Source organism: Rattus norvegicus, chromosome 5 (assembly GCF_021556685.1).
Source record: "Rattus norvegicus strain SHRSP/BbbUtx chromosome 5, alternate assembly SHRSP_T2T, whole genome shotgun sequence".
NCBI lineage: Eukaryota > Metazoa > Chordata > Mammalia > Rodentia > Muridae > Rattus > Rattus norvegicus.
In genome coordinates this window covers 42,636,201-42,708,289 of record NC_141538.1, presented here as the reverse complement: position 1 = coordinate 42,708,289, position 72,089 = coordinate 42,636,201, and the positions used below count along the sequence as shown (strand labels likewise).

The following is a 72,089-nucleotide window of genomic DNA, read 5'->3' as shown; positions in this document are numbered from 1 at the left end:
CTATATCAGATTTCTATCAGCGTGCATTTCTTGGTTTCAGCAATATTGTCTGGGTTTGGTGGCCATAAATGGGCTGGATCCCTCGGTGGTGAGGTCTCTGGATGACCTTTCCTTCAGTCTGTGCTCCAAATTTTATCTCCATATCTCACCCTGTGAATATTTCTGCTCCCTCTTCTAAGAAGGACTGAGGAATCAGCACTTTGGTTGTACTTCTTGACCTTCATGTCGTCTGTGGATTGTATCTTGGGTAATCCAAGCTTTTGGGCTAATATCCACTTATCAGTGGATAACATGTTTGTGTGTGTATGTGTGTGTGTGTGTGTGTGTGTGTGTGTGTGTGTGTGTGTGTGTGTTTGGGTTACCTCACTCAGGATATTTTCTAGTTCCATGTATTTGCCTATGAATTTCATGAAATCATTGTTTTTGATAGCTGAGTAATATTCCATTGTGTAGATGTACCACAATTTCTGTATCCATTCCTCTGTTGAAGGGCATCTGGGTTCTTTCCAGCTTCTGACTACTATAAATAAGGCTGCTATGAACATAGTGGAGCATGTGTTCTGGTTATATGTTGGAGTATCTTTTGGGTATATGCCCAGGAGTGGTATAGCTGGGTCCTCAGGTAGTGCAACGTCCAATTTTCTGAGGAACCTCCAGACTGATTTCCACAGAGGTTGTACCAGCTTGCAATCCTACCAACAATGGAGGAGTTTTCCTTTTTTCACATCCTTGCTAGCACCTGTTGTCACCTGAGTTTTTCATCTTAACAATTTTGACTAGTGTGAGGTGGAATCTGGTAATTTCCCTGATGATTAAAGGTGTTGAACATTTCTTTAGCTGATTCTTAGCCATTCGATATTCCTCAATTGAGAATTCTTTGTTTAGCTCTGTATCCCATTTTTGACAGGGTTATTTGATTCTGTGGAGTTTAAGTTATTGAGCTCCTTGTATTTATTGGATATTAGCCCTCTAACAGATGTAAGATTGGTACAGACCTTTTCCCAATATGTTGATTGCCATTTTTTTCCTAATGACAGTGTCCTTTGCCTTACAGAAGTTTTGCAATTTTATGAAATCCTATTTGTTGATTCATGATCTTGGAGCATAAGCTGTTGGTGTTCTGTTCTAGAAATTTTCCCCAGTGCCCATGTGTTCAAGTCTCGTCCCCAGTTTTGCTTCTATTAGTTTGAGTGTATCTGTTTTTATGTGGAGGTCCTTGATCCACCTGCACTTGAGCTTTGTAAAGAGTGATAAGAGTCGATCAATTTGTATTCCTCTACATGCTCTCTGACACTTGAACCAGCACCAATTGTTAAAAATGCTATCTTTTTCCACTGGATGGTTTTAGCCCCTTCATCAAAGATAAAGTGCCTAAAGGTATGTGGATTCATTTCTGGGACTTTAATTCTATTCCACTGATCTACCTCCCTGTCTCTAAACCAATACCATACAGGTTTTAATCACTAATGCTCAACAAAAATGACAGAAAGCCCACATACACGAGGAAACTGAACAATTCTCTACTTAATGATAACTTGGTCAAGTAAGAAATAAAGAAAGAAATTAGAGGCTTTTTAGAATTTAATGAAAATGAAGGCACAACATACCCAAACTTATGGGACACAATGAAAGCAGTGCTAAGAGGAAAACTCATAGCTCTAAGTGCCTCCAAAAAGAAACTGGAGAGAGAACACCCTAGCAGACTGATCACACACTAAAAAGCACTAAAACAAAATGAAGTAAATACACTCAAGAGGAGTAGATGAAAATAAATAATCAAACTCAGGGCTGACATCAACCAAGTTGAAACAAAAACCAACTATACAAAGAATCAACAAAACCAGTAGCTGGGTCTTTGAGAATAGTCAACAAGATAGATAAACACTTAGCCAGACTAACTGAAGGGCACAAAGAGAATATCCAAATTAATAAAATTAGAAACGAAAAGGGAGACATAACAACAGAAACCTAGGAAATCCAAAAACATCATCACCTTCTACTACAAAAGCCTATAGTCAATAAATCTGGAAAATTTGGGTGAAATGGACAATTTTCTAGACAGATAGCAGGTACCAAAGTTAAATCAGGATCAGATAAACAATATAGTCTTATAACTGCTAAAGGAATAGAAGCACTCATTAAAAGTCTCCCAACCAAAACAATGCCCAGGACCAGAATTCTATTAGACTGTCATAGAAGACTTAATACTAATACTCTTCAAACTATTTTGCAAACTAGAAACAGAAGGAACACTACCAAATTCCTTCTGTGAAGCCACAATTATGCTTATACCTAAACCACATGAAGACCCAACAAAGAAAGAGAACGTCAGTCCAATTTCCCTTATGAATATCGAGGCAAAAATACTTATTAAAATTCTCACAAACTGAATCAAAGAATGCACCAAACAATCATCCATCAGGATCAAATAGGCCTATTCCCAGGAATTCAGGGGTGGTTCTATATATTGAAATCCATCAACATAATCCACTATATAAATAAACTCAAAGAAACAAATCAACGTGGTCATCCCATTACATGCTGAGAAAGCATTTGGCAAAATTCAACACATCTTCCTATTAAAAGTCTTGGAAAGATCAGGAAAGTTCCATAGCTAAGCATAGTAAAAGCAACATACAGCAAACCAGTAGTCAACATCAAACTAAATGGAGAGAAACTTGAAGCAATCCCACTAAAATCAAGGACCAGACAGAGCTGCCCACTCTCTCCCTACCTATTCAATATAGTACTCAAAGTCCTAGTCAGAACAATCAGCCAAGAAAAGGAGGTCAAAGGGACACAAATTGTAAAAGAAGAAGTCAAAAATCACTATTTGTAGATGATATGATAGTATACATGAGTGACCCCAAAAATTTCACCAGAGAACTCCTAAACCTGATAAACAACTTCAGCAAAGTGGTCGGATATAAAATTAATTTGCATTTGTTTGATAGCCAGTTTTGTTTCTTTCGGGAGCCCTAGATAAAACCAGCATATACTAGATCAGTGATGTATGCTGTACTTCTGAGCCACACTCTCAACCCCCTGAATCACCTTTTCAGCCTGTATTTTGCATCGTTATGATTTCATTTATATTTTATACAATCTTACTTTGATTTTTAATCCTGCTCTTTTTATTTTCTTCCTTTTGAGGTTAAAGGGTATCTTGTGTATCCTACGGGGGTATTTTGTATGCTTTTGGAAAATATATTTCATAAATCTGTTGTAATGATCTATATGTCTATACATTCACCTGCTATATGTCTTTGGGTCAAGGTAAACTTTACTGTAAGCTTTGAAGTTGGTCATTTTTAGTCTTTTTGTGCCCCTACTTCAGTATCTTGTTGGCTACTCTAAATTATCACAATATAAACATAATAAATTTACTGATACGCACAAATAACTCTTTGTATTTGGGATTTTAAGAGTTCTGTAGATCAGCTTAGGAATAACGTCTATGTCCACTTCCAATGTGCTTTTGAAATATTCGTGTTTAGCTTGGTCTATCTTTACTGACAGCAAAATGTTACAAAAGACCAATACTATCAGTTTGAAAAGCCTTAATATAAAAATTGTGTTATCAAAAGCTTAGAGCTTGTATTCTTTAATTTAAAACAAAGATCTGGAAGAAATAATTAAAATGGTATCTAAGGAATTATATTATCCATTTTACTCAGCTCCTATTATGTATGATTCAAAATAGATGAATAGCGGCTGAAAGAGCACATTTTCTTTGACAAAAAAGTTAGTCATCTTGATTACTGTGCTCTTTTATTTAGGTAAAATGTTCATTGGTTTCATTTACTTGATGGCAACATTGTGTGATGTTCTGTGATAAGTGATGAGTGCTCGTCCACCGTTACTGCAGTCATCGCATTTATCAATTATTTGGTTGACACTATTCTCTTCCTAGATTCGTATGTTACCAGACAATATATACTTCTTGGCAAATGTCCAATTTTGAATAATTTGTGAAATTAGATTAAACTGATATGGTAAATCCATACAAATCAAATTTCTGAGAAAAGCTACTGAAATGTGTAGATATTAAGATAAAAATATAGACATTTTTATTTTTTCTTTTAAATTATCTATATAGTTACCATAGACATTAATTACAGAGGAAAATATTATTGAAAATCCTTCCTATGCTATTCTATTTCTAGAATTATTCAGATACCTTATTCAGAAGGAATTCATTTTAACATTATGAGTATCAAGATTGGGAAGTTGTTTGTAGTAATCTTATTAATCTTATTACTAATTGACTTTCCCAAGCTAAAGATACTAGTGTTTATTCCAAAGAGGACACAAACCATAGTGTTTGTGTGAGGACATGTACACACTTACACATAAGACTTGAATATATGAAACAACAGAACTCAGTGTTATGCCTAACAGAGTTTATATTAGATGGACAGATGGGTCAATAGATAAAGTACTTGAACTAAATCTACATAGACCAGGACCCAGTACCATACCTCTGCAATCTTAGTGCTCCTGGGCTTGATCAGAAGTAGAGATAGAAGAATCCTCAGCAACATGAGGGCTAGCTATGATGGCATAATTGGACAACAAGGAGATTCTGTCTCAATCAATACAGAAATTAAGGACTGACCTAAATTTGTCTCCTTTTCTCTGTATATATACTCTGTCTGGAGTGTGAAAATCACAGTAGATTTTAATCTCACAATGTACCCTGTGGCTACAAAGTTTGGGGAAGCATTTGTATGACGTCCTGGTCTACATCTTCTTCATAACTGGTTGAAACCATTTTTCAAAGGCTACCTTATTCCTACTCCTAAAGTCATATTATATTCTACAACTTTGAGCAAAATGATTTTCCGAGTTCTCAGTAGTTTTCTGATATATTCTTTGAACTTTCATTTATAAGCAATGAATGCTCTCTGTGGGAATATAGTTTTGGTGGATATGATTTGTTTTCTTGTGGAATCAGGCCAAAGAATGGTTTTACTTTCTTGCAGATTCTAGACAGTTAAGAGGAGAGTTTATGGATGCTGTTATAGATTAGTGCTGCTACTTCATTATAGATAGTTCAGTGCTGGAGAAATAAATACATAAAATTAAGCCAAAATGTTCTAGCAGGTATTATATGCTTGGTGTATTTTATATTTTCATGTTCATCTCCTTTAAGCCCTAGGGCATCCCTGAGACATATATCTGATTACTTGTTTATTAATACATAAGAATTAGACTTTTGATGATTTATACAATTTAACTGTGACTTATACTTTAACAACAAATGAACATGATTTAACTGAATTGTCACAAAAATTAATGCTTATGTGAACATCTAGGAAATACTTTTGTTCTACATACAATTATATAACAATCAGGAACCATAAGTTTTTAAGATAAGAATATTTATTTGCCTCACATATGGTCTCAAGAACAATCCTGATCCTTCATACTTTAGCTGAGGACACTAATTTCTCTTTTACAGTAACCCTGTGTTGGCTTATTTGCACTTTAAATGCTTTAGAACTTTAATTTTCTCATTTTAATAAAAGAAACCTGTTTTCTTCTTTTGGTTATAGGCCACAAATGTAAATGAACAGATTTATTTTACTATTGACTCTTTCTAATTCTATGAAGAATATAAGGTTAGCTTAATAAAGGTGCCACAAATCTCATAGAAATTAAATAACTGGGTTGAAAAATTTTGGTTGTCTGCTTAAAATCAACAGATATACCATTATGATGGAGCCACCATTAAGATTAGATTTCTACCAGTGTTGGTAATGATGCTCAAACATCAAATATGAGACCATGTATTAGAGGAGTCACAAAAATCCCTGAAAGTATTCCAGGAAAACACAATCAAACAGTTGAAGGAATTAGAAATGGAAATAGAAGCAATCAAGAAAGAACACATGGAAATAACCCTGGATATAGAAAACCAAAAGAAGAGACAAGGAGCTGTAGATACAAGCTTCACCAACAGAATACAAGAGATGGAAGAGAGAATCTCAGGAGCAGAAGATTCCATAGAAATCATTGACTCAACTGTCAAAGATAATGTAAAGCGGAAAAAGCTACTGGTCCAAAACATACAGGAAATCCAGGACTCAATGAGAAGATCAAACCTAAGGATAATAGGTATAGAAGAGAGTGAAGACTCCCAGCTCAAAGGACCAGTAAATATCTTCAACAAAATCATAGAAGAAAACTTCACTAACCTAAAGAAAGAGATACCCATAAGCATACAAGAAGCCTACAGAACTCCAAATAGATTGGACCAGAAAAGAAACTCCTTCCGTCACATAATAGTCAAAACACTAAACGCACAAAATAAAGAAAGAATATTAAAAGCAGTAAGGGAAAAAGGTCAAGTAACATATAAAGGCAGACCTATCAGAATCACACCAGACTTTTCATCAGACACTATGAAAGCCAGAAGATCCTGGACAGATGTCATACAGAGCCTAAGAGAACACAAAGGCCAGCCCAGGTTACTGTATCCTGCAAAACTCTCAATTAACATAGATGGAGAAACCAAGATATTCCATGACAAAACCAAATTTACACAATATCTTTCTACAAATCCAGCACTACGAAGGATAATAAATGGTAAAGCCCAACATAAGGAGGAAAGCTATACCCTAGAAGAAGCAAGAAACTAATCGTCTTGGCAACAAAACGAAACAAAACAAAACAAAAGCACAGAAACATAACCTCATATCCAAATATGAATATAACAGGAAGCAATAATCACTATTCCTTAATATCTCTCAACATCAATGGTCTCAACTCCCCAATAAAAAGACACAGATTAAGAAACTGGATACGCAACGAGGACCCTGCATTCTGCTGCCTACAGGAAACACACCTCAGGGACAAAGACAGACACTACCTCAGAGTAAAAGGCTGGAAAACAACTTTCCAAGCAAATGGTCGGAAGAAGCAAGCTGGAGTAGCCATTCTAATATCAAATAAAATCAATTTTCAGCGAAAAGTCATCAAAAATATAAGGAAGGACACTTCATATTCATCAAAGGAAAAATCCACCAAGATGAACTCTCAATCCTAAATATCTATGCCCCAAATACAAGGGCACCTACATACGTAAAAGAAACCTTACTAAAGCTCAAAACACACATTGCACCTCACACAATAATAGTAGGAGATTTCAACACCCCACTCTCATCAATGGACAGATCATGGAAACAGAAATTAAACAGAGACATAGACAGACTAAGAGAAGTCATGAGCCAAATGGACTTAACGAATATTTATAGAACATTCTATCCTAAAGCAAAAGGATATACCTTCTTCTCAGCTCCTCATGGTACTTTCTCCAAAATTGACCATATAATTGGTTAAAAAATGGGCCTCAACAGGTACAGAAAGATAAAAATAATCCCATGCATGCTATCAGACCACCACGGCCTAAAGCTGGTCTTCAATAATAATAAGGGAAGAATGCCCACATATACGTGGAAATTGAACAATGCTCTACTCAATGATAACCTGATCATGGAAGAAATAAAGAAAGAAATTAAAGACTTTTTACAATTTAATGAAAATGAAGGTACAACATACCCAAACTTATGGGACACAATGAAAGCTGTGCTAAGAGGAAAACTCATAGCGCTGAGTGCCTGCAGAAAGAAACAGGAAAGAGCATATGTCAGCAGCTTGACAGCACACCTAAAAGCTCTAGAACAAAAAGAAGCAAATACACCCAGGAGGAGTAGAAGGCAGGAAATAATCAAACTCAGAGCTGAAATCAACCAAGTAGAAACAAAAAGGACCATAGAAAGAATCAACAGAACCAAAAGTTGGTTCTTTGAGAAAATCAACAAGATAGATAAACCCTTAGCCAGACTAACGAGAGGACACAGAGAGTGTGTCCAAATTAACAAAATCAGAAATGAAAAGGGAGACATAACTACAGATTCAGAGGAAATTCAAAATATCATCAGATCTTCTTATAAAAGCCTATATTTAACAAAACTTGAAAATCTGCAGGAAATTGACAATTTCCTAGACAGATACCAGGTACCGAAGTTAAATCAGGAACAGATAAACCAGTTAAACAACCCCATAACTCCTAAGGAAATAGAAACAGTCATTAAAGGTCTCCCAACCAAAAAGAGCCCAGGTCCAGACGGGTTTAGTGCAGAATTCTATCAGACCTTCATAGAAGACCTCATTCCAATATTATCCAAACTATTCCACAAAAATGAAACAGATGGATCACTACCGAATTCCTTCTATGAAGACACAATTACTCTTATACCTAAACCACACAAAGACCCAACAAAGAAAGAGAACTTCAGACCAATTTCCCTTATGAATATCGACACAAAAATACTCAATAAAATTCTGGCAAACCGAATCCAAGAGCACATCAAAACAATCATCAACCATGAGCAAGTAGGCTTCATCCCAGGCATGCAGGGATGGTTTAATATATGGAAAACCATCAACGTGATCAATTATATAAACAAACTGAAAGAACAAAACCACATGATCATTTCATTAGATGCTGAGAAAGCATTTGACAAAATTCAACACCCCTTCATGATAAAAGTCCTGGAAAGAATAGGAATTCAGGGCCCATACCTAAACATAGTAAAAGCCATATACAGCAAACCAGTTGCTAACATTAAACTAAATGGAGAGAAACTTGAAGCAATCCTACTAAAATCAGGGACTAGACAAGGCTGCCCACTCTCTCCCTACTTATTCAATATAGTTCTTGAAGTTCTAGCCAGAGCAATCAGAAAACAAAAGGAGGTCAAGGGGATACAGATCGGAAAAGAAGAAGTCAAAATATCACGATTTGCAGATGATATGATAGTATATTTAAGTGATCCCAAAAGTTCCACCAGAGAACTACTAAAGCTGATAAACAACTTCAGCAAAGTGGCTGGGTATAAAATTAACTCAAATATATCAGTAGCCTTCCTCTACACAAAAGAGAAACAAGCTGAGAAAGAAATTAGGGAAACGACACCCTTCATAATAGACCCAAATAATATAAAGTACCTCGGTGTGACTTTAACCAAGCAAGCAAAAGATCTGTATGATAAGAACTTCAAGACTCTGAAGTAAGAAATTGAAGAAGACCTCAGTAGACGGAAAGATCTCCCATGCTCATGGATTGGCAGGATTAATATAGTAAAAATGGCCATTCTACCAAAAGCGATCTACAGATTCAATGAAATCCCCATCAAAATACCAATCCAATTCTTCAAAGAGTTAGTTTGCAAATTCATCTAGAATAACAAAAAGCCCAGGATAGCTAAAACTATCCTCAAAAATAAAAAGACTTCAGGGGGTTTCACTATTTCTGAACTCAAGCAGTATTACAGAGCAATAGTGATAAAAACAGCATGGTATTGGTACAGAGACAGACAGATAGACCAATGGAACAGAATTGAAGATCCAGATATGAACCCACACACCTATGGGCACTTGATTTTTGACAAGGGAGCCAAAACCATCCAATGGAAAAAAGATAGCATTTTTAGCAAAAGGTGCTGGTTCAACTGGAGGTCAACATGTAGAAGAATGCATATTGATCCATGCTTATCACCCTGTACAAAGCTTAAGTCCAAGTGGATAAAGGACCTCCACATCAAATCAGATACACTCAAACTAATAGAAGAAAAACTAGGGAAGCATCTGGGACACATGGGCACTGGAAAAATTTCCTGAACAAAACACCAATGGCTTATGCTCTAAGATCAAGAATTGACAAATGGAATCTCATAAAACTGCGAAGCTTCTGTAAGGCAAAGGACACTGTGGTTAGGACAAAACGGCAACCAAAAGATTGGGAAAAGATCTTTACCAATCCTACAACAGATAGAGGCCTTATATCCAAAATATACAAAGAACTCAAGAAGTTAGACCGCAGGGAGACAAATAACCCTATTAAAAAATGGGGTTCAGAGCTAAACAAAGAATTCACAGCTGAGGAATGCCGAATGGCTGAGAAACACCTAAAGAAATGTTCAACATCTTTAGTCATAAGGGAAATGCAAATCAAAACAACCCTGAGATTTCACCTCACACCAGTGAGAATGGCAAAGACCAAAAACTCAGGTGACAGCAAATGCTGGTGAGGATGTGGAGAAAGAGGAACACTCCTCCATTGTTGGTGGAATTGCAGACTGGTACAACCATTCTGGAAATCAGTCTGGAGGTTCCTCAGAAAATTGGACATTGAACTGCCTGAGGATCCAGCTATACTTCTCTTGGGCATATACCCAAAATATGCCCCAACATATAAAAAAGACACGTGCTCCACTATGTTCATAGCAGCCTTATTTATAATAGCCAGAAGCTGGAAAGAACCCAGATGCCTTTCAACAGAGGAATGGATACAGAAAAAGTGGTACATCTACACAATGGAATATTACTCAGCTATCAAAAACAATGACTTTATGAAATTCGTAGGCAAATGGTTGGAACTGGAAAATATCATCATGAGTGAGGTAACCCAATCACAGAAAAACACACATGGTATGCACTCATTGATAAGTGGATATTAGCCCAAATGCTTGAATTACCCTAGATGCCTAGAATAAATGAAACTCAAGACGGATGATCAAAATGGGAATGCTTCACTCCTTCTTTAAAAGGGGAACAAGAATACCCTTGGCAGGGATTAGAGAGGCAAAGATTAAAACAGACACAGAAGGAACACCCATTCACAGCTTGCCCGACATGTGGCCCATACATATACAGCCACCCAATTAGACAAGATGGATGAAGCAAAGAAGTGCAGACCGACAGGAGCCGGATGTAGATCGCTCCTGAGAGACACAGCCAGAATACAGCAAATACAGAGGCGAATGCCAGCAGTAAACCACTGAACTGAGAACTGGACCCCCGTTGAAGGAATCAGAGAAAGAACTGGAAGAGCTTGAAGGAGCTCGAGACCCCTTATGAACAACAATGCCAAGCAACCAGAGCTTCCAGGGACTAAGCTACTACCTATAGACTATACATGGACTGACCCTGGACTCTGGACTCTGACCTCATAGGCAGCAATGAATATTCTAGTAAGATCACCAGTGGAAGGGGAAGCCCTTGGTCCTGCTAAGACTGAACCCCCAGTGAATGTGATTGTTGGGGGGAGGGCGGCAATGGGGGGAGGATGGGGAGGGGAACAACCATAACGAAGGGGAGGGGGAGGGATTAGGGGGATGATTGCCTGGAAACCGGCAAAGGAATAACACTCGAAATGTAAATAAGAAATACTCAAGTTAATAAAAAAAAAAAACTCTGCTTCTTGAATTTTCTGGACTCTACTTTTTTGTGGGTGGAGGTGATTTAATAACTATTTCATAAGTGATATTATTTTTTATAAAAATTAAAGCGGAGAAAATACAATATTTTCAAAATGTATTTGGGAATAGCATTAATAAGCTTATTGCAATATAAAATATATTCTGTAGTTTTATTAAATACAGCTTTACTACCATCTTTCCTGCCTGCAAAATGTACTGGGATAATGGTGGGATAGAACTTGTAGATGTGATCAACCAATGATTGTTCCAACTTTAGGTCCATGCCATGGAGAAGATGTCCACAGTTTACATTGCTTGGAGGCCTGGGAACCAGAGGCAGAACAGCCTGGAGACTCACATAGAACCAAACACAACTGGTCAAAAATTAATTAATTAATTTTAATTAATCAACAGTGATAAAATGATTCTTAATGATACTGTGCAATACTCATATTGCAGTGTCCAGCCCAATTGTCATCAGAGAGGTATCATCGGCAATGGACAGAAGCACATGTAGAGACTTAGAGTCAACACAATTCAGGGCCAGGGGAATCTGGCAGAAGTGAGGAAGGAAGGATTGTAGGAGCCAGAGGAATAGAGGATACAACATTAAAGCCAATAGAATCAATTAAGCGCGTTCATAGTGACTCACAGATACTGAAGTGACAATCACAGTCCCTGTATGGGTTTGAACTAGCTTTTCTGCATATGGCTGTGTAGCATGGTGTTTTATTTCTAGAAATAGAAAGGAGGGCTATATTTGACACTTTGCTTGTGCTAGAGACACTTTTCCTCCTACATGTTTACCTAGTCCAGACTAGAAATAAGGGTTTGTTCCTACTCTTATTGTATTGTGTTAGGCCATGTTCAGTAGATATCCTCCAGAGGCTTGTTCTTTTTTTCTGATGGAATATGGAAGAGAAAAGACAGATGGAAAAGGGAAGTAGGGGAACTGTGTTTAGGATGTAATGTATGAGGGAAGAATAAAAGAAAATTTTACTAAATAAGATGGAATGCTTAAAGCTTTTAAGATTTTAATATCTAAAAATAATTGCTAATAGACAATTCTTTTTATGTGTGACTTTATTTCGTATGTTGTAATATATTATGATTGAAATACACAAGCCCTAGCTTCAGATAAACAGTTGTCATTACAGACAATTGTGACTACTAGTTTTTGTTTGTCTTATTGGAAAGAACTTTTTTCCATGCAATGTGTTCTGATCATCATTTCCCCTCCCACACCTCTTTTCACATCCACTGTACCTTCCCACTCCTCACAATGCCTCTGAGCCTTTGTTTCTCTCTTTGTATTTTATTTGTTTTTTATTTTTTATTTACAATAACAGCATAAGATCTGGGTAGATAGATACCTACTGTTTTTGGTAGTAGAATCTGCTTCCCTATTGATAACCTGGAATTGTTACTTATTATGTTTCAACTGGGCTGCTCTTAACTCCATTTGGCCAACCCTCAAGACCATGTTTTTAGGGTTCAACTCACCCATGGCGACTTCTCTTTCTCCTCTACCTTCTTCTTCTCATGGTTCTTCTCTGACCCCAAGCTCAGGATTCGTAAAACCCACTATGTCTGTCTCTTCTTCCCAGCTATTAGCTGCTGGCATCTTTATTGACCAATCAGAAATAACTTGGGGACAGGTTTACTTTTGTTTTTGTGCGAGACTTCAGGTCTTGGGGGCTCACCTTTTCATTTCAACAGACAGCAAGACCAAATGTCAACAATTCCCTCTTTTAGTACAATCAAAGTATCCTTTTCTCTTAGATATAAATTGAATACATTTATAAAAATTATGAAAATGATAAGGTATGATGTACATTTATAGCATCCTGTCCATTATATTTGGCAGTTTAGATAAAGTATTTCATCATCAATCCTAACTTAATGCATTTGCATGTCTGTGCCTCAGCCATCTTTTATTTGAATATGTTACCACCTGAAAAACATCTGCTTAAATTTAGAACACCTTCCTTAATGTTAAACAATTTAAATTTAATTGTGAGAATATAACTATCTAGTCTTCAATCCCATCAGAGATTTGAGAAGGAATAAATAGTTGGGTATGCAGGACGTGTAAGAATGCAACTTCTGACACTGAAAGAATTGGGAGAGACAGCTGACTTCCTGGAGAGTCCTCAATATTTCTTATAAAGTTGGAGCATCTATCTTCATTCCTCTGGCCCAGAACATCTGACAGACATTAAGTGAAGCAGAAATTATGAAGGACTAGCTTACCTTGTCTTGTGAAAGCTTAGTCAACTATCCTGAATCCATTTGTCCTTTTTAGATAACATTCTGTGTGCAGATGTTACTAGGGCATTTCTGGTCCAGTCACTAGCTTGCCACAATTGAAGCAACTCTATGAAGAAGAACTGATGCTCATAATCTTTGAAGTAGAATGGGGGTACTATTAGGAGAACTGTCTCATAGTCAAAAGATCTTTAATAATGAATTGATTTTAAATACTGTATTCTGTGGACCTCAGATGCTTTTGAAGATCATCTGTCTGCACATAGCATAAGTTAATTACTAAGCATTGGTTATTTTTAGCTATTTGCAATTTGAATTATCTTGAAAACATTTCATTGTAGTTAAATAAATTAGAATAAAATATGACCGTAAGTTTTTCTGAAAACAGTTTGTGATAGTATATATTAGAAGGACTGGGATTAAACCTTGAATTTTTAAATAACTTGCATGGGCACACTGCCTATCTTAGAGTAACAAAATTAATTTTAAATTTTGTATCAATATACAAATATTTATGCCAACGAAAACCATAATCCTCTATCAATATTCCAAATTTTGTATGAATTTAAGAAAAAAAACCTTTAATTCTGCATCAAAATATGATCTCTAACAGTGTAAGATAGGAAGCTTAGACTCAGGGTTTTCTATCTTTCCTCTTCCCTATCCTTTCTTAGGTAGTGGGAAGAAAGTTGAAAAGAAAAGAAAGGAAAAAAGAAAAGAAAAGAAAAGAGAAAAGAAAGAATATAGTAATATAAGAAACTATACATATGGGGATGAATTATTAAATCTATTTTTAAACAAAACATTTTATAGCTATAATCTTTTTCTCCTTTTAAAACTGAGCAAATAAAAGGATGATCAGACAAATAAAAATGAGAAACACACGAATGCGTAAAAACACAAAAATGGAAATAAAAGTATAGAAATAACTGACCAATAAGACAAGAAATATTAAAAAAACAAACAAAAACAGAAACCAATTTGTGACAAATGTCTACAAAAATACCATTGAGTTTCTCTTTTATTGCCCAACTCCTGGGTGTGGCAAACCCTATAATGTGATTGGATTGGTATACCCAGTGAGACTTTAATTGAAAAAAAACCAAAAACAAAAAACAAAACCAAAAACTAATTTTTGTCTTGCAAGTGGGTATGAATTGCAGACAGTGACTTGGTTAGGGGTAGCAGCCATGTCTAGGTCTCCCTTTCAGTGTTGTGACCCATTTATTTGAACCTGTACATGCCCTGTGCATGCTGTGTGGCTAATATTTTTTTATAGTACACAGGAACATAATAATTGCATTTAATATATTTATTGATGTCAATTGATGTCAATAACAATTTCATCTGAAATAATCTTAAGCAACGTGAGAAATATTTGATTGGCAGCAAGTGTCCATTGCTTCCCCTTTCAGTTTAGTCCAAATCTTTAATAAAATATATGCTAAATGTACACAGCCAAATACCCAGGTTTTTAGTCATTCTTTAAAATAACAAAACAACCTGTAAAACATTGCTTAGTTCATCCAGGTTTTCAGTCTGTGCACAAGTGCCATCCCAGAGCCATCACACTCGGGGAGAAACAACTGCTTTCTTGTTGCTCTTTAACTTTGTGTGGGTTATTAAAAGTACCCTGTCTCCCATCCAAGTACTAACCAGGCCCGACCCTGCTTAGCTTTCTAGATCAGACGAGATCAGGTGCATTCAGGGTGGTATTTTCACTGCCACACTAAATAGAGGTGAAAGAAAAATCTCTGAATTCATTGAACTATTCATTTTTTCATGTTTTAACTTGGTTCTATGAAGGTTAAAAAAATGAAATAAAAGAAGGAAGGGAAAAAGAGGTAGAGAGTGTGTGAAAGAAGGAACATTACAGTGACTGCTAATATAGTTTGGAGCAAAATAGCAAAGGTTTGGATGGCTTTCTATATTCCTCTGTCAATACAGCTGTGAGCTCTATGAAATGAAGAAGTAATGTCCCAGTGTCACGATAGCGATGTTATCTTTGGCATCTAAATAATCAACTGAGGACACTTTATAAGTTTCTGCTCCAAATATAGGGTATGAATTAATGGGACTGTCTAGAATTCATCCGAGGGCAAGGATATTTGCTTTGTTTATGTCTTCCAAGTGCTGAAACAGCCCATGATGTCACCACAAGGTACTCAGGAAGGAAGGAAGAAGCAAATGCTGATGCCTGAGGTCTGGACTCTTCTCCTCCATCAACTTCCTGAAGCACTCTAAGAGAGAGTAACTCTGCCATTTTATCCTTCTTTCTCTTCTGAAAAACATATGCATATTAGAAGCCACATGAAAGAAAATGCTGATTTTATTTAAAATACCCAAGCTTGCCATCTTCCTTTAATCAGCTGTCTCAAAAGTATCATGTTTTACATTTCACTAGCAATGATGGGGACAGGGAAAGATTGGCTTTTTGTCTATGCTCGTCAAAGAGTAGTTCTTCTTCTAGGAAGAAACAAGAAATGGTCCCTGCTCTTTCTGGAACAGTAAACTGGTGCTATGTAGCATCCAATGCATGTGCAAGCTGTTGTGTAATGTGATAGATGAGACATGTTCTGCTCCTCTGTGGTGATAATAATTATATGACCTAGTACTGAACGTAGCATCACAGCAACAGCCTTCATCCTTTTGAAGGGCATCAGACTGTGTACAGTGCTTCTGTGATCTTCTCAGGACCAGGCAATGGAAATTTGTATGTATGGTGCATCGGATGTGATTGAGCTGCACTGATGACTAACCATTTCAGGCTGAACTGAGAGCACTACAGCCTCTTTAAGTTTCTGAATCTTATCCCAATTATATTTCATTTAATAACACTCAGTGAAATATCTGGTGGCAGGGGAAATGAAACTACATGCTTTTATGGGATCATTCATCAAGAACTAATTGAAGCTTTCATACAGTTTAGTGCAGATAAAACAGTGTAACAATAAACAATAACAAAATTCACTGGAGAAGGATTTGTTTTGCCGTGAGGAAAATGGTTCTGTTTCATCCTGGGATTCCTGGTTAAAAGAGTCTCCAATTTACAAAGGGATAAGTGCAGGCTCCTCTGCATAATGCCAGGGTGGGAGCTGTGTCAAATGCATTAGTGTTGCTCCACTGGAGCCATTCTAGTCCTAAGTATCTGCTATTGTGTGTTACTCTGGCAGGAGGCTGCAGGACCAATAGGATTTTAAAAAGTTTCTTTTTGCTACTTACTATTATTGTGCTGGAAGCAGCTAGCTCCTCCATAGTTATTCCTGGAAATTTAGGACCATCTTAAAGTACACTTTCCAGAAAAAAATTTAAAAAAAAAGGAAAGTACCTTTTAAATACCTCTTTGCGAGAAGTTCACTGGCATCTTGTCATTGGTGTCCCTGTTTTACAATGGAGAGTTTGGACACTGAGGAAAGAGGGAGAGAGAGAGAGAGAGAGAGAGAGAGAGAGAGAGAGAGAGAGAGAGAGAGAGAGAGAGAGAGAGAGAGAATTCATTACAAATGCTTAGATTCCTAAGAGGATATGCTAACAAGTGAAATATATAGGAAAGGTGTTTCTATCTGTGGGAAAATTGAAAATTCGTTTAAATAGCAATGTTGATTCTTTATGGGGTATACATGGATTAGAGCAGATTGTTATAGCTGCAGTGTTTACTTGATAACATCCCTGTCTTTTATGTAACAACCCAGGTTTTGTTGGGAATACACCCTGTTTATATTCATGTTACCTTGAAAGAATAGGCCTATGAGATCCTCAAATATTAATTTTTAAGTACTATGACAATATTTAATATATACCACATGATCATCAGACAATAAGATCGATGAAATAATTTGCAAATGATATTGATTAATAATTTTAGATACTATCTCTAAACTTCTGATAATATAGATATAGTCAAATATAATTTCATATTGAACATTTTTATTCAAAGTTACTTTGAATTGTAAAAGGCATTTTTTGTGGCTTTCTAAAATATCTTAATGCCTCTAAAGCAAACCACTGATAGGCTTACCTGGTTCTCTAGAATGAGAATGATTTAGAAAAAGCAAAGTCAAATCAATGCTTTGTTTACTTAGTTGCCAGATAGTTCAGTTAATTTGGAGTGCATTTAATAAGCAATGAATACTTTCATACCACAGCATCTAAGAGGTATTAATAGGTATATTTGGGTGGAAAATGGTTGTAATCAACTTTATAGTTTTCCTGAGAATATTTGACTTTCCATTTGGATTTACTGAACGATACATTTTAAATATTTATTTTTTATTTTACTAATTTAGTGTACATCCCACTCACTAGCCCCTCTAATCTGCTCCCATAATTCCTTCTCATCCTTACACCCCCCTCTCCTGTGAGCAGGTATGGGGTCCTCTGGGTATCCCTAGCACCCCAAACCTCTGCGAGGGGCTAGATGCTTCCCCTCCCACTGCGGCCAGACAAGGCAGCACAGCTAAATCTCACATACAGGCCACAGCCTCTGGGATAGCCCCCACTCCAGTTTGAACAGTAGCATTTTATAGTGAAGTTTCTAAAATTGTGGAAAATAATATATTAGCTCACTTTAATTTAGCAACATAGTGTAAAGCTTGAATTTCAGTTCTCAGAAACACTAGGCATTGTGTTTCCTGCCACTTAGCTTTTGAATTCATGGTTAGTGAAGACAAGTATAGTGTCCTTGTGTTGGTAGGTCCCAGCATATAGACTATAGTCTAAAAGTTAATTATAGACTTTCAGAGACTTACGGTAAGGAACTGGAGTGGAATTCTGCCAGAGAAACTAACTAGTGAAGCCATTTAGTTTCTAGGTTCTTACCTTGTATCCATATGAAAAGCCATGCAGGTTTTGTTACATTTCGCAGGAGCTTGGTTAAAGGTGTGCTAAAGAAAGCCATTGCCAATGGAACATTAAACTACTTTTAAACTGCTCAAAAATTATTTCAGATGTCTCATTTGAGTTGTCTGATAATAGAATATCCAGTACTGGGTTAAGGTACTGGTTTTATTAGACAAGTTACAGTGTCTTATGTACTGTCATAAGATAGCCTATAATGAGTTGTTAACAATGCACCTGTCAGTGCACTGTTACATTGTGACTTAGTAACCCAGAGCAAGCAAACAGAAAGGAGAGTATGACAATTCAATATATGTTCAGCAAATCTAGGCTATGGTAAACATGTGGTTTGATAAAATACTAGTCTCAATACTGTTAAATCAGTGTTTAGCAAATGTGAACTACATTTATAATAATCTGACTTTAAGTAAGTGGAAATAATGTTATTAATAGGCATGGTGGACTTATTAAGTACTTGATAACTCTAAGAAGAGAAACTGAACTATTCTGAAAAGTTAGTATTTCCCCGTTGTGCTTTTGGTCTAATGCTGTTTGTATTATGTTAATTTGGATCTCCAAAATTGCACAAAAATCTGCAAGTCCCCATGGAAGAGACTGAGGCAACCCTGCCCCCAGTTGGTTTTGATTGGTAAATAAAGTTGCAGGAAGACAATGGCTGGGAAGGGAGACAGAGTGGGACTTTTAGAAGGAAGAAGGATGAAGGGGAGACTCGTCATGCCAAGAGGAGAACCAAGAAGCCAAGCCTCAGAGGTGTGGGACCGAGAACAGGGCTGCCATGTAGGAGTCAGGGGAACTCAGCTCAAGAGGGCTGCGCAACTGTGTCTTGGGCAGCAAGGAGGGAATATAGGTTTTAGTAGTAATAACTCTAGGATATTGGAGGGGGTGGATTAGCCACATGGAGGTAGGAAGTGGCCCAGCAATTGAGCAGTTTTCGGCATATAAAAATGTATAGGCTGTGTGTATGTGTTTTTCAGTTGGGAACCCAGAGCATTGGAGTGGGTAGGGAGGGGCCATGCTGCCACCAGGATCAATGGAGTAGCTTTACTTGCACACTCTAAAGCAGAAATCATATCTGAATGTCTGTGCTTCCATGTTCTGTGAATGACTTAATAGCCCCCACACTCATTTGAGCCCACCCCTTAACATAAATATTTCTCTTTTTCCTAAGTATATTTTATGAACCCTGATTGCTAAGGGCGATAATCTGTGTCAGATAATTCCGGATTTGGGGAGTATTTTAAATATTAATAAAACTTCATGTGTTAATTTATTATGATGATGCTTGTAGATAATGGGCCCTTATGGAATGACCATTCTTTTTGTAGGAAGGAAGAGCTTCTGAAGAATCAGCCCTCAGCCAGCTTAAGGTAGCACCCACTGTACACGCCATGTTTATCGATTGATTTGCCATGCCAAATAATTAAAAGTCTAATGAGAAAATGTGGTCAAAAATAACAAGGCAGGAAATAATTTTTTATGTAGCTACAGCAACACAGTGCTTAGAAATGTCCTACTTTTTTCTCTGATAGTACCAAATTAAAACTCCATGCTTTTTTAAAAACCAGATAAATGATTTTTTAAATGTGATAACCGCACTTCCCCCAGAGGGTTTAGAAAAATGAGGCATGTAAAGCAGCCAGAATTTTGCATCTCTCTTCTTCCTCCTGGTGTATCTGTAACAGAGCACTTCAAGCTTTCTAAGTTTCTTTTATTCTGACTGCAATTTAAATGTTAAATTATGTCACTTTCCATTTCTATAAACAGAGATACCAACTAATTTCAATTTTTCCCCTTCATTGAATGAAATGGCCAAAAACCTGTTCAAAGTACATACTAATTTTCAAGTGGTCTCACACTGACTAAGGGCTTGTTTAGAAATATGGTGTGACTTCCTTGACTAATGGGAAGATGCAGAATTTAAGCCACTCATCCCTCTATACACAGGCATATTAGAAATGGGATGGAATGCACGGCAGTCTAGGGATTCTCAGAAAGAACTTCTTTTGATAGCATTTAGTTATCTTTTCCCAGTAGGACGAGAGGCAGGAAGATGATGCAGAAGTCTATTGTCATTGCCAGGGATATATGGGCTCAAAGTGCTTTATATAGTAAAGAGAAGTCAGAATTATCATTAATATTATGAAGTATGTATTTTATTAAATGTCCTTGTGATGTACATTTATTAGCAGTAACTTTTACAAATGAAATCACTTCATTTGAAACAATGTATATAATAATACATTATATTAAAGTATCTTCTACAAACACCATAATGGTAACAGAGAGGGAAAGAGTTGTTTTTATACAGGAGGGAGCATATCAGCTTAGTCACAATGTGATTTCTTGACATCTTTACAAAGTATTTTAAATAACATTTTGAAAATCAATTTTGGTGCTGTTATGAGAGAAAAATATTTAATCTAGTTTATTCAGAAGATAAATCTACGAATTTGTTCCACATAAGTAAGAAGTAATGGTATTAATTTTGAAAGCAGAGAGTTTTCAGACAAATATGTTGAAACTGGCTGTCAGCACAAGGCTCTGAGTAGCACTTCCCTGCCAACATATGCTGGGGGCTCCAGCAGAAACCAAGGATAAGTCCAGGATCTAGTCTCATAGGTATAGATAGAAGCATAAAGTCAGGCAATAAATATCTTCTAGAACATTTAGGCTTAGAAGCAGTGAGTCCTAGGATGAGTCCAGAGCCATACTCATTAAGATGAGGTCATGGCTGCTGAGGAAGACAAAAGTTGAAACAGAACGCAGGTTACACTTGACAGTGTTGGAAAGGTAGGCTCCTGAAGGCCAAAAGTATATCAGGGCAAAGGATAACCCATTTTTTTAAATTTCTAATACCTTTATTTGGTTTTGGTTATAAGTGTATAAGCATTTAAAATATTTAAACCACATTTAAAATAGTAGAGACCAAAGTATAAAACAGAATCTTAAATTCTATATATTTAATATACTTTCAAAAGGTTTTCATTTCCTCTGACTTCTTTTTATCATGTATCCTTTACTTTCATACTTGGATCATTCTAATTTATAATTTTTTAAAAAATAATTGTATATTATTTCAAGATTATAAATTTTAAGATTTTTGGTACATGCTCAATAATGTATTTACTTAATATACCAATTGAGTGTTTTCAGTCCTTTGTAAAAATGACACTTAGGTGTTTTAACATTTCCTGTAAAAAATTAATGTAATAAATACTCTTTGGAATCCTATTTTTCACTTATTTCAACTGTAAATAAATTTCATTTTTTAAAATAAAAACCAATAGACTAAAAGTCTAAGAAACAAGAAAGTTTAAAGATTCATTTATCCTTCTCCTATTATGACAAATTGTCACCTTAGATTACTACACAGAAATTTTTGACCTGATTTCTATCCCATCCAAGTTTTACTTTGTATGTTATTCAATTTGAATTGTTGTATATGACTTAAAACCCATCTTTTGGTTTTAATGTTTGAGGTGCTAACAAGCATCAAGGCTCAGCTACAATGAACTGTCGCTCTCAGCAGCTCTTTGTGAAAGCAAAGCTAGTTTCTGCGTGTGAAATGGAGGTTAACTTTCCCATCAGATAACTTGGCTGTAGCCATCACCCCAAATTCATACTGATTCTTTAATCCTTGAGCGTGGAACATGGGTCATTTGACAAATAGCAAAAAATAATATTTACTGAAACACAGATTCTGCTTGTAACATTATGAATGTCCAATTTCATGTTTAAAATGCTCTGAAGTAGATATAACAATATTTTGTATAGATAGGAGTATAGGTACAAGAACATAAAATATTTTGGTTATGATGACATTACATGACACAACTGTAATGTAACAGAAGTTGTGACTAAGGTCCTCGGATTGTGCTATGCTGACAGCCCTTGGTGTGTACCACACTGAGACACCTACGTCTGTACCACGCTGAGAGCCCCACTGAGTCAGGATTTGATGGTAAGTAGGTAGAGTGGTAGGTTCAAACTTGGACTCTATTTGATGATAGACTTCTGGGAAATCATGCATTAAATTTATACTTTCTTTAGTTATAAATATGGAAACATACAAGACTCAACATTTACCTAAAAATAGGTAAATAAATGAAGCTACATTTTTCTTTTTTTAAATTATTTATTGGTTATATTATTTATTTACATTTCAAATGTTATCCCCCTTCCCAGTATCCCCTCTGCAAACCCCTTTCTCACCCCATCCCCCTGCTTCTATGAAGATGCTCCCCCACCCACCCTCCCATTCCCACCTGACAACTCTAACATTCCCCTACTCTGGGTCATTGAGCCTTCAGAGAACCAAGGGTCTCCTTTTCCATTGATTCCAGATAAGGCCATCTTCTGCTATATATACAGCTGGAGCCATGGGTTCCTCCACTTGTATTCTTTGGTTGGTGATTTGGACCCTGGGAGCTCTGGGAGGTATGGTTGGTTAATATTGTACTTCTTCTTATAGGGTTGCAAACCCCTTCAGCTCCTTCATTCCTTTCCCTAACTCCTCCATTGGGGTCCCCGTGCTCAGTCTGAGGGTTGGCTGCAAACATTCACCTCTGTATTTTTCAAGCTCAGGAAGAGTCTTTCAGGACAGCTATATCAGGCTCCTATTAGCAAGCACTTCTTGGCAATAGTGACTGGGCTTGGTGGCTGCATATGGGATGGCGTCCCAGGTGAGGCAGTCTCTGGATGGCCTTTCCTTCAGTCTCGGCTCTACTCTTCGTTTCTGTATTTCCTTGGAGAGGAACAATTCTGGGTTAAAATTTTCGAGAAAGGTGGGTGGCCCCATCCCTCAAGTGGGGGGTGGGGCTGTGGACTCTACAGGTTCTCTCTCCTGTTTGTTGGTTATTTCAGCTAATGTCATCTCCTTTGGGTCCTGGGAGCCTCCTGCTTTCCTGGCATCTGGGACTTTCTGTTGGCTACTCCCTATTCCCATCCCCCATTGCTAAACACCTCTGTTCAATTTCCTGACTCTCCGTGCATCTCGTCCATCTCCTCCCACACCTGATCCTGCCCCATTTTTTCCTCTCCCCTTCCTCTTTTCCTCCCACGTCCCTCCCACACTCAACCTCCTGTGATTATTTAGTTCACCCTTCTAAGTAGGTCTGAAGCATCCACACTTTGGTCTTCCTTTATCCTGAGCTTCATATGGTCTGTAAGCTGTATTGTGGGTATTCTGAGCTTTTTTCCTAATTTCCACTTCTTAGTGAGTACATACAGTTTTCTTTTGTGACTGGGTTATCTTTTTTAGAATGATATTTTCTAGTTTCCTCCATTTACCTGTGAATTTCTTGAAGTTATTGTTTGTTTGTTTTGTTGTTGTTGTTTTTGTTTGCTTTTTAAAGATTTATTTCATTTATATTAGTGAATTGTAGCTGTCTTTCGTCACACCAGTAGAGGGCATCCGATCCCATTACAGATGTTTGTGAGCCACCATGTAGTTACAGTGAATTGAATTCAGGACCTGTGGAAGAGCAGTCAGTGCTCTTAACTGCTGAGCCATCTCTCCAGTCCAGCTATAAATTTTGTTACATGTGAGGCAAGGCCAATGAAAATGTGAAGACATATGAACTGATACTGTTAGCTTAAGAAAGTTTATCATACAGGAATTTATTGTGGTTAATATTAATAGCCAATTTGGGATCTGGATTGGGAAATGGATCTTTCCAATGTGAAACTATTTTTACTAGAGTTACTCAGGTAGAAGGGTCTGACCTCTGAGAGTGACACTTATTTTCTGGAATGGGATCCTGGACTATATGAAAAAGCAAGAAACCATGAGTTGAGTACTAGAATTTTATTGTTCTCGCAATGTGATCAACTATTTCTGGCTGCCATGACTCCCCCATCATGATAGACTGTGGCCTGTAAAGCACAACAAGCCCATTCTCACTGAAGTTGTCCTTCTCAGAGTATTTTCTCACAGGCATGAGAATAGTAAACAAAGCAGAGGCCTGGAAAAGATTTCAGGAATGAAAAATTTTCAGGGATGGTATGTGGGGCTGGCAACGGTGTAGTACACAATGATGTCAATTGTCATCTAAACATGGTATGCACTCATAAGTGGACATTAGCTCTAAAGTGAAGGTTAATCATGCTACAATCCACAGACTCAAAGAAGGTAACTAACAAGGTGGGGTATAAAGGGGACAGATGAATCTCTCTGAGAAGGGTGAACATGGAGAGGGGAAGAGTGAATGGGAACAAGAGGGATCAGGCAAGGGGAGGCTAGACAGAGAGAATACTGGGATAGATAACTAGGGGGAAGAAATCAAGAGCAAATGGAAACTCTGAGGAATCTATAAAGGCTATCCTTGCTAAAACACCTTGTATGGGGTGATAGGGAGCTTGTAACAAGGGCAGACTTCCAATGGAGGGATTGGGACACTAACCCATCTAAAAAAAACTTTGATCTACAATTTGTCCTACTTACAAAAATATGCTGGGAAAGATGGTACAGACATGAAAGAGTGGCTAACCAATGAGAGATCTACCTTTGAGACACAAGCTATGAGAGGAAGCTCATCCCTGACACTGCTAATGATATTCTGCTATATTTGTAGACAAAAGCCTAGCATAACTGTGATCAGAAAGTCTCCATCCATCAACTGATGGAAACTAATGCAGAGACCTACAATCAAACGTTAGGTGGAACTTGGAGAGGAGGGGGAGGAAGGAGCCAGAGAGATCAAGAACACCAACAAAAAACCCATAGAAGGAATTTTTCTGGGTCCATAGAAACTTACAGAGACTGACATTCAAATCAGGGAGCCTAAATGGGCTCCACATATGTTACAGTTGGGAAGCTTGATATTTAAATGGGACTCCTCATAGTGGGAGGAGGAGCTGTCTCTGAGTCTGCTGTCTGCCTTTGGTGTCCTTCTTCTACTGGACTGCCTAGTCTAACCTGAATAGGAGAGGATGTGCCTAGTGCTACTACAACTTGATATGCCAGTGTTGGCTGGTATCCACTGGAGGCTTGCCCTTTTCTGAAAAGAAATGAAGGAGAAGGAGTGGGTAGATGATGGAAGGGCAAGCAGGGAGGGAAAGGACTAGGAGGAAAGGAGGAGATGAAACTGAGGTCAGGATGTAAAGTAAATTAATAGATATATCATCATCAACAACAACAGTAGAATTGGTTTCACCACATGCAAGGGCTGTCCAGTAAACTTGGGAGAGAGAGTTAACATGTATTACATGTTAACATATGTGTTGTCATTGGGGAAAGAATGATAAAACTGGCTATGATCAACATTCTATATAAATATATTTATCTTGAGAAGACTCATATTTCAAGATTTCTATTTGTGTTTTATCGAAAGGGAAATATAAAAACATCTTGGTACACATTTATGAATTCACTTATTTGTATTATCCATCCCTACTTTTTCATAGTCTATATGTTGGTCACCTCTGTTACTTGTACTGCTGCACCAGTATCAACCAAATCACGGGTGTAAGGTACAGCTGAACAAAGAACAGGTTGAGGAGTTGCACTGCTCTGAGGTGACTGAATTACCAGGAATGTGTGTGTTACTTCATGAGTTGGTGTGTAGACATTGGAAGATGTCGAACCACAACACAGAAGGAAGCAAAATGACCCAGAATTTCCAAGTAGGGAGGGTTACTACTTTCTGTTAATATGTTCTGTTTCATTTTCACTGTTATTCAAGGTGGCTGTTATTTTGCATTCAGTGAAATTGTCATGTATTATAAAATTCCACTTTCACTGGGTCTCTGTCTCAATCAACATCTACAATGGTACCTGTCAGGTCAGAATTTAAATTTGAAATTGATGGTACTAAAATAGTATAATACAGGTTCCATACTGACATTTGAGCCCAGGTGATACATATGAGAAGGATGGATGATACAGAAGCAGGGATTTCTACAGACAAAGGGGCAGTAGTTGGAAGTCACTGGAATATACATTCTTTGTAACATGAACTAATGTGTAGACTTTGTGAGGAATGGCTTGTTTTTCTCTTTTAAATGTTTCAAGTACATCTCATATATGAAATAAATTGTTATAGAAGGTAGTTTGTTCTTTCATTTCCTTTGGCTGTTCTTTCGTGTGATAGGTCTAAAACTAGTTCAGAAATGATGATTTTACATCAGCTATGTTATTCTTATCACCTTTCTGTTGTTCTATACCTTTGTCAATAAATTAATGTAACAATAATATTGAAAGAAGTAACAGGTGTTATAATCAATCATGGCAAGATAGGCATGAGACAATTGCTCACTGGTCACATTATATCTAGTCAGGACGTAGAGAGAGCTGGTGCTCAGCTCACTTTCTCCTCTGGGACCACAGCACCTGACATGTTACTGCTCACATTTAAGGTGAGTTCTGCTACTTCAACTAACCTAATCTAGAAGCTGTCTCGTAGATAATCGTGGTTATTTGCTTCCTAGGACATTCTAAAATCTGACAAGTTGACAATCTATCAACTACATAGCCCTTCTTTTTATGTTCTTTTAGTATTTTCTTTTCTGCTTCTTTCCCATTCCTTATATCAATCCTATATCAAGGATAGATCACAGAGTACAAGCTATGTATAAGTGCATGCAATTATATATATATATATATATATATATATGTGTGTGTGTGTGTGTGTGTGTATACATATACTGCATGCCATATATATATGTGTATATATACATATACTTCATGCCATATATTATATATATATATTGCATGTATATGTACTTACACACATTGCCATACAAATGCACACATGCACATCCACTTGTCAAATGTATAAAGACTTCTTTAATTATCATTTGAGCATGCTATATTATTGATGTCTCATAGTTTTTCACATGTAAATATTTATATATCAGGCAATTAAATTTTTGCCAACATGATAGTGAGAATTTTATATTTTTATTTTAATTTAATCCGTATTCTGTATCAAATCAAGTTTTATAGAGCATTTTACCATTTCTGTCTTTCTATGGCTGTTCCTTTCTTTTGTGTCATTGATATTTTCATTAAAGCATTGACTACTAAATATTTTCTACATCCTAATATACCTAGCATTTCTTTTCTATGTAGTTAATGCCAATTTCTGCCAGGTTAGCCTTTTGATTTTACTGTTTATTTTGAAGTCTTTCTCTGGCTATTTTAAGAGCAATTTATTTTATTTAAGGTATACATATGTATAATTGTTGGCAGACAAGATCAAGGCACCAAAATTTGCTAAAATGTATAGGTAAAGGGGTTCATGAATCTCCAACCCTATCTGAGGAACTATTGCTATTGATGGCTGCTGTAAATTGAGACTTTATTTTCATTGATGCTTCTTTTGGAGGTACCATCCATGTTCTAGTGGTCCTACATCCTTATGAATATAGCAGCATTAAGTGGACTCAATTTCTTTAACAACGTAGTCACTGAGAAAGAGTATCAAAGTCCTTTGATAGTATGGCTCTCACACACACGTATGCATCCATGAATGCATGCAAAGTGGGGATTAAAAATAAGGAGACAGGTGGTAAATGTACTGATGCTGAATGCATCTCGAGAATTGGCTACTTTTTTTACATAACCATACCCGCAATCCTTCTGATTTTCATTTCCTATCATAGCACCAATGGCAACTATTAGTGCAAATCTCTCTTCCTCTTTCACACTCATTTGGTCTACATTTTCTAGACCCTAACACAGAGAAGTAGACATGCACTTGCATTAGTGCCCATTTTAATTTTCTAGTCCTACTAAGTTTCTAGGTGCTCTCCCCTAAACCTTTAGTTTCAAAACATTGTACATGCCATTTTCTCCGTATTTACCCTTTGACTTCTATAACCAAACGTTCCATTTAAGTCCTTGGATATTTCATAAACATCTCAAATTTCCTATGTATAATTCAACTTTTTTGTTTTATCTGCTGACTTTCATATTTTTGTCCCTCAGGCTCCAATTCTCACATGTAATGTTTTATGGGAATTGACCAGCCAACTATGTTTCAATCTAGTAGTTAGGGGTCTTATTCCTAATTATTTCCCAAAATACCTTTAGTACTCAAAATGATGTGTTAAGAAGCCAAAGCTCTCAGGGACTAAACCACCAACCAAAGAATACACATGGAGGAACCCATGGGTCCAGCTGCATGTGTAGCAGAAGATGACATTGTTGGGCACCAATGGGAGGAGAGGCTCTTTGTCCTGTGAAGGCTTAATGCTCCATGATACGAGAAAGCTAGGGCAGTGGGGCAAGAGTGGTGGGTGGGTGGGGTAGCATCGTGGAGGCAGAGAAAGGTGGAATGAGGGGTTTCTGAAGGGGAAACTGGGAATGAGGACAGTATTTGATATGTAAATAAACAAAATAACCAATAGAAAATAAAAAAGAAGGCAGATTGACCCTTTTAAAAATACTGCTATGTTCTGTCAAGAGTGCAAGCTTCTTTTGTAATGCCATTGAAAGAAGTTACTAGATCTTAATTTAATTCACAGATCCTTGTGTATCTATACATTTCCTTCTCTAAGCTCCTCTTACTGGGTTCTAATATTCAGCCCACATTCTTTGACTATACCTTTTGATATGCTCAGTGCCTATTCTGAGGAAACCCCATCTCAAGGCTGTGTATAGAATTCTAAAAACTTGCCAGTCATATATCTGATTTCTGCAAAGGGAAGCATATCTCATGATCAACTAAAATTTGATAACAACTTTCCTGCCAATCAATGATGCTTTCAGAACTAGCAATTCAAACTGGGTAGGATGAGTGCTTGTGATCCTAATGCCTGGTAGGTGGAGATTCAAGGCCAGGCTTGTCTATATAGCAATTTCAAGGGCAGTCTAAGCTACATGAGAACTTGTTTATAAGAGGAAACAACCCAAACCTTTCATATAGCACAAACAATCAGTGAGCAAATATATCACCTGTAAGATAGAGAGATGAGGTGGAATTTATTGCTTATTATAATCAATTTTATTGAGTAATCTGTTTAATCTCTTTATATATTAGCAGCTACTAAGTGAATAGGCAGTGCTCATAATCTAGACTCAAGAAAATGTTTTTTCTTTCTTCCCTTAAAAAAATAGCACTATTGCAGGTGTGCTTTGCCTTATTAGCCCTAATACCCTACTGCTAGCACTCACGTTAAATAAACACAAGAGTAGTTATTTGCATAACAAAATAATGTGTGAGTTTAAACAATGTTCTCTTTATATAATAAGCCTTCTTCCAAGTTCAAAAAAATTGGGAATCAATTTGCAAAATGTTAATTATTCAACCTCTTAGAATCATAACTATTATGTTTTTATGAGTTTACTTTGCCTTTGAAAATGAATGTTTCACTGCTTGCCTTTTTTTTTCTCCTAAAGAAAAACAGCAATTAGTGAGAAAAGATCACTTGACTGTAGCCTGAGAGCTGATCATGTTTATAAAAAATAAAGGCTTCAGCATTGTCTACTGATTTCTCAGAAGTAAGCAGAATTGTGTCTGTGCTGAAGTAACGTGATCAGATACTCTGTTTTCTTTTTTGATTTTTGTTTTTTTCTATGCCTTCACACATTAGGCAAGTCTGCACCCATGCAAGCAGCTAAGAATAAAGATGACAGGCCAAAATATAAGGAATTTTGGTAATCCTAGCAAGAAATGGGATGGCACTGGGAATGTTTCTGTACCATGGGAGTCAGTGAGGTATAGTCTAGAAAATCTGCTAGGATGATAATAAAATGACTTTGCATCCTAATTAATATGGACATCAACAGCAACGTTCAGAATCTGAAACCGGCTCAGTGATTTTAACCATGGGATTTTAACCATATAAAGCATATTCTAAATGCTAGATGGAAGAAACAAAGAGGAAGATAAAGACCGATGTTTATCATATTCTATGAGTAATAACTTACTCTCATCTACATTTTGCCTTAAATGTTGGGTGACATCCAAGGCTAGACATATAGAGACTGTTATGTATTGTACAGAAATTCATCATGAGATTCATGGAGACTTGGAATAAGCCTAAGTGTCATCTACTTTTTTGATTTAGAAATGCATTGGTTGAAAAGCCAAGGTTGATAACACATAGGGAATCACAAATGAGAGACTATATGTATAAGGAAGCCCACTCGTGGGTTTAGAATCACCATTCTTATTGACAGTAACTTCATGTTCAAGAGGTTGCATGAAGCATTTCATATCAGTGTTGTCATTCAAAAGACACAATCCTGTTCTCCAAAATTTAAATTCCACAACAGAATATGGTACAGTAGATTTATGAGTTATTAGTAATATTTCATACAATCCCATGAACTTTTATCTTTTACTTGTTTCTATGTTTGAGATTCCACACAATGATTAGGAAATTTACAGATCAGCGAAGGCTGCCATATTTAGAGTTCTAGACCTTTATGGAACATATTCTGTAAACATTGTTAAAACAAAAAATACTGTTTGAAATTATTATGCATTCGAAGTTTTCAATAATGAGATTTTGTTCTTGTATCAACACAGGAGCTAAATTGAAACCGAATCTTGGAGTCCTGAAGTTGTGGGGTAGATTGTGTAAACACAGTCTCTATTTGAGGATAAGAGCTTCTATACCACAGTAACAGGCATAGAAAGCCAGATGTTACTGGTTTTCTATAGGTCATTTATAAACTGGTTGGCTTGATTGGGTGGAGCAGATGATAATAAGATGTTTTGAATCATTTTCAGATTAACAGAAAAGTATCTCTATCTCTCTATCTCTGAGTCCCTGCCTCTCGCTGTGTCTCTGCCCCCTGGCTTCCTTTTAGCTCAGATACACTGCATCCTTCTCATGTGAGCGCAGATGGCTAGTGGAGGAATTTACACACAAGCGATGTAGACACTATTCAAAATATGAGGCATAATCTAAGGTGTTTCCTGTTATCTCCTAATTTATGGCTGTTTGGAGCTATCCTACGCAGAAAATTAATGCTCGATTTGTCCTTACCCTTGTCCAACCCAAGCATGAGTTTCCTCAGTCAATACATTTAACTTTTATCAGTGACTATGATTGTCTGAACACTTTCCTTCCTTCCTTCCTTTAATAAACTCCACATTTATTGAGATTCTCAGAGACCTCTTAAGTAGCATAATGCAATATATTATTTTAAGAGACTTCCTTACCACTCCCTGTGTAATCTTAGATACCTCCTTCAAGTAATATATCTATATTTGTACCATCTTGTTCAATGTGACTCATGATCATGTGTTTCATACATATTAAAAAGCTTTTAGTTGTATTGATTGTGTTTATATTTTAAATTAGAAATTCATTCCACTTATTTACTTTATTTATGTGGTCTTACTTTTTAACATGGTATTATATGTATTTATTTATTTATTTATAGCTTATTAAATGTTTATATGGTATTACTTTAAGTTTTCAGTGTTTGCTTAATAAATACATTCTGATGAATTGTTAGTCATAATCAATGAGAAACATTTATATATAAGATATAATCACAGAGAAGGTCCCCAAGTCTGTTCTGTTTACTATAGTTGAATCTTCAGTTCATTGACAGTAGACTGATTTAATGCCTGAATAAACAATTTAATTTTGTGTAGCAAACTACTCATTGTGACATCAAGTTTTTTCTTGATTATTTTACAATGCAGCAAAATCACTTGTGATGACATGGACTAAGAACAGGAGCACATGTTCAAAGAAAATGGAGCATATATTTTGCAATATGACTTTAACCCTTTTGATCAAATATCTCACATCCAAGACTTTAGCAAGTTTTAACTACCATGTATCATTCCATTGAGCTTCGTAATTTTGAAGTTAGTATGATCATTTGATTTTCTAATTAATATGGCAATCTTACATATCCTTTAAGTAATATTATACACTTATTGTTTGGTTCCAATATGGTCACATTGTTAATGCTGAAGTGTTGAGAAAATATTATATTATATATAAATTTTTATGAATAACAAGCATAATCATGGCTCATGCTTATTTCTTCTAGGTTTAATCATTTAATAAATTTTATCAATACATTTTGAATCCCCACAAATTGACAATCCAGTAATAAGATTATTTCATAATAGCTATTTTCACAATTTATATATGATAACAAATTATAAAGTATTTTTATGTAATATGTAAGTGTTTCAAGGACTTTTTAAAGCCACACATTTTCTGTAATAATTTTCTATTTTAAGGAAGAAAAATTCTTTTTAGTCTAAGGTATATTCCATAGAACATTTGCAGTAGACATGCACACCGCACTGTAACTAATTATGAAAATTTACATGCTTTTTTTTTGTAGATCTCTCCTGAGAGACACAGCCAGAAAACAGCAATGCTTATTACCCCTTGTCTACTATTTATCTATTCTGAAGAAATTTTATTTTAAAAACAATGTGGTTCTTTTTTATTTTTTTTCTGAAAATTTTATACAGGAGTACTGTATTTATATCATTTACACAACTCCATCTTTCCTATTTAAATTTTCTGTTCATCCCACTTCTTCTCAAATCTATGAGCTCTTCTTTATTGCATATGTATATAATATATAAATATATTATTATCATGCTCATTTAGTGTTTCTCACATGTAAATGTGTATATATTTAGATATATTTAGTACTGACCACTTGGGATTGGATGACCTATCAGTTGGTTCATCCCTGGAGAAAATGGTTTTGCTTCTCTCAGTAGCTATTGATTGCCTGTAGTACATCATCTAGCAGCTGACCTTGTATTTAAAATATGAAATGTGAGTAGCATAACCTCAAATATAATATATTGTATTACTATATATTTTATGCACATATTTTTTAAAGTTCCTGTCATTGAGCATTATCCTCCATGTTTGATCCAAGAATAAACACATGGGTACATTTACAATATTAAATACTTTAAATGTATTTTGTTAAATATAAGATAGTTATTTCCAAAAATTCTAATCACAATTTCAAGAAAATACCCAGGTAGATTTTCCCCTTTACAATAATTTTATTTTCATGTCCTCTCTATTATTTGTCGTCTTGTGGTACAAATTTTGATATTCTTGTACTTTATGAATCATAATGCATGTGCATTTAGAGCTTTGCAGAGTATGTTCACTTTCTTAACCCCCATAAAATGCTTCTTGTGGAGCATTGTCATCATTGTTTTTTATTTCTGGTGAATAGATTTTAAACACACCAAGTTCAATAATATATCTAAGATATGCATTCAATCATTGAAATGGCTGAAATATAATTTGAGTATTATCAGGTCCATGAGATATTTCAGACTGTACTAATCTCAAGTCACCTGGGGGATGATTAAAAGGAGAACCTCAGTTGATTACCAGGATTATTATGATATAGTATCCAATTAAAGTTAACAGATCTTCTCGATCAACCTAAACAAAATGATCATAAAGCTGAGAGTGCATTTGTCCTTTAAATATTTTAAGATTTATTTTATGTGTGTGATTGTTTGGCTTGCTTGTATGTTTGTGTACCATGTACATACCTGATGCCTGTGGAAGTCAGAACAGAGCATTAGAGCCCCTGGAGCTTGAGTTACGTGTTTATGAGCCACCATGTATGCTGTAAAGGATACATGGCACTCTGCAAGATACACAAGGGCTTTTAACCACTGAGCCAACTCTCCATCTTGAGCAAATGTTTCCTGCTCTTGTTATTTTCTGGAGATAGAGTTTCCCCATGTATCTTGGGCTGGTTTCTAACTCAAGATTTTTCTCAATTGGATATTTCAAATGTTGAGTGTACAGGCATCAACTGTGATGTCTAGTTTATCTTAATAATTTTAGTGGTTGAAAAGCAGTAATTTTTCTAACATACATTTTAATAATTTTTAAAGGGGAAGATCAATATATATATAATATCTGTGTTACTTTGAAACTTCAATTTGGATTTAAATGTTCCCCAACTTATTTTGACAAAAGAGGCAGTGTTGGTCAGAAGACCACTTAGAGACTCATTGGAACTCTTCTAAAGGTCATCAGGGTTGGTTTTCAGAGCCTCATGAAAAAAATGAGGTGATCCATGTAGAGCAAACAGAACCATCTTCCATTGCTGGTGGGAGTACAAACTTGTACAGCCGCTACAGAAATTAGTATGGTAGTTTCTCATAACGATGGAAGTGAATTTACCTCAAGATCCAGTTACACTACACTTGTACATATGCCATCAGAACACTGGCTAAAGCATGATCGTTGATAAGTTATTCATAACAGCCAGTAACTGGAAGCAATCTAGATGTCCCCAAAAAATAATTGATAAAGAAAATGTGGTAGGTTTATACAATGGAACAGAGTTCTATCAATCTATGTATCTATCTGTCTGTCTGTCTGTCTATCTATCTATCTATCTATCTATCTATCTATCTATCTATCTATATACATATCCATTTATCTATATATCATCTATCTATCATTTATCATTTGGTGTTTTGAGGCAGGTTTCTTTGTGTAGCTTTGGCTGTCCTGAAAGTCAGATTCAGATTTACCTGCCTCATCTCTCTGTTGCTGGCAATAAAAGCATGCACCACCACCTGATCCTGTATCAGGTCTTAAAATAATTATATCATAAAATTTTCAGTCAAACAGATGAAACTAGAAAAAAATCGTCCTGAGTTGAGGTAGCTCTGACTAAGAAAGAAAAATATGGCAGGCCCAAGAACAAATATAGAGAGAGACCTGTAACTACAGATTACATCGAAAGTGAGCACCTGGGACGCAGAGTTCTAAATGAGATCTCTCAATCAAATCCCTCTCCTTGAATCTCAGGAAACCCCTCAGAAGAGAAGGCAGAAGGAATGGGGGAGCCATTAAAGACACAGGATACCAGGAGAATAATGCCCTCTTAATCAACTGAATAAAATCCGTAATAATTCAGAGAGTACTGAGCAAATACAGAGCCCACACATGTCTGTACCTATTGTTAAGGACCCCCTGGTTTAAAACTCTGTGCCAAGGTTACCACTTACCAAGATCTTTGGAAACAAATGATTAGTTTTATTTGGAAACCTAAAAATAATTAAAATTTTTCATTAATTTCAATAAATCTGGTGCCTATTTAGCATTTCATGTAATGAAAGCTTTCTGCATTTGTCTAAAATATTTAAATTGGAATTATGTGAAGAATTTATGTCTGCTATAAAATGTAAATGAACAAGAACACACTTAAAATAAAAATATAGAAAATAAAGTTTACTTGAAAACACAATAAAACAAAAGCAAACAAAACTGGTGCTATCAAATTCAGCCATTGCTTCCCTTATGTCTACCCACCTTTCCTTTCTTTGCCTAGTTCTCTCCTCTTGCTTTTGCTGTCTCCCTTTTATCTCTACTGCTTGTGTGAGTTCCTCTAAGTCCCTTGTGATACAGTTAAGTGTTACCTTATTTATCGTGAGCCTAATGTGTTGAATGATTTCACAGGATGCTGTGTGCCCTGGCATATTATCTTGTTGAACTATTCAATTAAATATGATAATGTAGAGCACACTGACACCGTTAAACACTCAGGAGAAGGAGCAATTCACTGAGAAGTACAGACATATTGCAAGGCGTCTGCATGACTGTAAGCAATATTTATTTTTTATATGACTATTTCATGATTCTGCTTGATGAGACAGATCAGAAATAATATTCATACACTCCGACATTTGAAAGACTTAAGTAAAGCCAAAGAAATTATTATTTTTAGATTTATCTTGACAAAATTATTAAGTGAAATGTAAATGGGATATTAAACGTTTTTCTCTAGCATTCACAAAGCACAAGTTATACTATGCTGCATTTACTCATTTCTAATACAGGATCAGCATAATTTTTTGCTTTTTTTAAACTACAGTACATCGTTTCCTCAAGTACATACGTAGCATGTGTTTTTCTGTTACATTTTGCATCAATCTTGTTAAATTCTTTATTCATGGAGTTCAGCTATTTAAATATCCCTTGTTCTTCTACAAAAATGTTAGTTGTCAAAGAAAAAGTTAGAATATATAGTACACAAAACACAGGGCCTACTGATAATGTCTTGTACTGACAACTGGGAAAGAATCCATTTATGTTGTGATGGAATTTCAAAATAAATAATGTGCATTGACCACGAACTATTCATTTCAGAATAAGTTTTTTTTTTCTTCTGCTCAAAATTCCTATTTCTGGAAGTGAAATACTGGCATTCTTAATTGTCATTAGTATGATTTAATTAATGAAAATAAAATAAGATGATTTATTTAAGGGAACTTCACAATGCTTAAGGTCCTATTCTATGTTGAAAATATTCAGAGTGGAGGGGCAAGAGGGAGGGACTGTACGAGGGGGACCAGGAGTGGGGAAAGGGACTGGGATTTAAAGTGAATTTAAAAAAAAGAATTACCTAACTAAAAAAAAAGAAAGAACATTCAAAGAATCCAATTCAAAGTCAAACAATGTAAATGCATACTGTTCATAGAATATGGATTTTAAAGTTATTTTTATACAAAGCAGTTCGCCTAATGAAAATCTGTGGGAGATTTACTGTCTATTTACATTTACAAGTTCTAATCTTGTTTCTATATCATTTATAATAATAAATTTCATAAATAATGAGTTGTAAATGAAATAAAATTTAAAAATATTAGTGATGAAAAAAGATTTTGATGATAAAAAAAAACCCTTAAATTATTCTGAGAGTGTCACATCACCAGTGACATGGCCCATATAATATCACAGAAAGCAGAAAATTGTATCATATCTGTGCTTCGAAAACTTAATATTTTAGATGTCATTTTTTCATCATTTGGCCCATAGGCTTTATACTATCTTCAAAATATTCCAACAAGTTTCTTTGCAGACATTGACAAAATCATTATAAAATGAATATAAATAAGCACATATTTGGTTTCAGAGTAACCACAACACCATGTTTACTGCTGTAGAGGTTATAGGGTATTGGAGACTGGAACCTATAAATGAGATGTAACGAAGTCTCATGCAATAGCCAACTTTATTCAAAACATCAGTAAACTTACATTCTGAGGGTTAAGAGCAATCACATGAGCAAAATTCACATGACTTCAAGCTGTATACAATCACAAGGACAATATGCATGTAGAAAAAACATGTTTGTCCATGGGGTCTAAACAAATAACAATAACTCATTGTAATGGATAATCTGAAGAAAACTCAGATTTATCTCACATCTATGTTCTATACCTTGGAGTAGCATGAAGCCACATTCCCAGAACAATTCAGTGTTCTGATGTCACAAGATTCCTGGTTGTTTTGATGGAGTTTTCTCACAAGTACTATGAATTTTCCTCACATGTCTCAATTCTTGGACAGGGCGCAGATATACCGGGACTTGAAACAAAGATTGGGGTACTATGTCTTTGTAATTCTAAGACAAATGCTCTCTTTGGTCATTGAAAGAGTTGATGTACTTCTTTACTTTTTATTATATTTGGTATTATTTAAAACAGTTGTTATTTCTCTGTATATTTTGGATATTATGCCCATATTGGAAGAAGTCTTGGTAAAGATCTTTTCCCATTCTATAGGTTACCCTTTTGACCTATTGACAGTGTCCTTTTGCCTTTCAGAAGTTTTTCAATTTTATTAGGTCCCATTTGTCAATTGTTGATTTTAGAGCCTGACCCATTGGTGTTCAGTTCAGGAAGCTTTCCCCTGGGCTGATGTGTTCGAGACCCTTTCCCACATTCTCTTCTGTTAGATTCAGACTATCAAGTTTTATGTTGAGGTCCTTGATCTACATGGACTTGAGTTTTGTACAAGGAGATAAGAATGGATCAATTTGCATTATTCATGTTGACCTCCAGTTGAACCAGCACCATTTGTTGAAAATTCTGTCTTTTTTCCACTAGAGAGTTTTGCCTTCTTTGTCAAAGATCAAGTGACCATAGATGTGTGGGTTTATTTCTGTGCCTTCAATTGGATTTTATTGATCTGCCTGCCTCTCTTTACCAATACAATGTGCTTTTTTAATCACTATTGCTCTGTAGTATAGCTTGAAGTCAGGGTTGGTGATTACACTAGAAGTTCTATTATTGTTGGAAATAGTTTTTGCTATCTTGGTTGTTGCTGCTGCTGCTGTTGTTGTTGTTGTTGTTACAGATGAATTTGAGAATTTCTATTTCTGGAAATAACTGAGTTGGAATTTGATGGAGATTGTATTGTTCTATAGGTTGTTTTTGGTAAGATGGTCGTTTTTACTATGCTAATCCTGCCAATCCATGAACATGAAAAATTCATCTTTCCCTCTGGTGAGGTCCTCTTTGATGTCTTTCTTCAGACTTGAAGATCTTGTCATACAGATCTTTCATTTGCTTTGTTAGAATCATACCAAGGTATTTTATACTTTTCGTGACTATTGTGAAGGGTATTGTTTCCCTAATTTCTTTCTCAGCCAGTTTATCTCTTGTGTAGAGGGTGACTGCTGATTTGTTTGAGTTAATTTTTTATCCTGAAGTTGTTTATTAGCTGTAGGAGTTATCCTGTAAAATTTTTGGGGTTGCTATCATATCATGCACAAATAGTGATAACTTGACTAGTTCCTTTCCAATTTGTATTCCCTTTGATCTCTTTTTTTTCTCTAATATCTCTGGCTAAAACTTTGAGTACTATAATGTATATATAGGGTGAGAGTGCACATCCTTGTCTTGTCCCTGATTTTAGTTGGGTTGCTTCAAGTATCTCTCTATTTAATTTGATGTTGGCTACTGGTTTGCTGTATATTGCTTTTGTTATTTTTATATATGTATATATATGCCTTGAATTCCTGATCTTTCAAACATTAAATGGGTGTTATATTTTGTCAAAGGGTTTTTACCATCTAACGAAATGATCATGAGGTTTTTGTCCTTGAATTTGTTTATATAGTGGATTATGTTGATGAATTTTCATATATCTAACCATCCCTGCATTCCTGGGATGAAGCCTACTTGATCATGTTGAATGATTATTTTTATGTATCCTTTGATTTGGTTTGCAAGAATTTTATCAAGTATTTTTACATTGGAATAGGGAATTTGGTCTGAAGTTCTCTTTCTCTGTTGATTCTTTAGGTGTTTTAGGTATCAGCATAACTGTGACTACATAGAACAAATTAGGTAGTGTTCCTTCTCTTTCCATTTTATGGAGTCATTTGAGAAGTATTGGTATAGACCTTCTTTGAAGGTTAGGTAGAATTCTGCACAATTATCTGGCCTTGGATGAGACTTTCAATAGCTCCTTCTATTTCCTTAGGGGTTATAGGACTGCTTAGATGGTTTACTTTGATACATGATATCTCTCTAGAAAATCATCCATTTCATCTAGATTTTCCAGTTTTGTTGAGTATAAGATTTTTTAGTAGGACATGATTTTTTGATGAATTTCCCCAGAATATGTTGTTATATTTCCATTTTTATTTCAGATTTTGGTAATTTCGATATACTCTCTGTGCCTACTAGTTAGTTTAGCAAATATTTTATCTATTACATTGATTTTCTCAAAGAACCAGATCCTAGATTTGTTGATTCTTTGTATACTTCTCTTTGTTTCTACTTGGTTGATTTCAGCCATGAGTTTAATTACTTCCTGCCATCTAGTCCTTTTGGGTAGATTTTCTTCTTTTTGTTCTAGAGTTTTCAGATGTGCTTTTAAGCTGCTAGTGTATGATCCCTCCAATTTCTTTATGAAGGTACTCAGAGCTCTGCGTTTTTCTCTTAGCATTGCTGCCATAGTGTCCCACGTTTGGGTATGTTGTGCCTTCATTTTCATTAAATTCTCAAAAGTCTTTAATTTCTTTCTTTATTTCTTCCCTAACCAAGTTATCATTGAGTAGAGAGTTATCCAGCTTCCACAAGTATGTGGGTTTCTGTTGTTTTTTTGTTGTCATTAAAGACTAGCCCTGATCCATGGTGGTCTGATAAGGGATTCTTGTATCTGTAATTCAATCTTGTATCTCTTGAGGTTTATTGTGTGCTTGATGATTTGGTCAATTTTTGAGAAGGTACCATGAGGTGCTGAGAAGAAGGTATATTCTTTGTTCTAGGGTGAAATGTTCTGTACATGTTAAATCTATTTGGTTCATACATTCTTTTAGTTTCACTGGGTCTCTTTTTAGTTACTGTTTCCATGATCTGTCCACTGGTGAGAGGTGGTTGTTGAAGTCTCCCATTATAATTGTTTGAGTTTCAATGTGTGCTTTGAACTTTAGTAAAGTTTCCTTTACCAATGTGGGTGTCCTTGCATTTGGGACACATATGTTCAGAATTGAGATTTCATCTTGGTAGATTTTTTTTCCTTTGATAATTAAAAAGTGTCCTTCCTTATCTTTTCTGATGACTTTTGTTTGAAAGTTAATTTTATTCCATAGTAGAATGACTACTCCAGCTTGTTTCTTGGGACCATTTGCTTGGAAAATTTTCTTTCAGCCTTTTACACTGAAGTAGTGTTAGTCTTTGTAACTGAAGTATGTTTCCTGTAGCAAACTTCTGGGTCTTTTTATGTATCCAGTTTGTTAACCTATGTCTTTTTATTGGGAAATTTACTTCATTGATGTTGAGAAATATTAAGGACCAATGATTGGTGCTACCTGTTTTGTTGTTGTTGTTGTTGTTTTGTTTTTGTTGTTAGAGGTAGAATTATGTTTGTGTGGTTCTCTTCTTTTGGGTTTTTGTTATGAGAAGATTAACTACTTAAGTGTAGTTTTTCTCTTTGTACTGGGGTTTCCTTCTAATATCCTCAGTATGGGCAGTTTAGTGGAAGGATATTGTTTAAGTTTTGTTTTGTCATGGAATAGTTTGCTTTCTCCATCTACAGTAACTATGAGTTTTCCAGGGTATAGTAGCCTGGGCTGGCATTTTTGTTCTCTTAGGGTCTGTATGAAAATCTGCCCAAGATTTTCTGGATTTTACAGTCTCTGTTGAGAAATCTGGTGTAATTCTGATAGTTCTTTATATGTTATTTGGCCTTTTCTCTTACTGCTTTTAATATTCTTTCTTTATTCTGTCCATTTGGTGTTTTGATTATTATGTGAATGGAGGAAGTTTTTTTTCTGGTCCAATGTATTTGGCATTTTGTAGGCTTCTTGTGTGTTCATGGGCATCTCTTTCTTAAGATTATAAGTTATTTTCTATAATTATGTTGAAGATGTTTACTGTCCTTGTGAGTTGAAAATCTTTGCTTTCTTCTACTTCTATTATTCTTAGATTTTGTCTTTATATTCGATCCTTAATTTCTTGGATATTTTCAGTTAGGAGCTTTTTGTACCTGTATTTTTTTTTGACAGCTATGTCAATGTCTTTTATGGTATCTTCTACATCTGAGATTCTCTCTTCTATCTCTTGTATTCTGTTGGTGATGCTTGCATCTGTGATTTCTGTTTCTTTTCCTAGGGTTTCTATCTCCAGGGTTGTCTCCTTTTGTGATTTCTTTATTGTTTCTATTTCCATTTTTAGATCTTGAGCAGTTCTGTTCAATTCTTTTTACCTGTTTGATTGTGTTTTCTTGTATTTCTCTAAGGGATTTATGTATTTTATCTTTAAGTGAAGTGCTTCTTTTTTTTTAAAGCTGTGTTCTCCTGTGTTTCTTCAAGTTAGGTCCTCCTTAAGGTTCTCTACCATCTTCATGCGACGGGATTTTAGATCAGAATCTTTCTTTTTCAATGTGTTAGGGCATGCAGGGCTTGCTGTGGTAGGAGAACTGGGTTGTGATGTTGCTTCTGTTGCTTATGTTCTCTAACTTATCTTTATCCATCTGGTTATCTCTGGTGTTAACTGACCTCGCTAACTCTAACTGGAGCCTGTGTCTCCTGTGAGCTTGGCTATGTTGGGCCTCCTTGCTTCAGGCAGTCTTTGGTTATGCAAGGGTGTCTGGAGAGCCTGTTCTGTGAGCTTGGCTATGCCTGACCTCTTGGGGGGGGGTGGTCAAGCTATTTCTGGGTGTAAGTGGAGTGTGAGGGAGTGGAATACATGAAGTTTACAGACAGATGCCTTTAGCAGGTCCTTTGTCCTCTGGGCCAAGGGTGAGGGGTGGAGGGGAAGGTTCCAGTTAGGCCAGGTATTGTGGACGTAGTGGAGTACTCACCTGAGAGCCTCGGGGTGTCAGAATTCCTGGGAGTCAAGCTGTCTCTGGATATGGGCAGGGTGAGGGTGGCCTATGTTTGCACATTTAATGAGTTGGGTAGTTGTGATTTTCAACAGAGGAGCCCTACTCAGTTTTTGGAGAGCATAAATGGGCTACTATTTATGCTGCATACTAAGGGCTGGGCCAAAAAGAAATTGCTGGACTTTTGATTTCTAGACAGATAAATCTTATAGTTTTACATTGTTATTTCAGCCTAGATTGAAATTCACATGATATATCCATTTGATCAATCAATCAACTCTGCCATCTGTTGCAAATTATTTCTTGCCTTAAATTCATTTAAAATATAGTACTGAATATCAGGTGTTTTTACTGACAAATACATGCAAAAATATCAATTTTTCAGTGTACTATATAAATGAAGGATAGTCAATGACAAAATACACTATTATACTAAATTAAATATAGTTCATTTACAAATATGACCACAACATAAAACATTGTGTGATTTTGACAGTTAACTAATACCTCCCTTTATATGTTCAAATAAAAATAACTTGTCTTCTCTACGATATTTCTTATGTTGATCTTAGCCATATTCATTCAACTGCAGTGTTGAGGCATTCACGGTATGTTTATTTAAAGTTAAAATTTCCTTTTGCTGACTATTTATTAAACATTGTATACATTGATTCAATACCTCTTTGTGTTTAAGTGCTGCTCATTATACAAACTTGATTCTTTTATTTTTTTTCTGATAAGGTTTAGTACTTATCTATGATATCCTCGGTCTTCATTTACCATTAATTTTGTACAACTTTGTTTCAGTAAATGATATACTTAAACACTATAACAAAACAATTTTCTAGAGACAAAGGTTTCAGAGTAGGAAAGGCCCCCTGCTCCTTAGTCTTGTTTTTATTTCTTGTGTTTCTTTGATGCCAGGCACCAGAGCAGGAGCTCTGAGAGTCAGACACAAAATGAGAATGACATGTTGAGCACATGGATATCAAGCATGTGGTTACCTTAAGCAACAGGAAGCATATAAAAGCCCTTAGGATATCCATTCCTACCTCAGGGACATATCAGAGTTTCAGATACTATAAATACCTATGAATATGAGGCCTATAAGAAGCAGTACAAATATTAAAGTATTATAAAATAAAATGACCCTAGCTTTCCTTGCATGACCAAGTAAGCAATCCATAATTCATTCCACTCCTGAGAATGGGTTGGTAGTGATTTAATCCAAAATCAGAGTAACAATTTTGGAACTTATAGTCTATAAAGCAGTATTTACTTTGAATTTCATGTTGCTACATATATCCTTTGAATTTCAGTTCTTATTTATAGGTTCAAAGTTTATTACATTAAAATCAAACTGTCTTTTATTTTATTTTTATTGAATATTTTATGTGTTTACATTTTAAAGGTTATCCCCTTTCCAGGTTTTCCCTCTGCAAACCCCCCTATCCCATACCCCTTCCCTGATTCAATGAGATTGCTCCCCCCCCTGCCCACCCTCTCCCTCTTCCCCACACCTGCATTCCCCTACACCGGGGCATTGAACCTTCACAGGACCAAGGACCTTTCCTCCTATTGAGGCCAGATAATGCCATCCTCTGCTACATATGCAGCTAGAGTCATGGATCCCTCCATGTGTACTCTTTGGTTGGTGGTTTAGTCCATGGAGGCTTTGGGATTTCTGGTTGTTTGATATTGTTGTACTTCCTATGGGGTTGCAAACCCCTCCAGCTCTTTCAGTCCTTCCCCTAACTCCTCCCTTGGGGTCCCCATGTTCAGTCCAATGGTTGACTGTGAACATCCACATCAGTATTTGTCAGGCTCTGGCAGAGCCTTTCAGAAGACAGCTATACCAGGCACCTGTCAACAAGGTTTCTTGGTATCAGCAATAGTGTCTGGGTTTGGTGTCTGTATATGGGATGGATCCCCAGGTGGGGCAGTCTCTGGATGGCCTTTCCTCTATTTTTGATTATTAAAATTCACCTAGTTTGAGAATGTATACAGAACTGAAACAGGGAGAATTTTCGACAAATGCCAGACTACTAACAGTTTGTTAAGTTGTTTGTTTCTGTGAGTAGACAGAAGGTGAGAATATGATCAGAGAATAGTTTACGAGAGAGAAGACCTTTCTGAAATTTGCTGTAGCTTTTATTCAATACTATATCTTACACCTAGAATTTTCTGTTATGCTATCAGCTCAATCAGAGCTGCTCTGTATTAAAAGCATAAATATATTTTCTTTATAAAAGAATCCTATCCCTGAAATTTCTACAGAGGCAGAATGTTTGCTTTCTCATGTTCCTTTGTTATATCCAACACCATCACTGAATAAAAACCTCAGTGATCAATACACTGGGATCCCATGTTTTCTGCTCCTCATCAGACAGACAAGGGCACTATTTCATTCAGAGCCTGAAACATATAGTCACTGTCCATTCATCTAAATGTTTTGAGGTTGAGCCTATAGAAGCTAAATCATCTTAAAGCAAAATGCCTCAGACTTATTGTCTCAACTCACTTCAGAGATCCTTTCACCGACTTGTGATTTACTGATGGGTTATGCTATTAGGATTTATGGAAGATCGATATAAAAATCACCTACTTGAAATATACTGTTTCTTACAAAACTTAGCTTGAAAATTCTAGCCACCTTGATACATGAAATTATAAGAGTAGATTCTTTTAAAATTTAGTATTAGAAACTTTTATGCATCTGTATTTGTGTATTCTTTCAGGCATAAAATAATACCTATGAACCAATGCCCATGGCTTTTGTTGTTTGTTGTTTTGTTTCTCATTTTAGCATTCATGAATTTTCAAAAATTTGCTTCGTCAGTGAAATAATAGTTAATATTTCTTGACTGTTTATTACTCCAAGCAGTTTATGTATGCTGATTATTAAAATCATTTAAGTAACCCTATGAGGTAGAAACTTATTATTACCTTTATTCCTAAAGTATGGTACATAGTCAAAAGGAGGGAAATGTTTTTTTTTTTTTTTTGTTGTTGTTGTTGTTAACAGAGGAGCCACGGCTCATGTTAAGACACTGAGTGATTAGGGATTGTATTTAATAAAGTCTGAATGAAGCAGGTCTGCTTTCTTTCTTTTCTTTTTCTCTATCTGAGAGGAATCAGGGTGTGGCACAGTAGTTCTCAAAACATTTATGAGATTTAATTCTTCTATTCATCTAAGCAGGACTGCTATCCCACGAAAAAATGGTTACCACTGCAAGCTATTCAACCTTAGCCCAGACCTAGGCATTGGAAACTCAGCAATGTGTTTCCCCAGCTCCTTCTCAGGAGTCCTGTGTCACAGTCATGTTTACTAGTCACTGGTACAAAATAATAAGAAAGATGACTGAAATGAAAACGCACACCTTAACAGCTGTGTGTATTTCATGTACTAAATAACCCTTCTGATCTTGTTTCCTAAGAAGAAAAAGAATATGCCTTCTGAGAGTTATATAAGGATTAGTTATTGCTTGCTAAACAATTTTGTTCTATAATTATACTTGATATTACTTCATGACAAAGATGTCTCTTTATAAGACATGGCATTTAAAAAAGCCAGAATTATAAGTATTTGCATTACAGAGCAAGACACACATATTTAGTACTGGTATGTACTCACTGATAAGTGGATATTAGGCAAAAAGCTTGGAATAACCACAATACAACTAATAGACCATATGAAGCTCAGGAAAAAGGAAGACCAAAGTGAGGATGCTTCAGTTCTCCTTAGGAGGGGGAACAAAATATTCACAAGAGGTACAGGGTAGGAGGGACTTGGGAGAATAAGAGGAGAGGTCAGGTAAAAAGGGGTGGCAGGATCAGGTATGGAAGTGCACAGGGTTGATATAAAGGGGGTCAGAAAATTAAAAAGAGTTGTGTAGCAATGGGGAAAGGGGAACTGGGAGTAACCTCCGGAAAGTATCAGATGCCAGGAAAGCAAAAGGCTCCCAGGACCCAACAGGGATGAGATTGGATGAAGTGCCCAACAAAGGGAAGGGAGAACCTGCAGAGACCATATCCAGAGGGCAGGCAAGGCCTCTGGTTGGGGAATGGGGCTACCCACTCATCTCCAAATTCTTAACCCAGAATTGCTCCTGTCTCAAGGAAACACAGAGACAAAATGTGGAGTAGTCACTGAAGGAAAAGGCCATCCAGAGACTGCTCCTCCTGAGGATCCATCCCATATACAGACACCAAACCCAGTCACCATTGCTGATGCCAAGAAGTGCTTGCTGACAGGAGCCTGGTATAGCTGTCCCCAGAGAGGTTCTGCCAGAACCTGAACAATACAGATGCAGATGCTTGCAGCCAACAATCAGACTGAGCATGGGGAACCCAATGGTTGAGTTAGGGAAAGAACTGAAGGAGCTGAAGGGGTTTGCAACCCCATAGGAAGAACAACAATATCAAACAGTCAGATCCCCCAGAACTCCCAGGGGCTAAACCACCAAGCAAGAAGTATACATGACTGGGCTGGGGATTTAGCTCAGTGGTAGAGCGCTTACCTAGGAAGCGCAAGGCCCTGGGTTTGGTCCCCAGCTCCGAAAAAAAGAACCAAAAAAAAAAAAAAAGAAGTATACATGATGCACCCATGGCTGCAGCTGCATATGCAGCAGGAGATGGCCTTATCTGGCAACAATGGGAGGTGAGGCCCTTGATCTATGATTGAAGGCTTGATGCCCCAGTGTAGAGGAATGACTGGGTGATGAGGTGGGAGTGTGTGAGTGGGTGGGGGAGCACCCTCAAAGAAGGAGAGGGAGGGAGGATGGGATACTATGCGGTTTGCAGAGAGGAAACCAGGAAAGGGGATAACATTTGAAATGTAAATAAATAAGGTATGTACAATACCTTAAAACTGTCTGTGTTTTCCTGTTTAAAAAAAAATCTTGCTTCTTCTTTTCCTCTTCCCATTTCTATATTTCAATATATTATAGCACAGACTGAAATAGTTTTATGTTTATATAAAACCATTTGCATTTTTGTAAAATCTCTAATAGTAAATGAACAAAATGGAATGTTTGAAACCTGTAATACTTTTTAATCAACTTATAGTAGACAATCAAGCCAGAAGGTACTGTCAAAATACAATTTCAGGCATGAGCAGTTGAACTGGGGAATTTTTGTGTCTGTTGCCATTGGTGTGGCTTAGAGCATATCGACAAAAGTTATCATTATCCAATGTCTGCTGTTACCCAGGGAGAAGGGAATTGCATGATCTCTGTCCAATTCCCCAGCCATTAGTTTGTATCGTGGAATACCATCATCATGGTAATCACTGAATAGCCCTCGAGGTTTATAGTCTCAACCTGGGTGTCTTCCTACTTGGCCTCAAGTAGCCGCATGGCTCTAGTAGGCTAGGCATAGCCTGGAGTTTTATCTCAGCACTCATGGCAACCTGAGGCTGTACAGAGGTTATTAAGACAAGATGAACCTTGCACTGTTTATGTACACTTTTGGTGGAATTAGGAACTGGTCATTTCATGTTTATTTTTAGCTAATAGCACTTTGGCTAGAATCACTAAAGTCTCTGTAGCTAAACCAGAGGATGTTAGTGTTTTCTGCTGGATCATGTGAGAAATAGGTGTAGTATAGTCATCCTGCCAGTTGATGATGTTATGGAAGAATCAGCAGAAATGGACCTGAGAACATGAAGCTGCATTACAATGTGCTAAGACTTAGTTTAATAATGTGCTCCCTATATGCTCAGATGTATGTAAATATATTTTAATCTATAATTGGTGAGGGTGAAAAATCAGGAAAACACTACTTCCATAGAAGCTTTAATGTTATTTTTAAGACCATGTCTTAATGTGATAACAACTTCTCATCTGCTTGATATTTGCACACAACATGGTTTATTAGCTTGCTCATTAATCCACCTAGGTAAATATGTGGTCTATGTCTAAATGCAGACTCAAGGCTGCCTTTTACCCTTGGTCTATGCCATCTGCTTTATGAAATCTAAGTTCAGATTTGTAGTTTATAGACAGTTATGAAGAAGTATAGCTCCCCTTAATTTAGATTAAACATTTTTTGTGTATATACAAAACAAAGGGAAACACTATGACAATTATCTTATAAACTACTTGGTAGTGTCTTTAATTAATTTTATTCAGGCCTAACTCTGGTAGGTTTTTCAAAGATGTAAGTAATGGTTGGCAGAATAGTCAAAGGCTTTACTAAAAGCCAACAAAATTGGCCAAGATGAAGAAAAATACTCTGCCGTTTTCTGGGGCTTATTTATTTAGGTAAACTTCAGAATAGAACCTGTTGCCAAGTAATCTGGTAATAAACTGATCTCTTTAATTGGTGCTATATATATCCGTGCCCCTTGTTTGCAGCTTGTCAGCCTCCAAAGGCACAACCACTGTGGAATATTGTTTCGTAAATTACAGACTGATTGGAAAGGGAAACTTGGGTGCAAAGGTGAGACACAAGACAAAGAGGAATTTGAATATGTATCAAAGCAGGGTTGCAATTTATATTAACTAAGGCAGGGAAAAGTCTGCTGGTGTCTCCGGATTCTGGCATAAACACCTTTCCTTAGTTCAAATACTTTAATTGTTTGATGCTCTTTTTACTAGCAACTTAGTTAGCAGGTCTTGTCTTGTTCTTGGCTACTTTCATTTGTAGTAACAATGGAGTCCAAAGCAGAAACAAGCCGGTAACACCGTGCTCTTCAGCTCTAATTCTTTATTACATTTTTACATGATCGCTGAACATAATCCTCATAATTGTTTCCCTCGCAAGTGGGGGGTAGGGCCTTAGATCCAATACATTATACCGAGGGGGTGTTTGTTTAGCTGAAATGACATGGTTGCCTATGTAAAAATGTATCTGACAGCGGAGCTTCCGAGTCAGCGCTTTTCTTCATTTTCCCCGCTGCTCAATCCATCCAGCGGCTGTCACAGTGGGGAAGCGGACAATCTATCAAGGTATCGAGATATATTCCTCTCACCTGCATGAGTTCTTTAATGAACAGCCAACATGATCTCAGCTGACAAGCAGGAAATGGATGTAATAAAGATTGTTTCTGCATGCTCTTTGCATCTTTGATAAATCACCATGCTGTGCATCAGACACAAGTGCCACATGGAAATTTTATTTCATATGGTGAGAAAACTGATAGAGGTAGGGTCACCTATCTTTCTCCCCCGTCTTTTTTCCTCTTCTTTTTCCTTTCTTTCTTTTCCATTTTTTTTGTTTCGTTTTCGGTGATTCTTGTAAAAACTGCTGGCCTCTGTGGGAACCTTATTACTTTCATGGGCTTTCTGCACATGACTGTCATACTTGCTTAAATTAGTTATTATAGCGCAAGGAAGCTGCCTTTTCAAGACTAAGCACCCTGGCTGTGATGCCAGGGTCTTTATTATTATTATTATTATTTAACACCTAGTAATTTAGGAGGAGTTCGAAGGTGACGGTAACAAAGGGTACACGGAGGTGACCTCTGTATTTGCACTTTCGGCTGGCAGCTGCTTCTAAGTGAACTCTGTTCATGTCAGTTCCACTTAAAATGTGTAGAAAGTCTATATCAGAAGGCAGCGAGATAGCAGTCAGATAATTTATGATTTAATTTTATGCGAGCCCTGCTTTCAGTAATTTGCTGTAAACTCAGGGGAGGCTGGCGCTAACCAGTTCTGTAGCTCAGGGGGATGGTGGCACTCACTGAAGGGTAGTTTGCTTGCTAATGCAAGGATGGTTGTTTTTATATTTTATTCTATTTTATGTGAACTTGACAAGCTCAGAACAGCGAGATGAAATCATGCTCAGTATTCTAATCAAAGTATGAAACTATTTGTTATAAAAATGCAATGGCTATACATAGAGTGAAGAAAAATATCATTTAGCATAAAATTAAAGACACAGCTCCCTTTCAAAAGAAAGACATGCCTTCAGTGTCTTTTTCTGAAGTCACACAGTCTGCATTTCATACTGTGAACATAAATATGTGTTTATACATTTTTGCATGAGCTGAAAGACTATTTTTTTTAGAATAACAACAAAGTCATGGCCTAAAGTACAAAACATTATTGCCCAGTAGGATTTGTCAGCTAGAGAATAAACTGGGAGATATTTATGGGAAATGTCTCAATGAAGTCTCTTTATAGGATCAGAATCTGAATACAGTAATAATATTCTGGTTTGTCTGTTCTTTCACCTTTTATTGTTTGCAGATATCTAATTATTTTTAAATGACTGAAACCATGGGAAAAGCACATGAATTTTAATTTCTCCCTTTCAACTGTAGGTAAGAGACTCACATAACAGAACTATACAGATTCAAAAATTTGATTATTTATATTATAAGTGTCTTAAATCAAAAATTGTTTCTTACCTAAAAACTGCTTCTTCAAGTATAACTTCTATTAGAACACTAATTTACTAAAAATTCAATGCACGCCAAACTTTTATCCGAGAATTTATTGAATATGCTAATACTGATAACGCTGTAGGATTTGAGTGTTTCTAAATGACAGGATGCAAAGTGATAATTTGTTAACTTACTACTGGATTCAGAGTTGAGAGACTTGTATCTCAATACCCAGGCAGTGGATTAAGGGAAGTGAACCTGCCTTTTGTCAAAGCAAGTTTCAGAGTCTCTTTGGATTTTGGATTTATGCTGTATAATAAGTTTACCCAATACACTTTTGTAGCACAATATCCTGGCTTTGGAATAGGGTCCATTTCATAGGATGCATCATGATTTTTACCCCAAATGTGCCAGCATTGATGATATTGCTTTGCATGTGACCTGGAGAAAATGTAACTCTTTGTGTTCTGAAATGATGTCTTTGGTCGAATAGGATACTATCTGGAGTACACTGGGAACCTAACCATGCTCAGGCCACATTGACTGTAGCACAGCTATTTAAATTTCAGTGGTGAAAATATAATATAAAGTAAATGGCATATGATTTGGGGTTTTGATTCATAATAATTTTACGATTTTGACTGAAGGCTTGATTATTTCTGTGCAATAAATCAGCATATCTTTTATATATAAGTTTAGCCAATCAAAAATCTTATAATTGATTAATATATACAAGATTCCTTACAGCCTAAAATAGCACAAGTAGAAATGGAAACATGTTTCTTACGCCATACACATATATTTCTTAAATATATTTGTTAAATATTAAAATTATTGAGTGAATATATATATGGTTTCTTAATACACAATCTAGACTTTTAAATATTGTATGTTGATACACTAGTCTCAGGAAAGATATATTAGCAAAATACTTATTTGCCATACAAAATTTATAATAATACATTATCATATTTTATATTATTATATTCTTCAAAAACTGCAATTTTAGGAAATAAAAATTCATATGAAAATCAAAATATTTTAACTTGGTAGCAACAAAGTGGCTTGTTCACATGCTAGATGCACAAAGTCACAAATGACTCTTTGGTGACACAGTACTACAGAGATTACTATTAAAAGTGACGCCTGAGTCAGTTTTCTAAAAAGCCAAAATATATTCTAAGACCCCAAGCAATATCATATATTTTAATATCCGTTATTATAGTTTTCATGTTTTAATTACAGGTAGCAGAAGAAAATTTTAGTTGTATTAGTTGACCATTTAATAAGGTCGTAACAGTTTATCTCTCTGTCCTTCTTCACTTAGCAGTGAGAGATCACGAAAGCTGAAAGGAATACCAGTGGGATGAGACATATGCTGTTGGTAGTTTTGAAAAGTCTGAGATGTTTAGTGATTCCCAAAGAGGAAGGAGCTTCTGTAGCATTGGTGTGAAATGATAGACTAAATTCTTACCAATTGTTAAGGGCCAAATTTCTTCGGTGGCAATTGTTAAAGTTTTATTAACTAGGACTGGAGAAATTTACAAGAATGATGCTTCTGGTTATAATTATATGCCAATTTTAGTTAATCACATACATTGTACTTGATGATGAAATTCTAAGAAGTCAAATTAATATTGCTTTTATTCTAATTTGTTTTTCTTTAAGTTGTTTGAAATCCAAGTAATGAAATCTCTACCAGCACTTGTGATTTGTCTCACTGCATTATAAGAACTATTTGAAGATCAACAGTAGCATCAGAAAAAGTCTTCAAAGGCCTCTAGCTCATTAACATGCCTCCCTTCACTCTTCTTCGTTTCCATTTCTACCTGCGATATTTTTAGACTGCAGATACTGAACCTCCATTATGTTCTCAGCATAGGGTCTATAGGTAGAACAGAAAACAAGCTGTATGTGATAATAAATAACATAGTTGTGCGTGTCTCCGTATGTGCAGACATGTGTGTGCCTGTATTTGTGCATGAATATGTCTGTGCCTGTGTGCATGCATATGTGAGTTCCTGTGTATGTGTTGGCATGTGTGTGGTATATGTATGCTTGCATATGTATGCTTCTGTACACCCATGCTATGTACATGCATAGATATGTTCCTGTATAGCTATGTGCATGTGTGTACATGTATAGTTGTGTATGTACATGCATATATGTGTGCTGAGTATATGTATGTGTGTGTTTCTCTGTATGTGTACATGTGCATGCTTATATATGCAATGCATGTGTGTGTTCCTGAACACGTGTGTGCATGCATGTGACTGTGTACATGTAGCATGTATGTGTTGGAGAATACTGAGGATTGTGCTTAGCATCTTGTGCATCACCAATAGGAAAAAACTCTATTAGTGAGCCACATGTCTAAGACTCAATGGATCCTGTAATGAAACTTAGAATGTATCCAAGGAGCTTATGAGAAAAATGAGAATTCTATAGGAATAAAAAGAGAAGTGTTCTGTAATTATTACTATTTATTGTCATAGTATTATAAAATAACTATTAAACTGGCATCTGATGCTTAAAGAACATTTAGGTATAAAAGGCAAGGTAAGAAGTCCAAAGATGAAGTTAAATACATTTAATAAACATGATCTGAGAGAAAAAGGAAGAGAAAAGGATAAGAAATGGAAAATATTTCACTGAGAAAAAAATATTTCTTTAGTTAACTATACAGATTTGTTAAGAAATACCAAGGGCCACATACTGTTGTAAGAAATGGGGGATATGAAATATTCCATTCAATAAGCAATATAGTATAATACTGTCAACATTTAAAATCATGAAGTCTCAATGAACTGTATCTTTATGAGACATTTGAAATGGGATAGATGTCTCTCCACATGGCATGGCTGGGTAGGGGTAGGCACTTTTGCTTAAGGTTCTAAACTGCACTCTAGAAGAAACCTGTAACATCACACTTGGTTTGATAATTTACTTGCCACTGTAAATTGATGATGCAACATATTCTTGTAGTAATATATACTTATCTAAATCAATAATATGTTAGTATGGAGGAGAATTCAGGATAGTAAATGAAGTAATCCTCTGCTAACAACAAATGGGGATATTCTCAGCATTAACATTTATTTCTAGAATCTGTGCTTGTCAGAGAAGATAATGGATGTAGTTGGATCTTGGAAAACCTGAACACTCCGATGCACTTATTTGCAAAAGTTAGATCAATATAGAGAATGTGACATTGCTATCATATAGTCAGACTGATACCAGGTATTCATAAGACATTCAGTTACAAGATATAACTACAAGCATTCGTTTGTATATAATTTCAGTAATTTGAATTCAATTGAAGGATTTTTGCTACTTGGTTTACCCTTCTGAAGTACATGTGATTATGACCTGAAAGGCATATTAATAGCAAGATTATGATCCTATAGATCATACAATTCATTATGTTCTTAGTAATCAATATCTGGCATCAGACATTGCAACTGCTCTGATTATATGTTTCATTCATTTAGGTGAGCACATCTATAGATGTGCTTTTCTGTTAATTTTCTCTGCTGCATTCTTTCATGTGCAAAAGGATTTTTGAGATCTCTAAAGCTGTTAGCTTCTAATCGCTTTAAAACTAAGTATCCAGCATTTGAAAGGTTTTAGACAAAGTCAATGACTTTTACTTCACACTCAAAAGACCATTAAAGATCTTTTCACATATTCAGCTTTTTAGAGTCTTCATCTGAGCTGTCATGACTTAGAAGTTATAATAAAGTATGCATCTTTTCTTAATTATGAAGGTATTTTGTAGAAAGCCTAAGATTTTTCTCCTTGGTGTGTTTTGTATAGTGGGAATGACAGAAGAACATTGGAGAAAGCTTTCATGTGAAGTGTACATCGATGACGAAAGTGACCCTAAGACACCTTCAAGATTATAGATGATGGCAAAGATAGAGTATGATTGCTCTTAGAGGACTGGGACTCCACTCACAGCACCTGCATGGTGGCTGAAAACCACGTGTAGCTCCAGTCTGAGGGGATCCAACACTCTCTTGTGGCCTCAGCAAGCTCCATCTATCTATGACATATAGACCCATGTACATAAAAGAAAATGAATACAGTAAAGAAGAAAAGTAGTAAACTCACCTGCTTCGAAATCTAATTCAACAGGAAATGACTCAGTCTACTTGTGATTTTGGCTACCCTCAGGTGCGTTGACAATATATCTGGGAAATCATTACATTTGAAGCGCGCAGTATGTTCTTGGTGCACACTGTGTCTCTTCACAGCTACTGTCTTTTCAGTTCAGTAGCTTGTGGGGAACACATGATTTGTGTACTTTCTGAGAGCATCTGGCCAACTTCTCTCCATGTCTTTTCAATCCCAGGAAACAAGATTCTTAGAGACTATTTGCTTCCATTAGCTCTTGCTTAGAAATACCATGGTAAGAAATAATACAAATTACAGTGCCTTCAAACTGGCTTTGTTATTGTTTTAGTTGATAACTTTCAAATATCTTCACAAAATATTTATTGATGTTTCTTTTAGTTTCAGAAAATTACTGGTCCTTTGAGTCGGGGATTATAATCATTTGTTAGTTTATTGGAGTTACAGAATACCGATAATAAATAGTAAAATTCGAAATGTATATAAGAAATACTCAAGTTAATAAAAAAAATTCCAAAAAAGAAAAGAAAAAAATAGTAAAATTAATACTCAAACATTACATTTGCAATATAATAAATGCTCTATCCTATTTATTATACTATATATTTAATCTGATATAGTTTCAAATTCATTATTAGTTTGTTACTTTCTTTGAAAACAGTAAATACAATACTAGATCATATATATTAAGCTCTTACTATATATGTATGTGTGTGTGTAATACAGTAAATCTTTTACTTTATGAAGATAGTGCAACCATACCCATTTAGCATTAATATACTGACAACAGAGGCCATATCACTGACTAACTAGAAGAGTCAATACTCATATCACAAGCACTTTCTTTGCTAAAATGCTATTTTACTTCCTGCTATATTTTAATAGTGTTTCATTATTGCAATCCAACATTTATTAAATCCTTAGGATGTGCCTGAGGCATAAGAACAAAGAAAAAATTCAGGAGAAATAGATTACACAATATTAAAATTTACTTAAAAATTTTGAATATTACTTAAAATTCTTGGAGCTATTTGCATTTGTTCTGTGATGACAGAAGGGAAACATGGGGCCTCACACAAGCAGTACCCACTCTGTCACTGTCCCTAGCCAAATACTCACAGATTTAGATAAACCATGTTAATTACTAATATTTATGTTTTTTTTTAAATTTTAAAACATTTGTGGAAGCTGGAGAGATGGCTAAGTGATTAAAAGCCAGTGCTGCTCTTCCAAGGGTACTGAGTTCAAGTCCCAGGAATTACACTGTGGCTCACAACCATGTGTAATGAGAGCTGATGGCCTCTTCTGGTGTGTTTGAGAACAGCTGCAGTATAGAAATATTGTATATTCCTTTATACTAGCATATATATAATATATAAATATAATGTATAAATATAGTATATAAATATACAAATAGTATGTATTTCTTTTTAAAAGGAAAAAATACTTATAGCTTTTGTGTATATGTTGTATCCACAGATCTACAGATAGCTTACCTCTGGTTTGAAATTATACTAATTTCTAATTTGTTTATTATTTTCTGATGAGCTTCACATCCTTTACTTCAGACAACCTATTAATCCCAGGCCGGAGTCCATGTCTGGGGTTCTTTTATCATAACATTATGCCTCTAACTTTTCAGAGCATGGACAAGTCATCCAATGTGAAGACATTTTGACTTGATGTTACAAAGCAGTTCAGTTATTTATTTTTGTAATAAGCTAAACCTTTGCTGAACAAAATGTGGCGTTTTATAACCTGTCTTTTACTCTTCTCTTCCTGGCCTATTTACATTTTGGAGTCTACATTTTTGATGCCATCGCTTCATCTCTTACCTAAGTTAAGAATGCTGTTTTTTTTAGGCGACAAGTTGAGTAAAAACATTCAAAAGTAATATCATGCAAAAGGTGTCACTGTTTAAGCATATATTGTGGGGACTACATTTAAATATGGGTTGGCTGGTCAGACAGTGATATGAGTCCATTATGATCATGCTTTTAGCAGTGTGTTGTTTCAAAATGGAAAAGAAACCAAACTATGTAAGGATAAACTCAGACTCCTAAAATTCACATGAAATTAGAAACATGGTTAGAAACAACTGAATTAAGTCATGAAAAAATGCTGCTTAGGTAATACAATTGTGAAAAGCATTAACCTACATATGTCAATCTAAGTAGATTGATTTTGTCATCAAAATAAACCATAGTATCTTGTATCATTGCTTTCTAACCTATTTTTAAATACATTTCCCAGCAAGACTGATAATTGTTGGTGTATTTGGGTAATTTTATTGATGATCATAGAAGCTGTAGTTAGGAAAAATGGGAATGGGTAAAACTTGAGAATATGAGAACTGAATACTGAAAATGGCTTTTATTTATAAAATGAAATTACAGATTAATTTTTACTTGATCTTTATAGTTTTAGTGAAATAACTCTAAATAATGTCTTAATAACAAAATTTTTTGTGTAAAGTTTAGACTGACAGTAAACCCCATGTTTCTACTCAATGACATTTTTTCTCTTTTTTTAGTGGATATTTTCTTTATTTACATTTCAAATGTTATCCCCTTTCACACTTTCCCCTCCAGAACCCCCCTTTCCATCCTCATAAACTTGCTCACCCACTCCCTCCTACCTTCGCCCCCTGGCATGCCCCTACACTGGGACATCAAGCCTTCACAGGAACAAGGTCCTCTCCTCCCACTGATGCCCAAGAAAGACCATCCTCTGCTACATATGCATCTGGAGCAATGGGTCTCTCCATGTGTACTCTTTTGTTGGTGGTTTTGTCTCTGAGGGCTGCGGGGTATCTGTTTGGTTAATGTTGTTGATATTGTTGCAAATCCCCACAGTCACCTCAGTCCTTTCTCTAACTCTTCCATTGCAGACCCCGTTCTTAGTCAAATGGTTGGCTCTGAGCATCCCTCTCTGTATTTGTCAGACTCTGGCAAAGCCTCTCAGGAAATAGCAATATCAGGCTCCTGTCAGCAAGCACTTCTTAGCATCCCCAATATTGACTGACTTTGGTGACTGCATATGGGATGCATGCCCATGTGCGGCAGTCTCTGTATGGTCTTTCAGTCTCTGCTCCACACTGTGTCTCCATATTTCCTCCCTTGAGTATTTTGTCCCCCTTTCTAAGAAGGACTGAAGCAAGCTAGTTTCCAACCAAAGAATTTTTCTGCCAGTATTATGAAGGCACAGACAACTTTCCTTGTATACCTCTGTTTATGTACTCTTCTCATCTCTTGAGGTTCTCTTTCTCCCCTCCCTTCCCTTCTTCCCGCCACTACTCCCCATCCCCTCAATTCCCCCTCCCTGTATTTGTGTTTATGTGTGTGAGCACACGTCTCTCTCTCTCTCTCTCTCTCTCTCTCTCTCTCTCTCTCTCTCTCTGTGTGTGTGTGTGTTTGTGTGTATCATCAATGCTATTTTAATGGTTACAGTTATTTGTGTTGTTTCTTGAGGTCCTAATAAGAAGCACACACTAAGGACTCGTAGTATAAGTTTAAAACTGTGCTGGCCTAGAATATTCAGAAATAAACTTTCACTTATGCTATTTGGATTTCAAACCCAAGGGAAGCTTGGAAAAATCTCTATCTACACCTATTCCTTTCAATACTTCACACACATACACTTTATATCAATCCTCAAAACTCTGATGCTCAAATTATAGTTCCATTCTGCATATTGGATTTTGAAACATAACATAGAGGAGATGAAGTATGACTTGTGTTACCATTCATATTCTCTAACTTCTTTGGGATTTGGATAAACAGAGCCACAAATAATCAAGTATTTTCCTTCTCTAAATTACATTGACAAACTGTAAAATGGCATCTAAAAGTTGTTAGGTTGAATTTATCAATAATTTATTTCACAGAAAATTGCCCAAGAATATCTTCTTGCCCCTTGCAAAGGGAAATCTGTAAATATGACTCTATTCATATGACATGTGATCCACCTTCATTTTCATAGGAGATATAAAATCATACATCCTTATAATTCTTACAATGTCAACATGTCAGTTGTAATATTCCTTTTATCATAACCCACATACTATACCACCGAGGATTTGGGACACCACTGTTAGTAGTTGAGTGCCGAGCGCTCTCCATTCATACTTCCTTATGACTTGAAAACCAAGCAAAGTAAGCACACACACTCCCAGCCAGTATCACAGCTTCCTGGGAGGAATCGCATCAAAGAAGCAGCTACTTATCCTCCAGACGTTCACTTCAACACAAAACTTGACCACTCAGTAGGAAATAAAGGAGGTTTCCAAAAATTTAAACTCTGAAAGGTTTCCATGCTATAGAAAATTGACAGTTTCACTCATAACTTTTCAATGCATGTAATTTCTGCTTTATACACTTTATCAAGATTTAAAGTTCCTCACTCCTCCTTGTTGGTGGGATTGTAAGCTGTTAACCACTCGGGAAACCAATTTTCTGGTTCCTCAGAAAATTGGACATAGTACTATCTGAGGACACAGATATAAAATTCCTGGACATGTACCCAAAAGATGCTCCAACATATAACAAGGATGCATGCTCCACTATGTTCATAGCAGCCTTATTTATAATAGCCAGAAGCTGGAAAGAACCCAGAGGACCTTCAACAGAGGAATGGACACAGAAAATGTTGCACATTTACATAATGGAATACTACTTAGCTATTAAAAACAATGATTTTATGAAATTCATACATAAATGGATGAAACTAGAAATTATCATCCTGAGTGAAATAATCCAAACACACACACAAAAAAAATCACACATGGTATGTATGCACTCACTGATAAATGAATATTAGCCAAAAGTTTGGATTACTCAAGATACAATCTGCAGACCACATGAAGCTCAAGAAGAAGGATGACCAAAGTGCAGACGCTTCAGTCCTTCTTAAAAGGGGGAACAATATGGAGACAAAGTTTGGAGGAGAGACTAAAGGCATGGCCATTCAGAGCCTGCCATACCTGAGCATCCAGCATATATATGTATATATATATATATATGTGTATATATATATATATATATATATATATATATATATATATATATATATATATATATCAGACCCAGACAATCTTGCTGATGTCAAGAAGTGCATGCTGACAGGAGCCTGATATAGCTGTCTACTGAGAGGCTCTGACAGAGCATGACAAATACAGAGGCAAATGCTAGCAGCCAACCATTGAACTGAGGATGGGGTCCCCACTGGAGGAGTTAAAGAATTGAAAGAGCTGAAGGGGCTTGCAACCCAAATAGAACAACAATAGCAACAAACCAGAGCTCCTAAGGACTAAACCACCATCCAGAGTACACATGGACAGACCTGTGGCTCCATCTGTAACAGAGGATGGCCTTGTTGGGCACTAATGGGAGGAGAAGCCTTTGGTCCTGCCAATATAGGGAAATGTCAGGGCAGGGAGGCGGGAAGGGGTGAGTGGATGGGTGGGGGAAAACTCTCATAGAAGAAGGGGATGAGGGATGGGATAGGGCATTTATGGACGGAAACTGAGAAAGGGGATAACATTTGAAATGTACATAGAATATCTAATAAAAATTAATATCAAAAGAAAAAAGGAAAGAGCACTGACTGCTCTTCCAGAGATTCTGATTTCAAGTCCCAGCAATCACATGGTGGCTCACAACCTTCTGTAATGGGATCTGATGCCCTCTTCTGGTGTGTCTGAAGATAGTGACAGTGTACTTACACAACAACAACAACAACAACAACAACAACAACAACAACAACAACAACAAAAACAAAGATTTAAGATTCCTAACCTAACAATTGAAAATCAATAATAAAGGCAGATTTCAATTTTGTTTTATATGATTTTCTTCAACTTTTATTTCACACCAATAAATTTTTAGAATTTATGATTTCAAAAATGAGGATAAGCCTAATGTCAATACTCAATAAGTCAATTGCAACAAATTTCCTGTTGGGATATTGTAAGAGTATAAGGTTTTTATCTTTTTATAAGATATACATGTATTTGAAATACTCAGCAGTTATGATTTTCAAAAGGTGTCTTAGTTGGATTCAAATGATCTATATAATTTAATTTTTAGTAATTGTTTAAAATACATGTACAGAAAATAATTCACACAAATTTATTTTTTGCTTTTTTCGAGTCATAAATAAAGATATTAAAGAAAAATATTTTTAAAATCGGCTTGTTTGAGGCTTATTTAGAATATTTCAGACGATTATTATTTTGATAAACTCAATTCTGGCAAAGAATTCTGTAGAATAAACAAAATGGTTTGTTTTTGTTTTAACTTTTTTTTTTTTCTGAGCTGGGAACCGAACCCAGGGCCTTGTGCTTGCTAGGCAAGTGCTCTACCACTGAGCTAAATCCCCAACCCCTTGTTTTTGTTTTAAGACATAAAGATTGATACTGTATTTTAAAATAAATTTTCATTGTTCTTCATCTCGGTGATAATTACTCATCAAATTTGATAGCTGAAAATTAATTTCATTGCTGGATCCTATTTTAGGGCCTTCTCTTTATAGTATTTATATCCAAACACCAACAGCTTCTACATGGTGCAACATGTTTCTGAACTTGGGAATAGAAAAAAAAAAGATTTTTTGAGTATATTGATTAAAAGAAAAGGAGAGATTTTTTACAGAGTTTAAAAAGTGAGAGGCTGATGTTTTATTTTGGATCGAGCCTCAAAATGTACTAGATGTTTTCAGTCATCTTTTATTCACTACAGTGATGAGAAAATTAGTAGTATACTTGTGCTCTAATAAAGTATGATTATTTCGGGACCCTAAAGATTTTTCTAGTCTTGATTATGAGTTAATTATTTATTAAGACTTTGATGTAAAAGAGAGTCATATAAGTGGGATATTTTTACAATATGTCCTGATTCAAAATTATGTAAAAATCATGGTTTTAAGTTCATAAATTAATGGTGCTCAAAGTTGCCACCTCTGCAACTTCGCTGTGAGGAACATGCTGACAGATCTGTGCTGTGTTTGTCTATGAGATGATTTCCTTGAAGTCCCATAATGAGCTGTTTTTGGCAGGATTAACGAGTATTATAATGGTAAATGGATGTTTGTAGCTCAGTTGTGCTCCATCATGGAGTAACCTGGGGTTTCTGGTCCCTTGGAGGCCATAATTGGTGGCATTAATGCACTTTTTAATTACACTTCTTGAAAAAAAAATGAATTGGAACCAAAACAAAAGCTAAGTGATCATCTCTCTGCTGTTTCACATGGTGTAAACTGAAGACTGTGGCTGCTGCTGATGTCAGTGATTTGAATTATACTCTTCAGAGGGAATATATGCAGTATATGTTAGTGGTATTTGTTTAGAAAAACAAGTTAATAAAAAAAATTAGAAAAGACCTTTGCCTCCTTTGCTTTTCCTTATCCTATATACCAAAATAAACTCATCAGATGCATTTACAATAAGCCTTTGCACTGCATACAAGGAAGAAATGTACATGTGTGAAAATTTGCATGTTGTGGATGCGTGCAAAGATAAACATACCATAATGGACTCATCTCTTATGTTTATATCCCCATATCTGTTTCCTATTCCGCGGTGTGAGTGTTGAGCAGTAGAAGAGCAATTAATTCCCAGAGCTCAATGAGTGAACACGAATGCACTGAGCCAGGCTTATTTTTTCTTTTCACACATATATGTGAGAAATCACCAGTAACTGCTGCTTCAGCAATCCCACCTTCGCGACATTATGCATGCTTGTGGTCTGCAGTGGCAATCTCCACATTGATCTATAGGATAGCACTTGCAGAGTGTACAGCAGAGGGGAAAGAATTATTTCATGGGGTCTTATGGCATGAACATATTACTTAAAAATACATATTTATTTATAATTTATTTGTAAGTTACATCAACTGTATTTTTCTTTATGCCAATAACAAACTTATTTTTTCCCTTTTCCATGTGTTTAAATAAAACAAACACTAAAATGTTAAACCGCGGGCTTTTTTCTTTTAGAGGAATGCTTGAATTTAACCATGTGTTTATTTTCATGTTCTTGCTGACTCAAGCTACAATGGTGATTATCCCTTGTTCTTTAGAGTCCTATATGATGTTATTCTGTGAACGGATTGTGCATGTGTCATAGAGTACATAGTACTGACGTGCATTTGAATCATTAACATCTATAAAAGAATACAAGGGGTGGGCACATTGGAATTGCACCTACATTTATGCTAGAATTTCTACCTTAGACAACTTCACACCTTATATTTAATACTACTTATGAAAAGAAAGTTCCGTTTCTCAACTCTGTCTTCGGCACTAAGGGGTCCTTTTAACTCTAGCTCTTAGGTGACATTCTTTATTGGTCAGCTTAACTGTCTGGTTGTAGGATTTTCAGGAGTTCTGTCAAGAAAAGTTGCATTTTTTTTTAAGGAAAAAAAAGTAAGAAAAAAAAAAGACACGAAGTAAAATTCAGCCACCACCCCCCACCTTAGCATTTTAGACTCGGAGAGTGTTGAGAAGCTTCCAGTGTCTAGCTTTCTAACCACATTACCTACTAGAAAGAGGACCCAGTCCTGGTTTTATGCGGCTCCATTCTCTTGGCGTTCATGATGATTGAGTGCACTGAAGTTGCTTTGTTTTTCCTTTAGAAGAGTGATGATGGTGATTAATTCAGTTGATGCATCATTGTCCCAGCCTCACTACTTTAGTAGTTTCACAAAATGTCTTAAAATAACTAGACAGCATTTATATGTGAGAATTCTGTATGCTTTTGCATATTATCATTCTATCTATATCTGATGCTGTCTTGTCATCCATGCCATCTAAAAATACCAGAAAAAGAGACCAAAATGCATACAAAAACTGAATTTTAAATAGCTGTCTATTGCCATATATATGCATATGTACACATATAAAATATAATTTAAAATACATTAGCAGTACATTAGCAGTAAACAGTTTGCCCTCATTAATGTCTTTGTGACTTTTTTAAATGATTTAATGTAAATTATATAGCTCAGCCTCAGTTGCATAATGTTAACTGTACAAAATATTAATTGCAAATCTTTTCTTGTGCATATTTTCAGAAAACATTTCTTGAAAACTTTTCTCAGAAAGTCCTTGTTGTAAGAAATAATATTTTATTTATTTTTACAGATTTAAAAGATCCAGACAGTATAGGATCTCACCTTTCTATAACTCTGGTTTTATCATATATAACCTAAATAGTGTCTATACAGAGCAGTAGAAATAATAGTATATCATCAATTGACTCTTTGGGTACAATTTAACTATACTATTTACTACATAGATGAAATACAGTAATAGAATTTTTAAACACCTTATCATTTAACTTGATCTTAGCTATTATCTATCACATATGGTTCACTTGCAAGGGGAAGAAATCTATTCTCAGTATACTTAAGTGAGTTAGGAGTCACAAAGCTATCACCATTCTGCCTATATGCTCAGGCCACTGGACCATGTCTGACAGATGTAAGCCCAAGTCTGCATGGAGCTAGGAAGGAGTAGCACATCTAAACCCATGGTGTGTGGGCAGGCGGGGACAATAATAAGTGCTAGAGTTGAGCTGGGAAAATTTTGAGTCCATGTCTAGTATTTCTACTCATTAGTACCTAGAGGTGAACAAAATCATTAAGTGTGTTTGTGCTTCTGTTTACTTAGTGGTGCAAAGTATACAACATATATGTACATATATACATTTATATTAATTTACACATATATACATGGATACACATACAGATACACATACACACATACAAATACACACACAATTATATATGCATACATAGAGAATTCTATTTACTCTGTCTCTCACCCTCTCTCTATTTCTCCCCAGCTCTGTCATCTCCTCTTATCCCCACAATTTCTGCCCATATCCCTGACTTTTTTTTTTTTTTTTTTTTTTCATTACATATTTTTTTTTTATTAACTTGAGTATTTCTTATATACATTTCGAGTGTTATTCCCTTTCCCGGTTTCCGGGCAAACATCCCCCTCCCCCCTCCCCTTCCTTATGGGTGTTCCCCTCCCAACCCTCCCACCATTGCCGCCCTCCCCCCATAGACTAGTTCACTGGGGGTTCAGTCTTAGCAGGACCCAGGGCTTCCCCTTCCACTGGTGCTCTTACTAGGATATTCATTGCTACCTATGGGGTCAGAGTCCAGGGTCAGCCCATGTATAGTCTTTAGGTAGTGGCTTAGTCCCTGGAAGCTCTGGTTGCTTGGCATTGTTGTACTTTTGGGGTCTCGAGCCCCTTCAAGCTCTTCCAGTTCTTTCTCTGATTCCTTCAATAGGGGACCTATTCTCAGTTCAGTGGTTTGCTGCTGGCATTCGCCTCTGTATTTGCTGTATTCTGGCTGTGTCTCTCAGGAGCGATCTACATCCGGCTCCTGTCGGTCTGCACTTCTTTGCTTCATCCATCTAGTCCAATTGGGTGGCTGTATATGTATGGGCCAAATGTGGGACAGGCTCTGAATGGGTGTTCCTTCAGTCTCTGTTTTAATCTTTGCCTCTCCCTTCCCTGCCAAGGGTATTCTTTTTCCTCATTTAAAGAAGGAGTGAAGCATTCACATTTTGATCATCCGTCTTGAGTTTCATTTGTTCTAGGGATCTAGGGTAATTCAAGCATTTGGGCTAATAGCCACTTATCAATGAGTGCATACCATGTATGTCTTTCTGTGATTGGGTTAGTTCACTCAGGATGATATTTTCCAGTTCCAACCATTTGCCTACGAATTTCATAAACTCGTTGTTTTTGATAGCTGAGTAGTATTCCATTGTGTAGATGTACCACATTTTCTGTATCCATTCCTCTGTTGAAGGGCATCTGGGTTCTTTCCATTTTCTGGCTATTATAAATAAGGCTGCGATGAACATAGTGGAGCACGTGTCTCTTTTATATGTTGGGGCATCTTTTGGGTATATGCCCAAGAGAGGTATAGCTGGATCCTCAGGCAGTTCAATGTCCAATTTTCTGAGGAACCTCCAGACTGATTTCCAGAATGGTTTTACCAGTCTGCAATCCCACCAACAATGGAGGAGTGTTCCTCTTTCTCCACAACCTCGCCAGCATCTGCTGTCACCTGAGTTTTTGATCTTAGCCAATCGCACTGGTGTGAGGTGAAATCTCAGGGTTGTTTTGATTTGCATTTCCCTTATGACTAAAGATGTTGAACATTTCTTTAGGTGTTTCTCAGCCATTCGGCATTCCTCAGCTGTGAATTCTTTGTTTAGCTCTGAACCCCATTTTTTAATAGGGTTATTTGTTTCCCTGCGGTCTAACTTCTTGAGTTCTTTGTATATTTTGGATATAAGGCCTCTATCTGTTGTAGGGTTGATAAAGATCTTTTCCCAATCTGTTGGTTGCCGTTTTGTCCTAGCCACAGTGTCCTTTGCCTTACAGAAGCTTTGCAGTTTTATGAGATCCCATTTGTCAATTCTTGATCTTAGAGCATAAGCCATTGGTGTTTTGTTCAGGAAATTTTTTCCAGTGCCCATGTGTTCCAGATGCTTCCCTAGTTTTTCTTCTATTAGTTTGAGTGTGTCTCAGAAGATGGAAAGATCTCCCATGCTCATGGATTGGCAGGATTAATATAGTAAAAATGGCCATTTTACCAAAAGCAATCTACAGATTCAATGCAATCCCCATCAAAATACCAATCCAATTCTTCAAAGAGTTAGACAGAACAATTTGCAAATTCATCTGGAATAACAAAAAACCCAGGATAGCTAAAGCTATCCTCAACAATAAAAGGACTTCAGGGGGAATCACTATCCCTGAACTCAAGCAGTATTACAGAGCAATAGTGATAAAAACTGCATGGTATTGGTACAGAGACAGACAGATAGACCAATGGAATAGAATTGAAGACCCAGAAATGAACCCACACACCTATGGTCACTTGATTTTTGACAAAGGAGCCAAAACCATCCAATGGAAAAAAGATAGCATTTTCAGCATATCCCTGACTTTTATTGTTTTTCGACTCACCAATTTTAACCAGAACCACAGGCTTGGATCTGAATATCAGAGTCTGGTATGCTCAACCACAGGATACACAACTAAAGACAAAGCTCTACCCCTCCCTGATCAGTTAGAGGCTACTGGTGGATTTGGGGGTCATTTAATCATTTTTATATTTAATTATATTATTAACTAGTAGTCATTGTGCTTTGTGTCGGTTTGGAAAAGGGAGAAAATATTTTCAGGAAACTGAATTAATTTTACTCTACAAGCCTTGTATATTTCTCCTTTTTCCAGGTGTAGTGTTAAGTTATAATTAAATATATCTAGACAAAAGAAACTGATACTTTAAAAAAAATAAAAATGATTTTGATTCAATATAACTACTACTTCTTGTTCTTAAGCTTTTTTAGTTTTGTTTTTTGTTTTTTGTTTTTGTTTTTTTCCTTAAGTCACGTGTTTGTGTGTGTCTGTGGGCCCGTAGTTGATGTTAGATTCCCCAGGCATTGTTGTTAAAATATAAAAAATAAAAAAGGTATTGGTGTCTTTTATCTCACTAGGTCCACACCACAGTGCTAGATATCTTGGCGGAAACACATTCCAACTCCACGGCTGTCCAGTGTCTCTTGCTGCCACACACTTTTCTACACTTAAACCGTCACATAAAAGAACACACAACACAATAACCTTTGACCAGATTGCTAAGATATAATTGTCCACTTAAACATACAAAGCCAGGTACCATCCGTCCCTTGAGAACATTAATAACAACCTGTAAATACACAGAACAGAATCTTTACGTCAGCCTCTTCGTCCTGCCATGGCTTCTCCACCTCTCCTCCTCCTCTCTTTCTCTCTCTTCGTTCCAGTCGACTCCCCTTCCTTCAAACTTTTCTCCCACCCATCCTTCCTTCTTGTCCAATAACAGGCCTCCTTCTAACTTGTGCCTGCCTTCAGCTGTGACAGCATCCTACACCCAGGTACTAGAGTGATGGTACTATTGAGCTGCCTGAGAAGCTAGCACTGGTAGCCAAACTAGTTCTTTTTCGAGAACAGTAAGAGCTCTTCAATAATGAACCATTTTTCTAGCTTCCCAAACTGATACTTTTTAATTTAAAATAAACTTGTTTAATTTATAGATGTACGTGTGAAAAGTTATAAAAATTGATCTCTAAGAATTAGGGAGGGTTTGTTTGGGGTCTTTTAAAAATTAACATTAAGCTTTTAAATTTTTTGATAGTTTCATACACATACACACACACACACATATAGTATATATATAGTATTATGATCAAATGCACACCCTGTTAGGTACCGTCTTTCTCAACTTACTACTGTTGATATCCTCTTCCTTCCCAACTCCTCCTATTCTGTCATTATTCTACATATCTAAGTATAACCTATCCAGTCCACACAATTTACTTTAACATATGTAATTTCAGGAATGAACTCTTGATATTGGATAAACAATTTGGAAGCTCTTCCCTGGGGAAGACTATTTCTCCCATTCTCAACATTCCTTATTTTCTTATAGATCTTTATCTAGTGTTGACATTTCATGAGATTTCTCTATTCATGTTAGCATGCTGTCGATGTAGCCAAGGCTTAGGTCTTGTTTAGGTGATAATATTGATAAGATTTCATGAGTATGGCTTCTCTTTATCAACCAGTCTAAGGAATGAAATGTTTATTTTGCCATTTTCAGAGGTATAAGCTTATATTTTCTAGCTCCATTGCATTTGGACTGTGGTATGGCTATATGACAAGACAGGAGAGCATGGTGGAAAAACAGAAAGAAATACAAAGAAGATTCCTAGGAGAACATACTTCCTCAATTGTGTTTATATGATTTTAGTATCACTCACTACCTTGTAATCTGAACATTATCAATAAAACACACCAGCGTTAGTAACATTTTTATTAATTCTATTTGAAGCTAATAACGACCTTGAATTTATATAGAATATATCAATAAAGAAAAGCCCAAGTGTTTTTGAGGAATAAGCTGAGATCAAAATTATCTCTCTGTCTTAACGCTTTATATCCAGGTTGGGAATATAAATGTTATGTTGTTAGTCAGGGAATATAGATGAGGAAAGTTATTTATTTTTTTATTTTTTGTCTTCCAAGGGAATAATGGCCCTGAGCAAAAAAACCACAATCCTGAATAAAGGAAACTTTTAATAAATGCTTGTTGATTGAATATTGAATATATTTACATAATTTACTATGAGTTGGTATGAATTCACTATCAAAAAAATTAAAATAAAATAATTTGGAAACTTTAGAAGATTATTTTAGAAATGAAGATAGATCTTTACTTTTATCGGTTCATATTATCCAATTCAAAAACCATATTCTCTAGCTTTATATAAAATGTATATTTGTATCAATCTTATATCTCATGATTTTCCATCATATTAATATATAATTAACTAGTATATTTTTGATCCATTCGGATGTCTGAAAAGACATTTTTCTAAAGGATAAAATGAGAATATATTTGCCAAAGAACTTATATGGAAGATCGTCTCAAGATCTATTCTTGTGAGTCTTAGTTCATATCTTTTATGAACAGAGCATGTGAAGAGGTGCATTCTTATGGTTGTCATAGTTGTATTATGATTGAATCCCATTTTCTATTAATGTTATGGCATATTCGATAACTGTTTCTTCAGTCCTTTTTCTTCATAAAGATCAAAACCTTAGGAGAGAAAAATGTTTGCCAGTGTCCCACAGACTTAGGTTACTTTTTGCTCATGAGGGAAATCACCTAAAAAAAAAAGAAACACCTTATTTTGGGGAAAATGGTTTCATCTCAGTAAACAAAACAGTTTTCAAGATCATCAACTTTTCAAATTTTTTTATGTTTGTACATCCATGCTTGTGTCCATTCACTATTGAATTTATTTGCTTTTTTGTTCACCTACTCTGAAAAATTTGGGTTATGGATGATCAAAATTAATCTCCCCTTGACACTAGTTGTATGGAAATCAAAGCTCTCTTAACATAGAAACACCTAATTATCAGAAAAGGTTTATAAAGTGTAGCTTTTACTTAGTTTGTGTACTAGAGAAACATATCTGAAACCATCTGTAAACTAATAGCTGTATTTATGGATCAGTTAAATTAAAGATTAACAGTATGCACTTCAGGTGCTAATTTTAAGTTCCTTCTTTAAATTCTCCTCCTACATTGAGTTATTTGTAATTTTCTCGGTGGTCCTCTTATAGCATACTTTTCTGAGGATTGTAGGAAATTGAAATTGTACTTTTACTTTTAACTGGAATATAGAGGAAATTTTATTGGATATTTTTATTTACATTTCAAACGCGATCCTCTTTCCCAGTTTACTGTCCATAAACACTCTATTCTATTCTCAGTCCCCCTTCTTCTATTAAGGTGTTCCTACACCCAACCACCCTCCCCTTCCCTCCTTACTGCCTCCCTGCCCTGCCCTTCCCCTACACTGGGGGTGGGGGGTTTAGTACATGGCTACTCTGGCAAGGGATCACAACCAAAGATGTACTCTGACTAGAATGTAGACAGACCCAGAATTAGTATGCACTTTTAATCCTCAACAATGAAAATAAAGTTACTTTGTGGAAGGAAATAGCCATATTTGAAAGTGGTATCTAGTTGATGGGCAGACAAAGTGTGGAATCAGAGAAAGATTTGGCAGGATGAATTAGAGATAGGATAGCTCCCACTCTGATGAGAACAGCACAGGCAAGAAAGAATACTTAAGTGATAGAAGAAGCTAGGCAAAGTTGTGGGTTTTGTGTGTATACTAATTTTACCAGAACAGTTTTACAGAGACATGTTACAGAGAGAACAAGTTAGACACAGGTGAAGACAGAATGAGTCGGGGAATGAAAATGAGCGAGAAGATTATAACATATTGGTAAAAGTAGTGAGATACCAAGCAGAGAAATTCAATCAGGAGTGGAGAGAAGCCAGCTTTGAATATTAGATCTTTTGGAGGCTAGATGCTTCCAGACCTAGGCCTACAGAGTGTTAGAAGAGAAAAAGAAACCACTTTAGGCTCAGGCCAAGACAAGTATTTCTATAGCTTGGGTACATCTCTCACTGCATGCCATCATTCTGAGGAAATAAAAATGTCATTTAAACTGGAACAGTTTTGACAACTGAAGGTCCTTAGGCTGAAATCCCTGGATCTCTGTGTCCATCCTAGTGACTTTTGTTGGGCTTCTGAAAGTTGCTGCCATGTGTATATCATTTCTCTGTGGGTGGCAGGCTGTGAAAGGTACTCTGATTCCTGGTCAAGATAGGTTGAATCCCTGGGAGACCCTAAAAGGTACAGCAGGCAAATTTCTAGTCTCCTAGGATATCTGGGCCTCACATACCTGCACCCCCTATGGATTCCTGTAGAGAATTTGGAGATAGCCACATAGCCCCAAGCCCCTCGTCTACAGGTGAGGACATGACTACAGGTTACATAGGCTCAAGACACATCAGTCACATAGCTTTTCTTTAACCATAGTTGATTATAGGGCACTGATAGAACTTGCTGTATAACTCTAGGGAGAGTCCATATGATATAAAAGTCAAGATATTCTAGGTAAGAAGCAATGAATCCCAGCTATACATAGCTGCTATGAAGAGTTTGAACAAAGGCAAGGCAACAGAGTGATGGTTACTTCATGTTTGTATTCATTATCAGATTCATTGTTTATCAAGCAACATTTCTAATCTTACAATTACATAAAATAAAGAGTGTAAGAGCTCACTGTAATCGAAATTTAGTAGTCAAATTCAATGTTCTTATAATGTTCTTCCAAGTTTCTTTGGTGGGTTTTGAGTTTGTTTCTTTTTACAAGTAAATCAAATTTTGAAATGCCCTTGCCCAAAATGTAATATGACATTTGGAATTCACATACATTTATTAACCAATGAAATTCATTCAATTCAAACATTCAATAAATATTCTTTTATTGACTCATTCTTGCCAAGAATTGTTTGGCATAAGATAGAAGGCAAATGTTATCCTGAATATTTCAATGGTTTTATTATGTGGACAATGCCCTATAGAAAGTTAGGCAGGATAGAACAATGTCTGAGAGAGATATGTAGTCCAGGACCAACGTAAAAGCCAGAATTAAAAATAACTTTGGTGTTAAGAGACTGATGATGGCAAGATGATCAACAGCGTACTTCTCAGTGAACCTGCCAGAGCTGGATGCCTCATGGATCATG

The 72,089-nt window shown here is 36.0% G+C and overlaps 2 long non-coding RNA genes across 2 annotated transcripts; one reads left to right on the top strand and one right to left on the bottom strand.

Annotated features, from left to right (window-relative positions):
* Positions 1-14,832: 14,832 nt before the first annotated feature.
* Positions 14,833-55,109, bottom strand: LOC148005703 (uncharacterized). The gene is made up of 3 exons (XR_015620175.1): positions 54,883-55,109; positions 16,864-16,941; positions 14,833-15,816 (listed from the first exon to the last, which is right to left on the bottom strand). It is a non-coding gene; the product is annotated as an uncharacterized LOC148005703 (long non-coding RNA).
* On the top strand, positions 48,872-55,437 carry LOC148005702 (uncharacterized). The gene is made up of 3 exons (XR_015620174.1): positions 48,872-49,586; positions 50,633-50,706; positions 54,586-55,437. It is a non-coding gene; the product is annotated as an uncharacterized LOC148005702 (long non-coding RNA).
* Positions 55,438-72,089: the final 16,652 nt, after the last annotated feature.